Source organism: Prionailurus viverrinus, chromosome B1 (assembly GCF_022837055.1).
Source record: "Prionailurus viverrinus isolate Anna chromosome B1, UM_Priviv_1.0, whole genome shotgun sequence".
In the NCBI taxonomy this organism is placed as follows: Eukaryota; Metazoa; Chordata; class Mammalia; order Carnivora; family Felidae; genus Prionailurus; species Prionailurus viverrinus.
Window position 1 is genome coordinate 144,998,700 of NC_062564.1, and position 72,089 is coordinate 145,070,788.

The following is a 72,089-nucleotide window of genomic DNA, read 5'->3' on the forward strand; positions in this document are numbered from 1 at the left end:
GACTTGAACTCATGACCCAAGATCAAGAGTCACATTCTCTTCTGATTGAGCCAGCCAGGCTCCCCTCCATCATACTTGATTTTTTAACTCCTTTGTTTATTCTCCTTGCACTACCAGTTCTCTGAGAGTTAGCTTGTATGCCACCTATTTTCTTAATTTTTGCCCCTGGGATGCAAAATCCTATAAAAGAGTCAGTTTCACTGTAAACTGGGTCAACTGGGCACATTTTAGTATTTCGTATTCTAGTCATATCAAAATGACTTTTTTGTAACTACCTACTTCAAGGTATTTCTGCTCTCAGATCCTTGAGCCTCTCAATCATTATCTTTTTCAGCAAAAATGTTCTTTTACTAAGAAGATCTAGGCCAGCTAATGTATCTGTCCTACACTTTTCTCAGTTTTTTCTTTTTTCTCTAAGTCTCTTCAAAGTTAAGACCTTTTCATACTTTATTACCTTCTCTTCACACCTGTTCTTGGCTTTTCATTATTCCTTTTCTTGCCTCTTTAAAGCTTCTCTCCATTCTTTTTCCCTACAGACATTTCCTAATAAAAAAGAAAAATAAGCAATAACCCAACCCTGCTTGTACATAATGCTACCTGCAGATGGCTTTATCCAAAATGTAGAGTTGTTGAATACTGTATGTGTCCTTCACAGTTAGCTTTCAAACTCAGTTCTTTTTGAAACTGTTTTCTCAAGCATTGTCTATTCACCAAATCTAGTATTTTTAGTCTTTTATCCTTTTGGTCCCCTTGGGGATATAAATGTGTTTTTTTTAAGCTTCAGGACCTCTTGCCTAAAGGGGCCTTTATATATTTATGTTGTTGAATATATTTGTAAAGTTGGAAAAGTAAAATATTTTTGTATTCTGGTTCTCAAGCTTCAGTCCCAACAAACTTCGATTTGCCACTTTATGCAAGGGGGTCTGCCCTTTATATAACAGAAGTTCGTGAGATTCTGTTATAGCCTATAGAGGTAACAAAATTGGTACATGACTCCCCCCCCACTTGGTCACAACCAAGGATAGAGCTAATTGCTACATTAGGACATCTTGGATTGACCTAAGAATTGTATTCTTTCCATACCCAGGTCCTAGGTCTGCTCCTCATTATTACAGGTTCAAGTAGATTTTAAGCAGCTTGCCCAAGGTGATCAAGCACTGGCAGATTAATTCATGCTACCCAAACTCACAAAAGATGATTCATAAATCAGAATATTTATTTCTTAGTATACAAGAAGGGATTCATACCTCAATATTGACTATGGGTATAAATACCTGCTATTCCAGGACACTCTCTTCACTGGATCAAGGTGTTCTAGAGAACAAAGACGATTATAAAATGTTTAGTTCTGATGATTTAACATGAAAGTAACTGTGTGCTTAAGGCCTCTTCACTGCAGGGGTATGGCCTAAACCCCAGATTACTTGAAGATGAGGAATGCCCTGTTTCTTATGTGACTTAAGCCTGTGGGTAATTCTGACTTACCAATTTTGCCTGGTCATGGATCTAGCCTCAAGGCACGGCCTGTGCCTGAAACATCTCACCCCCAACTGCCCTCTATTTGGCTGCCACACGCCAGTATTGTACATCTCTTCTAGTTCCCCGACCGCCCGAGCCGTTTTCCTCTTCTTTCATTCATGTCCCTTCTCCCTTTTCCATTATCTCCAAAGTATATCCCCTCACTTTCAGTGCCCAGGGTGTCCTTCCCAAGGGCCCTCCTAACGTCAGTTGTGCTGTCACCTTGCCTCACCTACTAATCATCACCTCCTAGGCTGTCACCCTCACCCCCTACCTGGCCCACCCTGGTCCCACTGCCCCGACCGGAAAGGAAGCATCGAACCGTGGTCAGGCCTGAACCTTCCCCGGTGAGGGCGCCAGGGGCCCGGGGCCCGCTCACCGCCCCAGCGGCGAAGCTGTGCCTGTCTCCGCCTTCCGTTTTCTACAAAACCACCACCCATTCTATCCCTCTCTATTTGAGAATTGAAGCATGTGCGGATGCTGGCGTCTGCGCTTAAGTGAACTGAACCTGGGCCGAGCCCCAGGTGAAGGGACGAGTGGTGGGCGCTAAGCCAATCGTAGCTCATGACGACAGGGCCCAGCCAATCAGAACACGGGAGGCTTGGCGCACTCCGGGCGGGGCCGAGAGGGGGAGAGCCCGCCCCCTTGCAGCTCTGTGGCCAACGCCTTTGCCCAGGGCTTGCTGGAGCCACGCAGGTTCACAGACTCCAGGGACTGGGCACCTTCCGAGCTGGCAGACGGTGCATCCAGCTAATTTCTTACAAGTCTGGCCTTAACAGGCGTATTGGTGCCTGACGTGGACGCATTCCGACCTGGGCCGTATCTCTTTCTGGAGGTTGAGCCTATGGTTGGGGCAGAGTGAGGTCGTTGCCTTGACGACGACAGCATGCGGCCCGTGGTCCTCCTGAGTGTGAGCCTGCGGCAGGCTGAGGCCAATCTGCCTCCCTGCCTGATTCACCTAGGACCCGTGACTGTGTCCACAGAAGAAATCATAACAGCTCCGGACTTGCTGGTTTGCTAGTCAGCATCTTTCAGACCTGCGAGCGAGATGCATTTCACCTCAAATTTGTTTCCAGGTTGAAAACCTTTGGGTCTTTCCATGCGAAAGGATTTTAAAGAAACAGTAAGTATAGTACTTTTAAAAGCTTCTATTATCACATTCTTTGATGTGATAGATTTCAATCTGGTTGTCTTTAACAAAATAATTCGCACTATTTTATTATCTAAATTGTTGAGATTCAAACCATACGCTTACATGGCACTTATCCAGAAATACCGCATTGCCAATTGGCCAGGCATCCTTTTAGTTTGTATCACCCTTACACACAGGCGTAGAAGGCATGAAAAGCTATAGTTTATGAGTAACTGTTTCAGGAAACAGGCTTTTTAAGCTGTGATACTTTTAAGGTATTTGGAGGCAGTGCTGCTTGAAAAGCAGGTGTGTTCAATGTGCTGTGACTAAATGTGTGGTTGGTTTCCAGAATAAACTTGGAGTAGTCAACTCGCTTAATGTTAGCTTATGATATGCTTCAGGAGATCTCAGACATGCCTAAGGTAATTTTAATTTTGTTCACTTTGCATTTTCAAATATTGAGGGCACCGATTGCAAAATGTTTAAAAAGATCCAGGTTATAGAGTCCAGCTATTTTTGTCCTTGGCTTGATAAACCTAAAGTCTAGTCCTTAATAAAGCATGCTGTCTTAATGGAAGGAAAAAAAATTCAGGCAAGGAGAGAGAGAATTACATTGACAATTTTTTTTCCAAACACACGTTTTATTTAAAAATATATTCAAAATAGTTAATAGATGTTAAATGGAAGTTAATATGTGAAATATGTGAAAAGTTAGCATTGGGGACACTGCTCTCTAAACAGGTTATAGAATCTACTATCAAAGCTAGTAGTAAAATAGTGAAATAATTGGAGTTGGTGTTGACTGGAATTTATTTTCATCTTTTTCCCCAGCAGATCAATCTTCTGGTTTTCCATGAAAACCTTTTTATATCTATATCTATAGATATATCTATATCTATTTATATCTACGCTTTTTATATCTATCTATCTATCTATCTATCTATCTATTTATCTATCTATAATAACCCTAAATTATTAAGGTAAACTGCTGAAAATATATACACTGGATTATCACAGTTTGCTAGAACAAAGAGGGTGTTTCTTTTGTTTTTTGTTATCAGTGTACTAATAGGGAAGCAAATAAAACATCACAATTCACACTCTGGGTAAATTAGTTTTAGATGGCCATGAGGACACAATTAATGAAATAAGTGAGAGGGTTTTTTTTCTTTCCACATTTTATAAATGAGTATTTTTGTATTATTAAGTTAAAAAAATTCAGTTATGAATCGTCACTTGAATATATAGTTACTGAAAGATTATTTTTTCTTCTAAAACTTTTAGAACCGTATTGGGATTAAGAACAATACTTTTTTATTCTTTGCTTCTGGAATTTAATTTCAAAATCAGATTTAAAAAATAAATTTAACTTTATATTTGTTTTCTTAGCTTGTATATTTCATGGCAATCAAACCTTGTAAATTAAAATCTGAGTTTGAACTGAAAAGTTTTTTTCTATACCAAAATATGTAGTGGAATAATTGCTGATCCTTCATCAATCATTAATAGGATTGCTATTAACCAGAAAATGTCATATAATGAGATGTAAAAGAATTCTAAACATAAAATTCAAATGATCATACTTATAGTGAGTAATCATTAAAAGTATTTTTGAGATATTGTATGTGTTACTACCAAAGTTTAATTTTTTTTTTTTTAATTTTTTTTTTCAGCGTTTATTTATTTTTGGGACAGAGAGAGACAGAGCATGAATGGGGGAGGGGCAGAGAGAGAGGGAGACACAGAATCGGAAACAGGCTCCAGGCTCTGAGCCATCAGCCCAGAGCCCGACGCGGGGCTCGAACTCATGGACCGCGAGATCGTGACCTGGCTGAAGTCGGACGCTTAACCGACTGCGCCACCCAGGCGCCCCCAAAGTTTAATTTTTAAACAATCTGCTTATGTACTGTGATGCCATTGTTGTTATTTTGTAAGTTCAATATGGGAATTTAATTACTACGGTAAGAAAAGTTAAAAAAAAAAAAAGTTTATCAAAGTTCCTTAGTGTTAATTTGGTAAGTGGTCATTTTGTGAATAAATATTTTTCCCAATTGAGTAGAAAATACATAAAGATTTTCAACTTCACTTTTTTAAGCCTAATGTAAAAAAAAAAATAAATTTGATCTTCACTACAAGCAAACTCATTGCAGTGCCTGGCTTGTTCAGTTGGTAGGTCATGTGACTCTTGATCTCAGAGTTGTGAGTTCAAACCCCACATTGGGCATGGAGATTACATAGTAAATAAAATCTTAAAAAAAAAACAAAACCAAACTCACTTGTACTTTTTCACCTCTGAGTGAAAAGGAATTGTGTTTCTAAAGTAAGCTATAATTGTTTTGAATGATGGTTCAAGTATTGCTTTATCTGAATTAAAAATATATTGAATTTCATTAACATGGCATCTAATAATTTAAATTTAATGGCTTCAATTCCATTTGCTTTGTCTATTATGAAATGTATGTTAATATTCTGAAAACAGCTTAGATGTGGAAACAGTAAGAAATTGTGAGACAGCACAGGACAGCCATTGACACAGTGACTCTTCTAATATGGAAAACAAGTGGGGAAGAATTAATTTCCTGGGAAGGTGGAAGAAATTAATATACTCAACATTATTAACTCCATGTTTTGGTTTCCATAGCAGGAAGAATTCCTATTGGTTTTTAATTAATAATGGAAAAATATGAGAATCTAGGATTGGTTGGAGAAGGGAGCTACGGAATGGTGATGAAGTGTCGGAATAAAGATACTGGAAGAATTGTGGCCATAAAGAAGTTCTTAGAAAGCGATGATGACAAAATGGTTAAAAAAATTGCTATGCGAGAAATCAAGTTACTTAAGGTGAGTAAATATCTGTATTGAGTTAAAAAAAAAGTTGTCTCTTGATCAAGGTTATATTTTTACAAAAAAATTAGTTTTTATATTCATTTCCATACTAAACTTTAAGATATAAGTTTCTTCTTTTTTGGCAATAAACAAATGAAATTGTTATTTATGCATATTCATTTATCCCATGAATATAAATATGGTTTTTAAAGTATTTGCTGCTTCTTTCTGTATCTATCTATCTATCTATCTATCTGTCTATCTATCATCTGTGTTTGGGGTCCTAAGACCACTCCAGGTTCCATGATTCAACTGGAGGACTCAGAGCACTAAGTAGATAGCAGCTGATGGCTATCTCATGGCTCTGATTTATTACAGTGAAAAGATATAAAGGAAAATCAGCAAAGGAAAAGACACATGCACATGAATTCCAGAGGAAACTTGTCACAGGTTTCCAAAAATCCTCTTTCAGTGGAGTCACACAGGATGTACTTACTTTTTCCAAAAATGAGCTTTGACAACACATGTAAAATACCATCTACCAAGAAGATTCAGTAGACTCTGTGTCCAGGGTTTTTACTGGGGGATGTTTATATAGGCACCCTCTGCCTGGCTCATATTAATATCAATGGCTGACAAGAGCTGTCCCAGGTGGAGGGAACAGAAACAGCAAAGGTGATGGGACATGTCCTAGGAGGTACAACAGTTTGGTCGATACTATAACATGAAGTTCAAGGCCAGGTAAGACATCTCAGAAGGGAGGGGATGGGGGTAAATGGCATTAAAAATTTTTTTTCTCCAGGTTTTCCCACTATACATAAATCCTAGAAAAAATAATTTGTGCAAACACTTTCATCACACACACAGAGAGAGAGAGAGACAGTGTGAGTGGGGGGAGGGGCAGAGAGAGAGGGAGACACAGAACCTGTAGCAGGCTCCAGGCTCTGAGCTGTCAGCACAGAGACTGACGGTGGGTCTCGAACTCAGAAGCCATGAGATCATGACCTGAGCCGAAGTTGAATGCTTAACCAACTGGGCCACCCAGGCATCTCATCTTAATTCTTGTTTAGATGCGTATTTTGTAAACATCATATGGTCACATTTTGCTTTTTATCCTGCTTGACAACCCTACCTTTTAATTGGAATATTTAGTCTATTTACATGTAATGTAATTTCTGATATATTTCAGTATAAATTTACCATCTTATATGTGCCATTTGTCTTATTGGTTTTACATTTCTTTTCATTTTCTTTCTTTAGATTAATTACATTCATCATTTCTTTATTTCCCTGTAATAGTTTTGAAAATTTTATCTTGTTTCTCACTTTTTAGTGGTTATCTTAGATATTTGTTGAAGTCTAACATTATCTAATACTTGTATTCTTCTTCCAGGTAATACAGATCCTTACAATACTTATCTCTGGTTATTCCCTTCCATCTTGCATGCTAATATTGTCATATATTAACTCTCACATATTTTTAAACATCACAAGACATAATTATTGTTTAGTGTTCATTTAGGTTTATGTTTACCTATAACTTTCTTTGTTCTTCCTTTTCTTCTGTATCCCTGGCCATTTATCTGGGATCTCTTCTCTTCTTGTAGTGTATTATTTAGGATTTCCTTTTGTGAGGATCTACTGTGGACAAAACATTTCAATTTTAGTTTGCATGCCAGCGTCTTTTTTGCTGTCATCCCTGAAAGATATTTTTGCTGTGTATGGAATTTTAGGTTGGCAAGTGTTTTCTTTCAATAAAATGAAGATAACACTGTTTTGTCCTCTGGCTTCTATTATGGCTCCTGAGAAGTCAGCTGTCAGTCCAACTGCTGCCCAACTGCTGCTCTTTTATAAGGTTTTTTGTTTTGTTTTGTTTTTAGATTTTATTTTTAAGTAATCCCTATACTCAACATGGGGTTTGAATTCACAACCCTAAGATCAAGAGTCACACACTCCTCCAAGTGAGCCAGCCAGGTGCCCCTATAAGTTTGGTTTTTTATGTCTAGATCTTTTTCCTTTCAGCCTTTTATAACATAAAGTGGACATAAAATATAGAAAAGTGTATATCTCATAGGAATCATCTCTATTTTTTTTAAATTGAACAACTCCATATTACCACCATGTAAATAAAGAAAGAGAACATTAAAATCACTCCATAAGCCCCCCTATGTCTTCTCCCAACACTACTGCCTTCTTGCTCTATCCAGATCACAAGTATCCTGATTTCAATTAGCATAAGTTAGTTTTGTTTTCTGGCTACTTAAAAATTTTCCTTTGATCTTGTTTTTCTGAAATTTCACCATATTGTATGTAGTTTGGGTATCTTTTTTCTTTCTTTCTTTTTTTTTTTAGTTTGGATATCTTTTAATTTATTTTGCTTCATTGGGGATTGGAGTCTTTATGAATCTATGATATGATTTCTTTCATTAATTCCAGAAAATCCTCACTTATTATTCCAACTCATTCCCTTTATCCTCTGTTTTTGGGACTTCAGTTAACATAAATCTTCTCACTGAATTATCTGTTGTTTTTTTTTTCTTCATCTGTCTTTCTATGCACTGTTCTGTATAGATCGTTCTGGTTCATCATTTGATTCACTAATTTTCTCCTCAGTATGATTAATCTCCATCACTGAGCCATTTATTTGGGATATTATATTTTAAGTGACTTTTTATTTTGAAATTTAGCCAATATGTAGATATACACAAAAATATAATTATAGCTCAATGAATTGTTAGGAAGCAAACATTCAGAACCACCACCAGGTCAAGAAATAAAACACTGCCAACAACTCTTTTCTATTACTATCCTGGTCACTAGCCCCTCCCTCTCCTTTAAGGTAAACACTATCCTGATGTGCATGTTCATCACTGCCATGATTTTTTCCCCCACATTTACCAAATATGCATTCCTAACCACTATAGTTTAATGTTAATTATTATTCTCTTAAAAAGCTCTCTTTTCACTCTTTTTTAAAAAAAATTTTTTTTTCAACGTTTATTTATTTTTGGGACAGAGAGAGACAGAGCATGAACGGGGCAGGGGCAGAGAGAGAGGGAGACACAGAATCGGAAACAGGCTCCAGGCTCTGAGCCATCAGCCCAGAGCCTGACGCGGGGCTCGAACTCCCGGACCGGGAGATCATGACCTGGCTGAAGTCAGACGCTTAACCGACTGCGCCACCCAGGCGCCCCTCTTTTCACTCTTTTAATGTTATTTTTACTCAATAGTAGTTGTTAATTTCAATGTAGTCAAATTTTTAATATTTTCCTTTATGGGTTTAATATTTTCCTTATGGTTCCTTTAATATTTTCCTTTCCTTTATCTGCTTAAGAAGTCTTTTACTACTTAGAGATTAGGGTAGCCTTCTATACTATCATCAAGAAACTTAATAGCTTTGGTTTTCATATTTATATTTCAGTACACTTAGAATTGATCTTAACTATGGTGTATGGCACAGTCAAGTCTTATTTTGCCTTATGGATGTCCAGTTATCCCAGAAACATTTACTGAAAATATCAACTTTTCTCCACTCTCTGAATTCCTCATTAACTGTATGTCCTTATATGTAGGAATGGCTTTTCTACTCTTTATTCTGTTCCATTGGTCTATATGTCTAAGTTTGTGCCAGTATCTCATAGTCATATTCACTGTAGTGAATCACTAGAGATATACGTGATATTCCTGATATGTGTTTTTAATTTTCCCTATATTTAAATCCCTCCCCAAATTGTTCAGTCAGTATTTATTAGGATATACCTAATATTTACCCTTCCCATTACTCATCAACCATTCTTACATTTCTGAGCTCCTATCTAGGGTCATTTTCCTTGTATTTAAAACATTCTTTAATGGGAAGCCTGGTTGACTCAGTTGGTTAAGTGTCCGACTTCGGCTTAGGTCATGATTTCGTGGCTCATGGGGCTGAGTCCTGTGTGGGACTCTGTGATGATGGCTCACAGCCTGGAGGCTGCTTTGGATTCTGTGCCTCCCTTTCTCTTTGCCCCTCCCCCGCTCACACGCACATGCTCTCTCTCAATAATAAACATTAAAAGAGTTTTAAAAAACTACATTATTTTCTTTAAAGCTGATCCACTGGTAAGAAACAGTGACCATTTTTGTTCATCTGAAAAAAAAAAGTCTTTATGTTACTTTTTGTTGAAAAGATTATTTCCACAGGATATATAGAGTTCTAAGTTGGCAGTTCATCATATTCAGTGTGTTCAAGATACCATTCCAATGTTTCTCTGGTTCTCACTGCTTTTGAATCATCGGATGTTTCTTAGTATGTCCTTTTTTCTTTTGGATGCATTAAGGTTTTCTCTTTGACTTTGATTTTCAGCAATTTTACAATAATATGTCTTGATGTGGGTTTCTTTTTATTTATTTGTTTTGACTTTATACCTCTTGCATCTGTAAAATAATGTCATTTGTCACTTTTAGAAAATTCTGAGCTATTATTGCTTCATGTATTGCTACTATCTTATTCTCTCTCTTCTCCATTTAAGAATTCAGTTTATATATTAGGCCTCCCCCATGTCTCATACTCTTTCTGTGTTTTTCATCCTTTCATTTTTCCCTACTTCATTCTAGATATTTTCTTCTGATCTATCCTCCAATTCAGTAATTCAGTTTCAACTATTTTCAATCTACTTTTATACTTAAGCATTGATTTTTTAAAAAATCTTGGGGCGCCTGGGTGGCGCAGTCGGTTAAGCGTCCGACTTCAGCCAGGTCACGATCTCGCAGGTCTGTGAGTTCGAGCCCTGCGTCAGGCTCTGGGCTGATGGCTCAGAGCCTGGAGCCTGTTTCCGATTCTGTGTCTCCCTCTCTCTCTGCCCCTTGCCCGTTCATGCTCTGTCTCTCTCTGTCCCAAAAATAAATAAACGTTGAAAAAAAAAAATCTTTATCTGTTTATTTTGAGAGTGGGGAGGGGCAGAGAGAAAGAATCGCAAGCAGGCTTCCTGATGTCAGTGCAGAGCCCTATGTGGGGCTCCATCTCATGACCACAGGATCATGACCTCAGCTGAAATCAAGAGTTGGGTGCTCAACCAACTCAGACACTCCTGACTTCTTAATTAGAGATATATTTTTCAATTAGAATATTTCTATTGGATTTTTAAAATAGTTTCCAATTTGCTGCCCAGATTCTTTATTGTGCTTTCATGACTGTTTAAATTACAGTCTTCTGAAATCTGTATCTAATACCTATTATCTGGATTTCCCATATGTTTATTTCTATTGATTGCTTTTTTTTTCTCTTGATCTTTTTATTTTTGATATGCCTCTATTAATTTTTAAAAATTGTATACATAGTTTGAGTCTCTGGATGATATTATCTTTTCCCTGAGAGGAGTTACACTTGCTTCTGTGAGGCTCTTGAGGGCACTCTTGAGGGTACTCCAGGAAACCTAACATTCTGCCATCATCTCAATCCAATCCGAGAAAGTTACATAATTTGAATTTGAGTTGTAGTTCCTGAGAGACCTGCTTTATTATTCACCCTTATCATAGTTTGTGGACTTTTTGGGCCAACCCAAAGTGAGAGGATTTCATCAGGGCCATCCCCCTTCTTTCCATCTTGCTGGCCCCTGGACACCAATCACTATTACCTTAGATCACAAGACTGTCAAAAGTGCCACTCAGACTCTTAATTTTCTCTCTGAAATGATATGTTTCCAGGGTCTAAAACAAAACAAACAAACAAAAAACAACTCTAATTGCTTGACTCACTTCCCTGGGTCTCTGTCTTCAAGATACTAGTTTAGATATTCTTTATTATCTCATCTCTCTTGTCCCTTAAAATAGTGGTTTTATATATTTTTTTCAGCTTTTCTACTTGTTCTAAATTACCTAGTCTACTGTTATTGCAAACAGAAATTACTATATTTTTCTGTTCTAAAATTTGTATTTGGTTCTAAATCTGCTATGTCACTTTTTATGATTTCAGTTTTGTTGTTGTTGTTTTTTAAGTAAGCTCTACACTCAACTCGGAGATCAAACATGCTTTGCCCACTGAGCCAGCCAGGTGTCCTGGTTTGTTTGTTTGTTTGTTTGTTTGTTTTTAAGCTTTGCTTTTTTGTTTTAATTTTAACTAATTAATTAATTAACTTACTTACTTAAACTCTACCCTCAGTGTGGTGCTCTAACTCATGACCCAGAGATCAAGAGCCACATATTCTACCAACTAAGCCAGCCAGGCACCCCAAGTTTCCTCAATTTTTTGAGGTTGACCTTTTTCTTTTTTTTAATTTCCTTTTTTCATGTTTATTTATTTTTGAGAGAGAGAGAGAGAGAGAGAGAGAGAGAGAGAGAGAGAAAACGAGCATGGGAAGGCAGAAAGAGAGCGCGCGCGCGAGAGAGACAGAATCGAAAGTAGGCTCCAGGCTCCAAGCGGTCAGCACAGAGCCTGATGCGGGTCTCAAACCCATGAACCGTGAGATCATGACCTAAGCTGAAGTCAGACTCATGAGCCAAAGTCTGGCACTTAACCGACTGAGCCACCCAGGCGCCCTGACTTTTTTTTTTTCTTTTAAAGCATAGTAGCCTGTATCTGATAATTCCAATATCTGAACTTACTCTGCTTCTGCTTTGGTCTTCTTTATGTTCTGATAGTTTTTACTTGTGCTATCATATTTCTTTGTATGCCTGGTTGTCTTTGATTTTTTTTGCTGGACATTACATTTTAAACATTTTTTTTTTGGAATAATTTGAGGCTAAAGTGAAGACATTTTCTCCCTGGGAAGATTTTAATTTTCTTCTTCCATATCCACGGACACTGGGCCGGTAATCAATTTACCGCCTTTCAGTTTCAAGTCAGTCCTTTTGGCCCCACCTCATGGAAGTAGAGCTGGAATCTATAAACATTTCTCTTTCACCAGCTAGTTTGATATTAAGCTTTGACAATAGAGGGCATGGAAGGACACCATAGTCCTTAAGAAGAGGCTTCCCTTCCTGGTTCTGGCCTGCTTTTTGGGGGGGGGGCACTGGGATGAGATCACTCTATGGGAGGTTTTGAGGCTCACATCAGTATCTTTCACGACCAATTTTGCCTGCCTGCAATTTCTGGCAAGTTTCTCTATCACCTGGCTGGCTGCCCACCCTCCCATCACCTCTGGCTTGTGTCCTGTAGCAATTTTTTTCACCACTGGCAGTCTGTGGCAGTCATGCTCTCTCTAATGAAGTCTGAATCTCAGCCTTGGTTGTGGCTGGAGGCTCTTCTAATGTATTGGTTACTTTCTATGCACTTTCCCTCAGCCCTGAAAGTAGTAGCTAGTCTGTATTTGCTATTTTGAAATATACCTTAGAGTCTTTTTATCCCTGTTAATAATTAACTACCTTTACTAGTTAGTAGTTACTTACATTAAAATTTTCCCTGGTCTGGTATACACACACTGCCAGCTCAGGACCACCTTAATAAGTTCAAGGTTTTTGCTTTTATAGTGTCTTACTTTCTTGTGTTTTTCGTTACCTTTTTGTACTGGATATTGTTTCTGGATATTTCTTTTTGGAAATAATTTGAGGCTAAGATAAAATTATCTTCCTCCAGAGAGGATATTCATTTACTTCTGCCAGGTGCATGGGAATGCTCCCAGTCCAATACATTAATCTAAATTCAAGGTTTGGGGTTTCTTAAACTGTTATAGATGATGTGAAGTCTAGTGGGGACTGGTTCATTTCTGTCCATTTTTACTGGGGCAGTGTAGTTCTTAGGGTGTCCGCTTAAACCGGGCCTCAGAGACCCCACCTCTGAAATGCATTTGGACTTTGACTTTTCCTTCCTTTTCAGTCCCCAAAAGGCCACAAATATCCAAGCTCAGGTCTACCTCTGTTACTTGATGGCAAAACCAGCTTTGATTTGAGTACTGACATTAACTCTGAGTTCTCCTGTTCTTGATTTTGGCCCAGTAATTCCTCACTATCTTCTTGGGTCTTTTATATGTTTAAGATTTAAAAATATTTTGTCCAACTTTTTAGGAATTCTCAATAGGAGAGTTGTTCTGAATTACCTAGTCTGCCCCTATCAAATGGGGTAGTCATCAGCTTTTATTTATTTATTTATTTATTTATTTATTTATTTATTTATTTATTTATTTTTTCAACGTTTATTTATTTTTGGGACAGAGAGAGACAGAGCATGAACGGGGGAGGGGCAGAGAGAGAGGGAGACACAGAATCGGAAACAGGCTCCAGGCTCCAAGCCATCAGCCCAGAGCCCGACGCGGGGCTCGAACCCACGGACCGCGAGATCGTGACCTGGCTGAAGTCGGATGCTTAACTGACTGCGCCACCCAGGCGCCCCGTCATCAGCTTTTAAAAATAAAAGCACAGGGGCACTTGGGTGGTTGTCAGTTAAGCGTCCGACTTCAGCTCAGGACATGATCTCATGGTTCATGAGTTCGAGCCCCACATCAGGCTCTGTGCTGACAGCTCAGAGCCTGGAGCCTGCTTTGGATTCTGTGTCTCCCTCTCTGTCTGCCTCTCCCCCACTCATTTCCCCACTCATGCTCTGTTTCTCTCTCTCTCTAAAAAATAAATAAACCTTAAAAAAAAATAAAGGATTCTTTCTTCCTCTCCCTCTGCCCCTCCCCTGCTAATGTGCTCTCTTTCTCTCTCTCTAAAAAAAAAAAAAAAAAAAAAAAAAAAGCAAAGAGAAAGAATAAAAGAGAAAGAGAAAGGTGGAACTGATAATCTATGTTTTTATTTTAGATGTGTGTTGTTTAATCTCCACATATTTTGGGATTTTCCAGTTATCTTTTTTTTTTTTTTTATTAATTTATAGTTTAATTCCACTGTGGTACAAGAGTAGACATTGTGTGATATCTATTATTTTAAATTTGTTAGGGTATGTTTTGTGGCCTACAGTACCGTCTGTCATGGTGAATGTTCCATATGAACTTGAGAAAAATGTGAATTCTGTTGTTGGATAGTCTGTAGATATCAGTTATATCTGTTGATTGATGGTATTGTTGAGTTCAACTGTGTGTGTGTCCTTACTGATTTTCTGCCTGCTGGATCTATCTGTTTCTGAGTGGAATGGTTGACATTTCCAATTATGATAGTGGATTTGTTTATTTCTCCCTGAAGTTCTATCAATTTTTACCTCCTATAGTTTGAAGCTCTGTTGTTAGGCACATACACGTTAAGAACTGTTATGTTTCCTTGGGGGATTGACCCCCTTTTCAGTATATAATGCCCTCCTTTATCCTTGATAATTTTTCTTTATAGTTTGGTCTATCTGAAATTAATAATAGGTACTCATGCTTCCATTTGATCAGTGTGGTATATTTTTCCATCTATTTACTTTTATTTTTTAATTCTAAAAAAAGATTAAAAAATTTTTTTTTATTAATGTTTTTTATTTATGAGACAGAGAGAGACAGAGCATGAACAGGGGAGGGGCAGAGAGAGAGGGAGACACAGAATCCGAAGCAGTCTCCAGGCTCTGAGCCATCAGCCCAGAGCCCGATGCGGGGCTCGAACTCACGGACCGTGAGATTGTGACCTGAGCCGAAGTCGGACGCTTAACTGACTGAGCCACCCAGGCGCCCCTAAAAAAAAGATTTTTAAAAGTAATCTCTACACCCAGCGTGGGGCTCAAATTCACAACCCTGAGATCAAGTGTCACACCCTCTACTGACTGAGCCAGCCAGGTGGCCCTCCATCCATTTACTTTTAATTAATATGTGTTTTTATACTTAATGTGCATTTCTTGTAGATAACGTATAGTAAGGTTGCATGTTTTGAACCATTCTATCTCCATTTTTTAGTTGATACATTTGGATCATTGACTTTAGAAGTGAGAATAGAGCTGAGTTAATATCTACCATATTTGTTACTGTTTTCAACTTGTTTCCCTTGTTCTTTGTTTCTATTTTTGTCTTCCACTTTTATTCTGCCTTTTGTGGGTGTAATTGAGCATTTAATATGATTCCATTTTTCTCTCCTTTCTTAACCTGTCAGCTATACTTCTTTTTATTTTAAGTTTGTTTATTGATTTTGAGAGAGAGAGAGAGAGAGAGAGAGAGAGAGAGAGAACACACATGAGCAGGAGAGGGGGAGAGAGAGAGAGAGAGAGAGAGAGAGAGAGAGAGAGAGAGAGAATCCCAAGCAGGCTCCATGCTGTCAGTGCAGAGCCTGATGTGGTGCTCAATCTCACAAACTGAGATCATGACCTGAGCTGAAATCAAGAGTCTGAGGCTTAACCAACTGAGCCCCCAGGCGCCCCAGTTATATTTCTTTTTATTTTTTTTTTTTTTTAGTGATTAGCCTACAATTTGCAACATACATTTACAAATAATCCAAATCCACTTTCAGAAAACACTCTATCACTTCACAGGTGTATAAGTACCTTATAATAATAAAGTAATCCTAATTCCTTTCTCCTGTCCTTGTATTATTGCTCCCATTCATCTCACTTACAAATAAGCATACATAAGCATATATATATATAAAAGATATTCATAAGTCTATATAATCAAATACATTTTTGCATTATTATTTTGAACAAACTGTTTTCTGTTAGATCAATTAAGAATAAGAGAAATAAAGTTTTTATTTTACCTTCACTTACTCTTTCTTTGGTGCTCTTCTTTTCTTTATGTAGATCAGAGTTTCTGGCCTATATTATTTTCCTTTTCTCTAAAGAATTTATTTTAGGGGCACATGGGTGGCTCAGTCACTTAAGTGTCAGACTTTGGCTCAGGTCATGATCTCATGGTTTGTGAGTTCAAAACCTGTGTCGGACTCTGTGCTGACAGCTCAGAACCTGGAGCCTGCTTTGGATTCTGTGTTTCTCTCTCTTTCTCTGCCCCTCTCCTGCTCGTGCTCTGTCTCTCTCTCTCAAAAATAAACATTAAAAAATGTTAAAAAATATTTCTTTTAACATTTATTGCAATGCAAGTCCACTGCCAACACACTTCCCCAATTTCTGTTTGTTTGAGAAACTGTTTTTCCTTTACTTTTGAAGGATTATTTTGCAGGATACAGAAATCTAGATTGGCGTTTTTTTCTCTTGAGATTAAATATTTCACTCCATTCTTCTTGCTTACATGTTTTTTTTTTTTTAATGTTTATTTTTGAGAGAGCATGCATGAATGGGGGAGGGGCAGAGTGGGATGGGGGACAAAGGTTTTGAAGCAGGATCTGTGCTGCCAGCAGAGAGCTTGATGTGAGGCTTGAACTCATGAACCGTGAGATCATGACCTGAGCTGAAGTCAGACACTTAACTGACTGAGCCACCCAGGAGCCCGCTTGCATGGTTTCTGAGGAGAAGTTGGATGCAGTTCTTATTTTGTTTCTGTATAAGATGTTTTTGTCCTCTGACTTCTTTCAGGATTTTTTCCTTCATCTTTGATTTTTCTATGTTTTGAAAATGATAGACCTATGGGTAGGTTTTTTGTTTGTTTGTTTGTCTTTTTCCCATGGCATTTATCCTGCTTGGTGTTCTCTGAGCTTCCTGAATCTGTGATTTAGTATCTGACATTAATTTTGAGGACATTGTCAATCATAATTGTTTCAAGTACTTCTTTTGTTTCTTTTTTTCTTCTCCTCATATTCCCATTACATCTATGTTATACCTTTTATAGTTGTCCTGTAGTCTTTGGATATTCTTTTTTTTTTTTTTTTTTGTCTCTGTTCTCTTCTTTTTGGTTTTTGACCATTCTGTTGACATATCTTCTAGCTCAGAGATTCTTTCCTCAGCTGTGTCTAGTCTACCAATAAACCCACCAAAGACATTCTTCATTTTGTTACTTTTTTTTATCTGCAGCATTTCTTTTAGGTTCTTTCTTGGGATTTTCATCTCTCTGCTTCCATGGCCCATCTGTTACTGCATGCTGTCTACTTTACCTTTAGCATATTAGTCATAGTTGCTTCAAATTCTTGCATCCCTGCCATGTGTGGTTTCAATGCTTGTTCTGTCTCTTCACATTGTTTTTTTGCCTTTTTGTATGTCTTGTACTATTTTCTTGATAGCTAGAAATGATATACTGGGTAAAAGGAACTGTTGTAAATAGGTTTTAGGAATGTGGAGGTGAGGGGGGAAGGGAAGAGTTTTGTAGTCCTGTAAAAGGACCTACAGGTCTCAGTCTTTTAATGTTCTTATACTTCTGGATGGTGAACTTAGCAAGTGTTTCTCGGTTTTTTCTCCCTTCCTTAGGTGGGACAGGATAGCTAGAGTAGTGTGAAGTTGAGTATTCCGTTCCTCAGTCCATTTAGGCTCTGAAAATACCACAGCTGCTTAGACTCTGCTTAACCAGTTTTTGCTGAGGGAAGGCCTTGTTTTTTTAATTTTTAAAAAATGTTTGTTCATTTGTTTGTTTGTTTATTTATTTATTTAGAGAAAGACAGAGAACTGGGTAGGGGCAGAGAGAGAGAATCCCAAGCAGTCTCTGCACTGTCAGTGCAGAGCCTGACAAGGGGCTTAAACTCATGAACCATGAGACCATGACCTGAGCCAAAACCAAGAGTCAGATACTTAACCAACTGAGCTACCCAGGCACCCCCAGGGCAGGCTTTGTTAAGAAGCACAGCGCTCTGGGGCACCTGGGTGTCTCAGTTGGTTAAGTGTCTGACTTTGGCTCAGGTCATGATCTTGGGATTCGTGAATTCCAGTCTTGCGTTGGGCTCTGTGCTGACAGCTCAGAACCTGGAGCCTGCTTCAGATTCTGTGTCTCCCTCTCTCTCTCTCTCTCTGCCCCTCCCCCACTTGCATTCTCTCTCTCTCTCTCTCTCTCTCTCTCTCTCTCAAAAATAAATAAACATTAAAAAAATTTTTTAAAAAGAAGAACAGAGCTCTGGCATATTTCAGAATGGTTCCTTTCTCCTCTGCCTGTGGAAGGAGAAGGAGACTTTTCTCCAAAATTTACTCTGGGTATCTGGCTGAGCTCTTGGAGATAAATCTTACAATATGGTGGGGGCCCCTCTGTGACTGGGTTCCTCTGGGGTTTTTAACTTTCAGATTTGTCCATAGTGAGCCTCCAGTAATTTGCCAATTACAGTTCAGGTTTTCTGCCTTGGCACTGGTTTCTGCAAAGATTTCCACCTGTAAATCTGCTCCAGTAAAAGGACTCCATATATTTTCCTGCCTATCTCTCCAATCTTGGGGGCAGTGGCTTGCCTATATCCTCTCTTCTGTTATGGATCTAACAAGAGTGGTTGATTTTTGTGTATTCTGCTTTTTAAAAAATGTTTATTTATTTTGGAGAGAGACAGCAGGGGTGGGAGTGGGGTGCAGAGAGAGAGGGAGACAAAGAATCCCAAGCAGGCTCCAAGATCTAAGCTGCCAGCACAGAGCCCAACTTGCGGCTCGGACCCACGAACTGTGAGATGATGACCTGAGCTGAAGCCAGATGCTTTACTGACTGAACCACCCAGGTGCCCATAGTGTATTCTGCTTTTTACTTGTTAGGATGAAGTAGAAACTTCCAAGCTCTTTACACACAGAATCAGAAACCAGAAGTCTCCATACCTTTTTAGATTTAATTTTACCAGAAGTCTGTGTGTGTGAGTATGTGTGTGTGTATGTGTGTGTGTGGGTGTGGGTGTGTGTGTGTGTGTGTGTGTGTGTGTGTTTGTGTATGCTTATAATAAAAACCTTTTGCTTGTTAAAGGGCAAACAAGGAGCACTTAGACTGAGGTGGCTGGAATGCCTTGGCCACCCACTAGAGCAAACTGAACGAAACCTAAGCCAGAGTCAATTTCTGTAAATGCCTGAAAGTTAAGATACTGTAACTTAAAAACAACCACTCACAAACAGCAAAGTAGGCTTTCCTAAATAAAGCAACCACTTACAAGATAACCAACCAAATAATTTCCTCACTCTGCTTCTGCATCTGCTCTATACAAGCCTTTCCCTTAGCTTCTGCTGTGAGAATGCTCCTAACCTCTTTCAGTTTGATGATGCCCTGTGCAAATTGATGTTTGCTCAAAAATTCTTACATAAATTTTAATGTGCTTCAGTTTATCTTTTAACACACTGATGCATATTTTATTTTAACACATGAATATGCTATAAAAATTTTTTTTTATGTTTACCATTTGAGAGAGAGAGAGAGAGAGAGAGAGAGAGAGAGAGAGAGCACAAGCAAGGGAGGGGCAGAGAGAGGGAGACACAGAATCAGAAGCAGGTTCCAGGCTCTTGAGCTGCCAGCACAGAGCCTGCTGTGGGGCTCGAACTCACAGACCACGAGATTGTGATCTGAAGTCGGCTGCTTAACGGACTGAGCCACCCAGGTGCCCCGAATATATTGTAAAATTTGAATGATTTTCCCTGCCACCTTTGTATGCCGGCGATTCAGTTGTAAACAACTATATCCACCAGAAGCACTTTTTTTTTTTTTTTTAATTTTTTTTTTTTCAACGTTTATTTATTTTTGGGACAGAGAGAGACAGAGCATGAACAGGGGAGGGGCAGAGAGAGAGGGAGACACAGAATCGGAAACAGGCTTCAGGCTCTGAGCCATCAGCCCAGAGCCCGACGCGGGGCTCGAACTCAGGGACCGCGAGATCGTGACCTGGCTGAAGTCGGACGCTTAACCGACTGCGCCACCCAGGCGCCCCTCCACCAGAAGCACTTTATTCATATACAAGAATATGGATGTATATGGAGCAGTGTGTGTGCATGTCAAATGGCAGCATACTCTACTCACTGACCTGATCTTGCTTTTTTCACTTAATGTATCTTAGTGATTATTGCATATCGGTAGACATAAAACTGCCCTTAAAAAAAAAATTGCTGCAATTTATTTCCTTGTATGGATTTACCTTAATTCACTTAACCAGTGATATATTTGGAAAGTTCTTTGTGATTCGATATGGAATCTTTTATTTTAATAGGTGAGTTTAGCCCATTTATAGTTATGATGTAACAGGTAAGTGTGATCTTAGTTGTCATTTTTTTCCCCCTTAAGAGTCAGTATGGCTTAGTGGTTAAGAATAAGAAATCTAAATATTTTTCATTCAAATCAGCTACATGTCTGGGTGTGCTTACATAGCAGACATTCTGGACATGAAGGAGGAACTAAGCAAACATGAAATGTTGTCAGGAAAAGACAGGCCACAGTGACTGGGTTTTGTAGGTACTTATGCTTCCTTTTGAATCCTGTGTCTAGCAGTTATTGCTGTGTGACCTTGGACGAGTTACTTAACTTCTGTGTGCTTTAGTTTCCTTGTCTGTAAATCAGACTAATAATAATGGTACCTGTTTCATAGGGTTTTTGTGCTTAGAATAGTGTTTTGAACATAGTAAACAGTATGTATTAGTTATTATTATTTGTAATATCATGCTGTTTTAGTACACCTTTAAAAATATTTTTCTATATAATTTCTAAATTATTTTTAAAATATTGAATGTGTTTCCTTTGATAATTTGGAAAGGTTTTATTTTTTACTATTTGTTACCTTTATAACTATAGCATTATATAATATACTTAATCCTTTGTAAAGTAATTATTATATTTCTATTTCCTTTTCTCTCCCACTCTCTCATCTGATTTTCTAAGTTTATTTATTTTGAGAAAGAGAGAGAGCGAGCAAGTTGGGGAGGGGCATGGAGAGAGCAAGAGAGAGGAGAGAGAGAGAGAGAGAGAGAGAGAGAGAGAGAATCCCAAGCAGGTTCTACACTTCAGCTCAGAGCCCAACACAGGGCTTGAACCTATGACCCTTGAGATCGTGACCTGAGCTGAAATCAAGAGTCAGACAAGTAACCAACTGAGCCACCCAGGCGCCCCAACTCATCTGATTTTCAAAGACATCTTATTTATCTTATTGTTTACCATTAAACCTGTAAATATAATTAGGCCTTGTAATTTAAAGTTTCATGTTAAAAATATAATTTTGACCCATCGACAAGGAAATCAACATATGTACACTCTTGTTTGCATCTTTTCTTCTTTCTTCTAAATTTGTTAGAAATATTGTTTGTGCCTTGTTAAATTTTAAATATTCACCTTCTGTTTTGTGATTGTGATGTGCACATTTTTATTAAGACTTAGTCCCACACTAATGAATTCACCATTCTCAATATTTTTCACTGTTGTCTTTTACTTAAACGACAGTTTTGTTGGATGTAAAGTTCCTGGATCACTCTTTCCTTGAGGGTTTTTAGGGCTATATTCTAGTGGTTTCTTTCCCTTTAATGGTGGCAACATTTTCTGGTGAATGTTTATCTGTTTCCTTCTTTCTTCCTCTTTTCTTAGAGCATCTTTGAATAGATCCTGGATTGGTTTCTTTTTTATTGTTTCTTATCTTGTAACAAAGTGAGCCCTTCCTGGACTAGCTATCTGTAGAAGGTTCATTTAGGGGAAAGGCTATGCTCTTGTTTCAGGCTAGCAGGAATTTACCATGATTCACAATGATGTTCCTTACAATGCAAGCCTGATCTGTGGGATTGACTTCTGTTATCCTTGGCATTTGCTCATTTGTTCATAATGAGTTGTTTTGCCTTCCATTTGGCCTCACCAAGAGATTGCTTCCAGCGAATGAGTTTCTGTGTAATTATTCAGGCCTCCCTTCCCTGGTATTTCTCGGTGCCATTCAGTTCTAGGGTTGCTTTCACAGACAGCCTATGAATCTTGTTCCTATTATAGCAAAGAAGGAGTTTTTTGTTTTTGTTTTTTCCTTTTTCAGGGTATGTCACCAATTTTGGGTTACTTGGCTCTACCAGCTTTTTAGCCACAGGTGATCTCTTGGTATCTTCCTAAACTTCTGTTTCACCTTGACTAGATTTGGCAGTCCCACCTCATTCGTAGTGGGTAGGGGTCTAGATCCTGCTTAGTTCCATCAAAGGTGGAGCTACATTTCTTTCTCATTGGCTTTATTGTATTATCTGAGAGGAGAATGGGGCAGTATGGTCTTTTGACTATAATTTAAAAACCAGAACATACTTTTAACAATTTATACTGTTTATGAATTTTATTTGTTTTTCTTATCCCAAGACTTTAGATTGTGACTAATTGCTACATAATTTGATCTTGGAAAAATGATTTTTCATTTTTTGTTTTTTTTTTACAACAGCAACTGAGGCATGAAAATCTGGTCAATCTGTTGGAAGTGTGTAAGAAAAAAAAACGATGGTACCTAGTCTTTGAATTTGTTGACCATACAATTCTTGATGACTTGGAGCTCTTTCCAAATGGTCTAGACTACCAACTGGTTCAGAAGTATTTATTTCAGATTATTAATGGAATTGGATTTTGTCACAGTCACAATGTAAGTATTTAGGTTAAATAATGATTTTGCCAATGATTAACTCACCAGATACCATCACTTAATTAATGAGACACTTGCCTAACCTAAAGTTTGGGCCAGTAAAGTAATTGAAATAAACTGTGTTACTTTGATACTGCTAATTTTCATGATTCATAATAACATGTATTCTTTCTTCCAACATTTTATTATGAAAATTTTAGGCTATACCGAAAAGTTGAAAGAGTGTACACGAATACCCATATAACCACCATGTGGACTCTATACTTGTTAACATTTTGCTGTATTTGCTTTATGACATATTTATTCATCTAGTCATCCATTTATCTACCCATTACTCTGTCTTATTTATTTATGCATTTGAAAGTAAGTTACAGACATCAGTACATTTCAACTTTAAATACTTCAGCTATGCATATTAAACTAGAGTTTAAAATTTGTTTGCTGTGATTTTTTGCTTTTTTGTTTTTTTAAGGTAGCATTTGCTGAGTGAAATGCACAAATTTTAAGTTCACATTCTCTCGCCTAGTTGTGATGTATGAAAATCCCTGCTCTTACCCTATTGTCTATCACAATCATTTTATATCCTTTGAATATCATATAAAAGCACCTTTAGGTGAAATGACATTTATAAAATGAATAACTCAGCACGTTGATTCTACCAGTTTTACAAAATATTTTTAAATGACATTTTTTTGGTATGATTATACAAGTAACAAATGCTAATAGAGTGGGGCTGGCCCTGTGACCTCACCGTTGATGTCTAGGATGGAACAGAAGTTGGTAGCCTTGCAAAATGCTCAGCAATGGCAGATCGATGCTGGTCTGGAAGAGCTTAAAATAAATATATTTTTTAAAATTTCAAAATGAAGCTTACTTGTATTAGAGAAGAAGCCTGATGATTTGTTTTGCCTAGCTGTAGAGTTTTTAGTATTTCTCCCACTGTCCTGTTTTCTCCTTCCATAGTCTCTCCTTTAGAAATCTTAACAACTGACCTTATTTTACTCTTTTTACATTTCTGATTGCCTGATGAATGCCTCCACTTGGGTGCTCAACAATCCACTTAAAAGCCCACATGGCTAAAACTAAACTACTTACTATTCCATCAGAACAAACTTTTTCTAGACGTTTCTTTTTTTGATGGAACCACCATGATTTTAGATTCCCAGGTTTAAGTAAAATATCTGAGCTTACTTCCTAAGTTCTGTTCATTCTTGACTGAAGATATTTCTAACTTGTACCTCTTTCCATTCTATTCCTCTGAATACCAGCCTTGTTTGGGCCCTTATCCTCTCGTAGTTGTCCCAATGCTCTTCTCCTGGCCTTTAGTCCTTCTTCTGATTTAGTTTGTTTATGGGCCAACATCTATAAATACCATATTGGTTATGTCACTTCTGTGGATTCCCATGGCCTTGACACCAACTCAGACTTCCCAGGCTGGAGGTTGAGGCAGCCTTCCACCCTAGTACATAACCTCTACTCTAGGAAAAACACTTCCCCAGAGTTTCCTGATCTATTTTTGTCTTTGCTTTTTTGCTCTTCTTGTTACCTTCACTTGGATTGTCCTTCCATTTCTACATTTATCGAGGTCACACATAGTATTAGAGACCTGTCTTTCATAAAATTTTTCCGTGACCAGTCTAGTCTTCAATGATAGTCTTACTTTCTTAGTCTTGAGAGTAGTCATTAACAGAACAATTGATTTGGTATTTAGTAATATATATTTCATCCAATATCTTTGATTAAGTGAAATTTCAAGCATAAATGTTCTTTCTTTCTCAGCTAGGTCCCAGTTTCTTTAAAGCCAGGAACAATTTTATATGCTTTTATCTGTATTTGTTATAGGGACAAAAATAGTACCCTGCACATGTCAGGTGCTCAAAAAATAATATACTTAACTTGATGTGCCAATATATGTCATACTTCGCTTTTTGTCTTAGATCATACACAGAGATATAAAGCCAGAGAATATATTAGTCTCCCAATCTGGCGTTGTCAAGTTATGTGATTTTGGATTTGCGCGGACATTGGCAGCCCCTGGGGAAGTTTATACTGATTATGTGGCCACCCGATGGTATAGAGCTCCAGAACTATTGGTCGGCGATGTCAAGTATGGCAAGTAAGACATCAGCAAAGGGGGTGGAGGGCAGAGAGGGCATATTTAACACATTTTTCTTGATAAAATGGAATATGTTTCTAATATAATGAAAGATCACTCTAACACTGAAAGGTAAGTTTTACATTTAAGGGAACTTTATTTATTTAAAAAATTAAATCCAAGTTGGTTAACATACAGTGTAATAATGATTTCAGGCATAGAATTTAGTGATTCATCACTCCCATGTAACATCCAGTGCTCATGCCAACAAGTGCCCTCCTTAATGCCCATCACCCATTTACCCAATCCCCTACCCAGCACCCCTCAGTTTGTTCTCTGTGTTTAAGAGTCTCTTACAGTTTGCCTCCCTCTGTTTTTATGTTATTTTTCCTTCCCTTCCTCTATGTTCATCTGTTGTGTTTCTTAAATTTACATTTAGGGAACTTTATGACTTGTTCTTTTTGGTGCTTCCCCTTTAAATGTTTTGTGTGTGTGTGTGTGTGTGTGTGTGTGTGTGTGTGTGTGTGTGCGCGCGCGCGCACTTGTGTGCTTGAAATAAATTGGGGTGAGCATACTTATTTTAAAGGTAGAGAAATCAAGATGAGCAAGTGGGTTTTTTGGTGTGTGTGGTCTGTTCTCTACAGTGGGTTGGAAATAGATGTATTTATTACTTGTAAAGAAAGACAACATTGATTGGGTAAGTCTGACACTTGGAATGAGGCAAGGTGGAGTTGACAAGGATGAGGGGAGAAACATAATTGAGTGGAACGTTTTTAAAATATAAATTATCTGCATAAATGAGTTCTTCAAAGAAGAAGGGATGGTAACTCACTGCTTTTGGTAGAAATCTTTCTCAAATGTTTTCTAGGGGTGCCTGGGTGGCTCCGTCAGTTAGGCCTCCCCACTGTATTTCAGCTCAGGTCATGATTTCACAGCTCATCAGATCCAGCCCTGTGTCCAGCTCCATAGTGAGAGTGTGGAGCCTGCTTGGGATTCTCTCTCTCTCTCTCTCTCTCTCTCTCTGCCCATTCCTCTCTCCCACTCACATGTTCATGCACACACACTCTCTCTCTCTCAAAATAAATAAATAAATATTAAAAAATGTTTTCTACACTTTCTGTGTTTTCAGTGCACACATCATTTAATATTTTCTTGATTACTCTGAGTTCTCATTTTGTTATACTGTAACCTTTCTATAATTTTATTTTTATTTTATTAGAAAAAATTTTTTAATGTTTATTTTTTGAGAGACAGAGCACGAGCAGGGGAGGGACAAGAGGGGATTTCAAAGCAGCTTTCAGGCTCTGAGCTGTCAGCCCAGAGCCCAAAGTGGGGCTCGAACTCATGAACTGTGAGATCATGACCTGAGCCAAATTGGATGCTTAATCAACTTAGCCACCCAGGTACCCCTTTATACCATTTTATAATTCAGCTATGACCTTAAACAATTTCAAGGTAGTTGTCCCTATGTGAATGATACCAGCATATTCTGCTTTAAGTTCTTGGGTCTGATTTTTAAGATAATGTTTCTATTTTTCCCGTTAGCTCCCAGTTCCCCTTGTTGTTACTGTATGTGTCCCAAACAACCTTCTCCTGTGCTGTTTTCAGTGTATGGTGGGATAGCTTGATCAACCTGGTTATAATAATGTATAAACAAAGAATGAATAGGCTTTGAATGAAAGCCCAAAAAACTTATTTCCAGAATAAAGTACATATTATAACGGTTTTGAGAAGCCTTTTCCTTCTTGTCACGTGATTGAAGTTTCTGGAAATCTGACTTAGGTAAAATTGGGAATTAGTACTTGAAGTTTATAGGGAAATGTATTTTTATGAGTAATTTAACGCTTGCTACTAATATTCTCAATACCAAGAATACCAAATAGTAATATGCAGAACAGATTCAGTCACATAAGCATAGTAGGATGCCAGATTTTATACCACATTGCTTTTATTTCAGGGCTGTTGATGTATGGGCCATTGGCTGTCTGGTAACTGAAATGCTCATGGGAGAACCCCTTTTTCCTGGAGATTCTGATATTGATCAGCTATATCATATTATGACGTGTTTAGGTAAGATTATACATCTGCATTTTAAATTTTAGAGGTTTTTCTCTTATGTTTTTGTTTGTATTGATTTTACTACTTGTTAGTATATTAAAGATGGTATGTGTTTTAAGTGGAGGTAGGGAGCCAATAGGAAAATCTCATCTATTTATATTAATTCATTCTCAGTCTGGCTTTGGTTTGTCTGGCAAATGGTCTTATTCATGCTCTCATCCACCCTCCTGCCCCACTCCCCACAAAGAAAAGAGCAAAGGCTATACATTTTCTCTGCACTTATGCATTCAATAAATCACATGTAGAGGATGCAAATGGTTTTTTCTGGGGGATGGGGTTAGCAAGTGTTTGGTGGAATCCGACTGTTACCCTTATCCTCATCTTCAAATTGAGAGACTGAGACTTCTTAGGTAGTTTAATCTTGTTGCAGATATGACTTTTGTTGTTAGTGTTTTGGACAGAATTTTAAAGCTAGATTATCAAAGTCTTACATTTGTTGAAATACGAACTTCATATTGGGAGATGGATCTTGGAAAATGGAAATAATGGGAAAATACTTGGGGGGGTGGCATGTAACTGTTAGATTTTAAGTTTCCAGGGTAGAAATTCAATAAACAATACAGTAGTTTCTTACAGCAGAATTTTCATATGTATTTTATACTAGATTAGGTACTAAAGTTGAATAAAAAGATAAAACTGCTCAAATCAGACTTTAAACACAGGTATAAAATCAGTAGATTTTTAAATTTTTGAAAAAAATTTTAATTTTTTAAAATTTAAATTTTAATAATTAAAACAATTTATTTTCATTTTCAAACTAAATTCTTTTTTTTTTTTAATTTTTTTTTAACGTTTATTTATTTTGGAGAAAGAGAGAGACAGAGCATGAACGGGGGAGGGTCAGAGAGAGGGGGAGACACAGAATCCGAAACAGGCTCCAGGCTCTGAGCTGTCAGCACAGAGCCCGATGCGGGGCTCGAACTCACAGACTGCGAGATCATGACCTGAGCCGAAGTCGGACGCTTAACCGACTGAGCCACCCAGGCGCCCCCAAACTAAATTCTTAAAGGGTGGAACTTATTTATTTAGATTCTGATCATATGACTAGTAATATTTTCATTGTTTTGGTCAGCACTTTATGCTTTGTTGTTAGAAATGAAGTGTTGGTACTTATATCTAAAAAATTAGAAAATGTTCTTTACCTATCCTTTTCCTATGCACCCTCATGACTTCAGTTCTATATATAGTGGCTTGTGAATTTTCTAAATGAGTAGGTTGAGATAAGAATGTTAATTTTCTTGAGTTGACTTACATCAAAACCACTATTGAAGACTGCCAGCTACCATCACCATAAGAACACTGTTTTTGGGTGATTTTGCATGCTGAGACAGCCCTAACTCCAAGTCCATAAGCTGTGTTCTACTCTTTTGTCCATGCCACATCACCTGTCTCTTTGCCATTTCTATCATGAGGTATAATGACAGATGTGTGCTGTTCTCACTTCCAGGTAATCTAATTCCAAGACATCAGGAGCTGTTTTATAAAAATCCTGTGTTTGCTGGAGTAAGGTTGCCTGAAATCAAGGAAACGGAACCTCTTGAAAGACGCTATCCCAAGCTCTCTGAAGTTGTGATAGATTTAGCAAAGGTAATCATATGTTTTACTTTCTTACAGTGAATTTATATTATGGAGACATGGTTTTCTCTTTTTCTTGTCTAGTTGATCTTTTAGGTCAACGATTTCCTCTCTTGATTTTATTTTGTTATTATTTTTAAAATTTTTTTAACGTTTTATTTATTTTTGAGACAGAGCATGAACAGGGGAGGGTCAGAGAGAGGGAGACACAGAATCTGAAACAGGCTCCAGCCTCTGAGCAGTCAGCACAGAGCCTGACACGGGGCTCGAACTCACAGACCGTGAGATCATGACCTGAGCCGAAGTCGGACGCTTAACCGACCAAGCCACCCAGGCGCCCCTGTTATTATTTTTTTAGGTAAACTCTACCCCCAACGTGGGCCTCAAAACTCGGGACCCTGAAATCAAGAGTCACATCCTCTACTGACTGAGCCAGGCAGGCCTCTCTCCCTGCCCCCACCCTTTCTTTGCCAGTAAGCTCTATGCCTAACATGGGGCTCAAACTCACAACCTCCAGATCAAGAGTCGCATGCTCCACAGAATGAGCCAGCCAGGTGCCCCTATATTGCTTTTAGTTTGTTTTTTTTTTTTTAGTTAATTTATTCTCAAGTTAGTTAACATGCAGTGTAGTCTTGCCTTCAGAAGTAGAATCCAGTGATTCATCACTTACGTATAACACCCAGTGCTCATCCCAACAAGTGCCCTCCTTAATGTCTATCACCCATTTTCCCCACCCCATCAACCCTCAGTTTCTCTGTATTTAAGCATTTCTTATGGTTTGCCTCCCTCTCTGTTTTTATCTTATTTTTACTACCCTTCCCCTATGATCATCTATTAAATTTCTCAAATTACACATGTGATTGAAATCATGTCATGTGATATCTCTCTTTCTCTGACCGACTTATTTCGTTTAGCATAATACTCTTCAGTTCCATCTGTGTGGAACTGTGTGTGTATATTATATATGTATGTATACATGTATATATACATATATGTGTATATGTGTATATACATATATGTGCATTTAATATATATTATATACACATACTGTATACGTATGTATGTGTATATGTATATATGTATGTATATACCACATCTTCTTTTTTAAAAAAAATTTTTTTCAACGTTTATTTATTTTTGGGACAGAGAGAGACAGAGCATGAACGGGGGAGGGGCAGAGAGAGAGGGAGACACAGAATTGGAAACAGGCTCCAGGCTCCGAGCCATCAGCCCAGAGCCCGACGCGGGGCTCGAACTCACGGACCGCGAGATGGTGACCTGGCTGAAGTCGGACGCCCAACCGACTGCGCCACCCAGGCGCCCCATCACATCTTCTTAATTCATGCATCAGTTGATGGACATTTGGACTCTTTCCATAATTGGACTATTGTTTATAGTGCTGCTATAAATGTTGTGGTACATGTGCTCCTTTGAATCAGCACTTCTGTATCCTTTGCCTAAATTCCTAGTAGTGCTGTTCCTGGGTCATAGGGTAATTCCATTTTTAATTATTTGAGGAACCTCCATACTGTTTCCCCAGAATGGCTGCACTAGTTTTCATTCCCACCAAAAGTGCAAGAGGATTCCCCTTTCTCCACATCTTCACCAACATCTGTTGTTTCCTGAGTTGTTAATTTTAACAAATCTGACTTGTGTGAGGTGGTGTCTCATTGTGGTTTTGATTTGTAGTCCCCCGATGAGGAGTGATGTTGAGGATCTTTCATGTGTCTGTTTGCCATCTGGATGTCTTCTTTGGAAAAGTGTCTATTCATATCTCCTGCCCAGTTCTTCACTGGATTATTTGTTTTTTTGGGTGTTGAGTTTGATAAATTCTTTATAGATTTTGATGGTTTCCTGTCTCACATTTAGGTCTTTCATCCATCTTGAATTTATTTTTGTGTATGCTGTAAGAAAGTGGTCCAGTTTCATTCTTCTGCATGTTGCTGTGCAGTTCTCCCAGCACCATTTGCTAAAGAGACTGTCTTTTTTCCATTGGATATTCTTTCCTGCTTTGTCAAAGATTAGTTGACCATATATTTGTGGGTCCATTTCTGAGTTCTCTATTCTATTCCATTGGTCTATGTGCTACTGTCTTGATGATTATAGCTTTGTAGTAGAGGCTAAAGTCTAGGATTATGATGCCACCTGCTTTGGTTTTCTTTTTCACCATTACTTTGGCTATTCAGGATGTTTTGTGGTTCCATACAAATTTTAGGTTTGTTTGTTTTAGCTCTGTGAAGAATGCTGGTGCAATTTTGATTGGGATTGCATTGAATGTGTACATTGCTTTGGGTAGTATTGACATTTTAACAGTATTTGTTCTTCCTACGTGAGCATGGAATGTTTTTCCATTTCTTTGGGTCTTCTTCAATTTCTTTCATAAGCTTTCTATAGTTTTCAGCATACAGATCTCTTACCTCTTTGGTTAGGTGTATTCCTAGGTATTTTATGGTGTTTGATGCAATTGTAAATGGGATTGATACCCTGACACCTCCTTCTCTTGCTTCATTATTGGTGTATAGAAACATGACTGATTTCTGTACATTGATTTTATATCCTGCGACTTTGCTGAACTCCTGTATCAGCTCTGGCAGTTTTTTGATGGAGTCTTTAGGGTTTTCCATGTAGAGTATCATGTCATCTGTGAAGAGGGAAAGTTTGACTACTTCTTTGCCAGTTTTGATGCCTTTTATTTCATTTTGTTGTCGATTGCTGAAGTTAGGACTTCCAACACTAGTTAACCAACAGTAATGAGAGTGGACATCCCTGTTGTGTTCCTGATCTCAGGAGGAAAACTCTCAAGTTTTTCCCCATTGAGGGTGATCTTAGCTGTGGGCCTTTCACATATGGCTTTTATCATATTAAGGTATGTTCCTTCTATCCTGACTTTCTTGAGAGTTTTTATTAAGAAAGGATGCTGTATTTTGTCAAATGCTTTTTCTATTGACAGGATCATATGGTTCTTATCCTTTTTTCTATTAATGTGATGTATCATGCTGATTGATTTGTGAATATTGAATCAACCCTGTAGCCCAGGAATGAATCCCATTTGATCATGATGAATAATTCTTTCAACATACTGTTGAATTCAATTTGCCAGTATCTTGTTGAGAATTTTTGCATCCATGTTCATCAGGGATATTGACCTGATTTCTCCTTTTTAGTAGGGTCTTTGTCTGGTTTTGGAATCAAGGTAATGCTGGATTCATAGAATGAGTCTGGAAGTTTTTCTTCCATTTCTATATTTAGAATAGTTTGAGAAAAATAGGTATTAACTCTGCTTTAAATTTCTGTAGATTCCCCTGGGAAGCCACCTGGCCGAGGACTGTTATTTGTTGGGAGATTTTTGATAACTGATTCAATTTCTTCACTGGTTATGGGTCTGTTCAAATTTTCTATTTCTTCTCGCTTGAGTTTTGGTAGTGTGTGAGTGTCTAGAAATTTGTCCATTTCTTCCAGATTGTCTAGTTTGTTAGCATATAATTTTTCATAGTATTCTCTAATAATTGTATTTTTGTGGTGTTGGTTGTGATCTCTCCTCTTTCATTCGTGATTTTATCTATTTGGGTCCTCTCTCTTTTCTTTTTGAGAAGTCCGGCGAGAGGTTTATTAATTTTGTTTATTCTTTCAAAAACTTGGCTCTTAGATTCATTGATCTGTTCTGCTGTTCTTTAGGATTCTATATTGTTTATTTCTGCCCTAACATTTATTATTTCTCTTCTTCTGTTGGCTTTGGGCTTTCTTTGCTGCTGCCTTTCTAGCTCCTTTAGGTGTAAGGTTAGGTTGTGTATTTGGGACCTTTCTTGCTTCTTGAGATAGGCCTAAACTGCAATGAATTTTCCCCTTAAGACTACCTTTGCTGCATCCCAAAGGATTTGGACTGTCATGTTTTCATTTTCATTTGCTTCCATATATTTTTAGATTTCTTCTTTAATTTGACTCATTCATTCTTTAGTAGGATGTTCTTTAGCCTCCATGTAATTGGGGGCTTCCCAGATTTTTTCTTGTGGTTGGTTTCAAGTTTCATAGCATTGTGATCTGAAAATATGCATGGTATGACCTCAATCTTTTTATACTTGTTGAGGGATGTTTTGTGACCCAGTATGTGATATATTTTGGACAATTTTCCATGTGTGCTTGAGAAGAATGTGTATTCTACTGCTTTAGGATGAAAAGTTCTGAATATATCTGTTAAGTCCATCTGGTCCAATATGTCATTCAGAGCCATTGTTTCTTTATTGATTTTCTGCCTAGATGATCTGTCCATTGTTGTAAGCGGAGTATTAAAGTCCCCTACAATTGCAGTATTATTATCCATACATTTGTTTAGGTTTGTGATTAATTGGTTTATATATTTGGGTGCTCTCTTCCACATTTGGGGCATAAACATTTACAATTGTTATCTCTTCTTTTTTTTTCTTTTCAAAGTTTATTTATTTGTTTTGAGAGAGAGAGAGAGAGAGAGGATGAGAGAGAGAATCCCAAGCAGGCTCTGCACTGTCAGCACAGAGCCCAGTGTGGAGCTCGATCCCATGACCCTGGAATCATGACCTTAGCCAAAATCAAGAGTAGGATGCGTAACTGACTGAGCCACCCAAGTGCCTCCACAATTGTTAGCTCTTCCTGATGGATAGATCCCTTAATTTATACAATGCCCTTCTTCAATTCTTGTTACGATCTTTGTTTTAAAATCTAGTTTGTTTGATATAAGTATGGCTACTCTGGCTTTCTTTTGATGTCCAGTAGCGTGACAGATGGTTCTTCATCCTCTCACTTTCAATCTGCTGGTGTCCTTAGGTCTAAGATGAGTCTCTTGTAGGCAGCATATAGATAGATCTTATTTTTATTATTCATTATGATACCCTGTGTCTTTTCATTGAGGCATTTAGTCCATTTACATTCAGAGTGATTATTGAAAGATATGGATTTAGTGCCATTGTGTTATCTGTAGGTTTCATGTTTGTGGTGATGTCTCTGGTCCTTTGTAGTCTTTGCTGTTTTCCACTCACAGAGTCCCCCTTAGGATCTCCTGCAGGGCTGGTTTAGTGGTCATGAACTCCTTTAGTTTTTGTCTGGGAAAACCTTTCTCTCTACTATTCTTTTTTTTTAATTTAATTTTTAATTTTTTAAAATTTACATCCAAATTAGTTAGCATATAGTGAAACAATGATTTCAGGAGTAGATTCCTTAATGCCCCTTACCCATTTAGCTCATCCCCCCTGCTGCAATCCCTCCTGTAACCCTCAGTTTGTTCTCCATATTTAAGAGTCTCTTCTGTTTTGTCCTCCTCCCTCTTTTTATATTATGTTTGTTTCCCTTCCCTTATGTTCATCTGTTTTGTCTCTTAAAGTCCTCATATGAGTGAAGACATATGATTTTTGTCTTTCTCTGACTAATTTCACTTAGCATAATACCCTCCAGTTCCATCCACGCAGTTGTAAATGGCAAGATTTCATTCTTTTTGATTGCCGAGTAATACTCCATTGTATATATATACCACATCTTTATCCATTCATCCATCGATGGACATTTGGGTTCTTTTCATACTTTGACTATTGTTGATAGTGCTGCTGTAAACATGGGGGTGCATGTGTCCCTTCAAAACAGCACACCTGTATCCCGTGGATAAATGTCTAGTAGTGCAATTGCTAGGTCATAGGGTGGTTCTATTTTTAGTTTTTTGAGGAGCCTCCATACTGTTTTCCAGAGTGGCTGCACCAGTTTGCATTCCCACCAACAGTGCAAAAGAGATCCTCATCCTCTTTCTCCGCATCCTCGCCAACATCTGTTATTGCCTGAGTTGTTAATGTTAGCCATTCTGACAGGTGTAAGGTGATATCTCATTGTGGTTTTGATTTGTATTTCCCTGATGATGAGTGATGTTGAGCATTTTTTCATGTGTCTGTTGGCCATCTGGATGTCCTCCTTGGAGAAGTGTGTATTCATGTCTTTTGCCCATTTCTTCACTGGATGATTTGTTTTTTGGGTGTTGAGTTTGATAAGTTCTTTATAGATTTTGGATACTAACCCTTTATCTGTTATGTCATTTGCAAATATCTTCTCCCATTCTGTCAGTTGCTCTCTCTACTATTCTTAATGACAGCCTTGCTGGATAAAGGATTCTTGGCTGCGTATTTTTCCTATTCAGCACATTGAATATTTCCTGCCCCTCCCTTCTGGCCTGCTAAGTTTCAATGGACAGGTCTGCTACTGCCCTTATGTATCTACCCTTGTAGGTTAAGGCTCCTTTGTCCCTAGCTGCTTTCAGAATTCTCTCTTTATCTTTGTATTTTGTCAGTTTCACTGTGATATGTCATGAAGTTGACCTGTTTTTGTTGATTTTGAAGGGAATTCTCTGTGCCTTTTGGACTTGGGTGCCTGTTTTCTTCCCCAGATTAGGGAAGTTCTCAGCTATAATTTGTTCAAATAAACCTTCTGCCCCTTTCTCTTGCTCTTCCTCTCCTGGAACTCCTATGATACAGTTATTATTTTATTTAATGGAATCATTTACTTCTCTAATTCTACCCTCGTGATCTAGTAATTTCCTTTCCCTCTTTTTTCCAGCTTCATCATTTTCCATAATTTTATCTTCTATTTCATCTATTCTGTCTTCTGCTTCTTCCATCCTTGTTGTCACTGTATCTAGTTTATTTTGCATCTCATTTATAGCATTTCTTAATTCATTGTGACTATTTCTTAGGTCTTTGATCTCTGCAGCAGTAGATTCTCTGCTGTCTTCTATGTGTTTTACAAGCTCAGCTATGAGTTTTATGACTGTCATTCTAAATTCTTGTTCAGATATATTATTTATATCTGTTTTGAACAATTCTCTATCTGTCATTTCTTCCTGGATTTTCTCTTGAGGAGAATTCTTCCATTTCATCATTTTGGCTAGGTTTCTGTCTTTTATGTGTTTAATAGCTTGTGATGCGTCCTGCATCTGTGAGTACTACTATATTAAAAAGGGTCATATGCTGTCCAGGGCCTGACACTTCAGGAAGTGTTTTTGGAGTGTGTTACATGCACTCTGTTGTTGCGTTTTGACTGCTCTATCCTACTGATCAGTCCTCTGCAAAGCTCCTCCTTGCTTGTAGTGGTGGAGTGTTTGAACCTTCCACCAGGTTTGCTTTGATTTGTTCATTGGAGTAACCCTGATTTGCCCTTGGGTGAAAGTTTTTTCTCCTAGATTGCAGAGTAGAGAGGAAACTGGCTATGACTTTATAGTTCACCTCTATTTCTTCTCATAAGACATTTTGGCATGGGATGTCATGCCAATTACAGCCACATTTAAAGCTGATATTCCACACCACAATGCCAATGTCCTGTGTTTGGGCCCTGGTGGTTGTAATTTTTGTACATTAAGAAAGAGTTTAAAAAATTAAGTAATTTGGCAGGGAGATCTTTGGAAAGAAAGGCCTGAAAAAAATTTTTTAAAGGAATTTTTTAAAGCTTATTTATCTTGAGAGAGAGAGAGAGAGAGAGAGAGAGCGCACAAGTCGTGAGGAACAGAGAGAGAGGGAGAGAGAGAGAATCCCAAGCAGGATCTGTACTGTCAGCACAGAGCCGGATGTGGGGCCCAAACCCACAAACTACAAGATCATGACCTGAGCTGAAACCAAGAGTTGGACGCCTGACCTACTCAGCCACCCAGGTGCCCCAAGGCCTGAAAATTTTATTTGTTTTAAGAAACTGTTTAGTGTTATCTAGCATGTTTTAAGTATAAAAATATCCTCATAACAGTATCTTTTTAATGTTTAACGTTTGAAATGCAAGCCTATATAAGTGGAAAAGAGAAGAAAAATGGATAAGGAAATTAGAAAGGTAAAGAACTAGCAAATCATTTTTTTAAATATTTTTTATTTTTGAGAGAGAGAGAGACAGAGAGGCAGAGAGAGAGAAGGAGGAACAGAGAGAGAGGGAGACACAGAATCTAAAGCAGGCTCCAGTCTCTGAGCTATCGGCACAGAGCCCAATGCGGGGCTTGAACTCAAGGACTGTGAGATCATGACTTGAGCTGAAGTTGGAAGCTTCACCAACTGAGCCACTCAGGTGCCCCAAGAACTAGCAAATTATTAAAGCACGGGGCATAGGATCATGACATGTGCTGTAGTGTTAAGGAGGCTTTTGCTTAACCACTAGATTTGCTGAAGCTAATTTACAAATGATCATCACCTTTGCCTTGTAGTTGAGGAAGATCTTAGGGCAATTCTCACTAGACCTTTTGGAGTTGTTAGATCAAAAAATTCTTATTAGGACTTTCCTGAAGTATTGATAAAATAAGTGCCGTATATCTAAAACACCAAGATCATATCACATTTACTCAAGATATTTTTTGCTTTTTAAATTTTTAAAATAACTCATTAATAAAAGTTTATTAAGCTTATAAACAATTGTAACAAGTTCTTAGATGAATACATTTCTACTTTTCTATGTAATCCTCTAACAGATTTAAATATTTTTCATGGAGGCCAGCTTTATGATCTGTCTATAGAGATTTAAAGGGAATTAAGGTAAAACTATTATCCAGTTTATGTCCCTTATAATAGAATTCCCATAACGTTTAAACATTTTATTCTGGAAAACTCCAAACAGAGAAGTAGAAAGAATAGTAGTACAATGAACCCTTGTGTATTTATCATCTAGATGCAACAATTAACAGCATCTTGACAGTCTTCTTTTTACCTATCTTCATCCTCCTCAGCTTTGTTTTTTGTAGCATTTTGAAGCAAATCCCGGATATTCTATTACTTCACTTATAAATACCTTAATCATTTGTAGAATTTTTCTTGTTCATTTAAAGCTATTTATTGAGCTTTTTCTCTTTTTCCTGGCATTAAGTGGTTCTCATAAATCAGAACAAGACCTGCATTAAAATCAAATAATCTATGTGAAGTATCCAGCACAGTGATATACACAGAATAGGCCCTTTCCCTTCTATTGTGCAAGGCTTTAAATTTTAAAAATTAGGGAAAAAATATTTCCCTAATATTATGAAACATCTAACTAATGCTCAAAGTGTCACTGATTTTCTCATAATTTCTTTTTATAGTTCGAACTAGGATCTACATGAAGTCTATAGATCACAATTGGTGGATATATCTTAATTTACAAGCTCATCTTTATCTCTTTTCTTTTTTGTTTAAACCTTGCCATTTATTTGTTAAAGAAAGTAGGTTGTTTGACCCTTAGAATTATCCACATAGTATAGTTTAATATGCTCCTCTGTCTTGTATTTCTTATAAACTAGAGCTAGAGCTCATCAGAATCAGGTTGGTTTTTGGCAAGACCATGTTGTAAGAGGTTTGTATGTTTCCATCTAGAGACACCACATGTCTGATGGTCTTTCTTTTTGTGATATTAGCAACCACTAGTGGTCATTGTCTAGATTTGTATTTTTTTCTTTATCATTTATTATGTTTTTAAAGTTCATTGACTATAAACAGCAATTTTCTATTTTTCTACATTCAGAAATTTAAATGTAGGCAGTTTTTGTTTGATATGAGCTGTATGTATTCCTTGGTTTTCCAGAAATGCTTACATATTGACCCAGACAAAAGGCCCTTCTGTGCTGAGCTCCTGCACCATGATTTCTTTCATATGGATGGATTTGCTGAGAGGTATAGTACTGGCTCATGTTTTCCGGGGTGTCTCAACCTAGAGTTAAAGTAAATGTATTTCTCTTATTTCTATACACACCCGCTTGTATACAGTCTCAAATATTGACCACCCTACCTCTATTCAGCCTTAGCAATAATGCAGTTCCTAGGAGTGGTCCCCTGCGTTCACTGAATTAGTGGTCTAGGTTGACATGAAGCAGTTACATCCTGCTTTTCTTTCTGTCTCCCTGTGGTGACATCTACCACTCAGGTCACTGATTTGTGTGTTGGTACGAGTTCGTGTTGCCATCGTTTTGGGTACTGATGCATTTCCAAAGGTACCATCTCCTGTTGCCACTGTACCCACATCACACCCGGTCATGTGACACTGTTGCCAGTGCTGTGCTGGGACCTGGATGTGCCAAACTTGTGAGTGCCAGAGCTGCCAGTGCGGTCTCTTGTGCTGTCTCAGCTGCTGGCATCAGTGCAGCTAACAAAACCAAGAACAGTGAGATGAGTGGCAATGACAATGCTTGACATTTCTACCAATCCATTTAGTGTTTAGCTTAATGAAAGATACCTCAGTTCTCATATTGCGTCTGCGTTGAATTAGTTGTGTTAGGTTGTTTTGATTGAGATCTACAAATAAACCTTGGCCTCACATATATATGCAGTTGGAAAACGGAAGAGTATTTTAATAGCCCTTTTAGATAATTGTGGGTATTCTTTATTGAGTCCATAACCTAAATTTTGATACTATGCCAAAACTTGGCAGTAGTAGTTCTTAAGGGTTGGTTGCATTGCGGAGTCTGAAACATATCAGTGAGCTTTCCGTACCCTGTTACATTAAAATCCATTTATCTATCTTCTTGCACTTTGAATAGAGCTTTTAGCCATGTGTGTTTTTGTGGTATCATTATTAGTCATTTGGAAAATACTGTTTTGCTATATAATGCAGATCTTTAAAATGGTGACACATTTCATTATATAGTATCAAAAAGTCACATTCTCTCTCATCAGAAAAGTCTTTTTAAGTATTGGGAATCGGCTACAGTCACACTAGTGCACACAAGTTTAACAGAATTGTAATTTTGCATAAAAATGTGAATTTTAGAGGCGCCTGGGTGGCTCAGTCGGTTAAGCATCTCACTTCGGCTCAGGTCATGATCTTGCGGTCCGTGAGTTCAAGCCCTGCCTCAGGCTCTGTGCTGACAGCTCAGAGCCAGGAGCCTGTTTCGGATTCTGTGTCTCCCTCTCTCTGACCCTCCCCCATTCATGCTCTGTCTCTCTCTGTCTCAAAAATAAATAAACGTTAAAAAAAATTTAAAAAAATGTGAATTTATCGTCAACACAAATGCTGTCAGTTGTTTTCCTTTTCTCATTTTTTAAAAGTAAATGTTTGCAGAATACTCCAAGTCTGAATAACTAGTTTTCTGTCATCCTTTCTTTCAAGTAAAAAATGTTGCATGAAAGAAGTGGCTAGTTTAGTTTGTATCTCAAACAATAATACAGTTCCTTTCCCTAAGACAGCCACTGCACTTCGGTTCGTAGCAGGGTGCTTCATGCACATTCCCTTCTTTCACACAGAATATGAAAAAAGACTGGTGTTCAAAGGTTTTGATTTAATAAAATTAATACTTCTTTATTATTTCATAAGGGACGTTCTTAAGCAAAACTGCCTTTGTTTTTTTAAACTGAGAATGTGTGTATGAATATGAAGAATGCCATAACTGTCAGTACAGTTTGGTGCCATTGCTTTAATTCTTGGTAAGGTGCCAGCGGTCTCACCTACCATTGCTTTTTACACCATCAGTGCCAGTGTCAATGTAGAGGAAAAGCAGTCATCTTCCTATTAAGGTAAAGAATAGCTTTGACCTTGTGAACCTCCTGAAAAGTTCTCAGGGATTCCCAGGGTTCTACAGACTACCTTTTGAGAACTGCTAATCTAGGCCATACTTTTTCTCATGAAAAGAAAATGTTTTTTAATGTTTGTTTATTTTTGAGAGAGAGAGCCACAGAGTGCGAGTGGGGGAGGGGCAGAGAGAAACACAGAATCCCAAGCAGGCTCCAGCACAGAGCCTTACCCGGGGCTCGAACTCACGAACCGGGAGATCATGACCTGAGCCAAAGTCAGACACTTAACTGACTGAGCCACGCAAGTGCCCCAATAATTTTTCTCATTTTATTTTATTTTATTTATTTTCAATATATGACATTTATTGTCAAATTGGTTTCCATACAACACCCAGTGCTCATCCCAAAAGGTGCCCTCCTCAATACCCATCACCCACCCTCCCAATTTTTCTCATTTTAAATAACACAGTCTAGTTTAATACTCAATACAAAAAAAAAATCTTGAAAATGAATTTTTTCTAGGTTTATCTGTCTTATACAATTTTATTGTGTTTAAAAATTTTTTTTTAAATGTTTATTTATTTTTGAGAGAGAGAGTAAGAGAGAGAGAGAGAGAGTGAGTGCAAACAGGGGAGGGACTCAAACTCATGAACCATGAGATCATGACCTGCGCCAAAGTTGGAGGCTTAACCCACTGCAGGTGCCCCTACAATTTTCTTGTATTGACAAATGTATTTTTACGTAGGTTTTCTCAGGAACTACAGTTAAAAGTACAGAAAGATGCCAGAAATATTTCTTTATCTAAAAAATCTCAAAGCAGAAAGAAGGAAAAGGAAAAAGGTGATTCCTTAGGCGAAGATAGAAAAATGCTTGTGGTACAGGTAAATGTCCATGTTTTCATGTGTATTAAATTTTAAATGTAATATATCCTTTTATTTTTGGAGGAAAATAAATGAATATAAAAAAAGAGGTTTTCTGAGCAGTGAGCAAGTTGTTAACTTTTAGCTTAGTTGTAAAAATGTACCTTCTCTATAGACGTTACTTTTTGAAAAACTGCCTTAACATATTGTGTTTTGAATGCCTACTGTGTACCAGAGTGTGTATCAGACTGTGCAGTAGGTCTTGTCAGGAAATCATACTTATCTAAGAACATTTAGACCCATGTACTCACATATAAACACATGGACACAAACACATGCATGTATCATTTTTTCCCTTAAATGATATGAGAGAAAAATATCATTTAATTTTTTTTTGTATAAAGTAGAGCACTTTAAAATTGAGATTTGGGTATTTAATTTATTTGAAGTTTACATTTGCATGTTGGTTACCTAGAATCTGTTCTTGGTAAGGTAATTCCAATCCATCAACAATCCACTCACATTTTTTCAAATGAACCAAAAGAAGAAGGCAGTTCTCAGTTTTGTATTTCCTGACTTTAGATATATAAGAACAAAAGTAGTGATACTTAATTTCTCTTTCACATTTTTCTACTGAAATATATATAAATTTGATATATGTATGTATCATATTCACCTGATATATAGCAGAGCTATTGCATTTCTATTCAAAATAAATGTCTGACCAAGAATCCTGGGTGTAATTTTAATTCCATAGATAGAATAAAGAAAACAGGGGCATGAGAAGGTGATATTTATGGAATTCTGCAGTAGTTGACGAGTTCTTTACAGGAAGAGGTAATTTTTCATTCTCCTCAGATCATTAATGTTGTTAACATTTTTTATTAATGGTCAGGATACCAATGCTGATCCCAAAGTTAAAGATTCTAAAGTATTTAAAATAAAAGGGCCAAAACCGGACGGAGAAAAAGTCGAAAAAGTCAGTCGAGCTTCAAATGCGAGCTGTCTCCCTGACAGTGGGATGAGCCGCATCACAACCGTGCCTTCTACAAGCCTCAGAGATTGCAGCAACGGAAGCGTGGATCACACCAGAAATCTAGGCGTGGCAATTCCTCCACTTGCGCACAATCTTTCCACGGTGGCTCCCGGTGTTAATTCTGGAATGGTGAATATCCCAGGAGTTCAGAGTCACAGGTATGAATGAGGAAAATAAGAACAAAATGTTGTTTCAGGGTATGTCTGCAAATTGCGAGTGTTAATCGATTCAGCCACATTCTACTTTCGGGCTTCTGGGTGCTCTTCATTCTTGTAAGCGTTCTGTTTCAAAATGCTTTTGGCCTATGTAATGAAAGTTATTAGCATTTGATAAAAAAAAAATTCACCTGAGTCTTAAGAAAGTGGATTGTATTCTGTAAGGGGAAGAGGGTCTATAACTATTTATTCTAAAAATGTGAAAGGAGGTTGTCATAATAAAAGAAATAATTGATTTTGGGCGTCTGCTGCTACATGGTATGGCTGTGGGTATTTGGTGATACAAAGAAGCTCATTTGGGAAATTTTGCTGAAAGAAAAGTAATTTATTTGTTTGGACTTGGGAGCGAGGTGGGAGGCATGAGGGTAATGGTAAAGGACAGAACGTTTCACCAGAATTATGTACATTGTATGATTATGAATAGGCATTAAATGCTGATTAAACTGCATGTCACTTAGTTTTGTGTCATTTGGTTTTGGTTTTGTGGTTGGAAAAAATAGTTACTGCTGGTTCTAACTTAAATTTGTTGTTGTTGTTGTTGTTGCAGAGTGGATGAGAAAACCAAGAAGTATTGCATTCCATTTGTTAAACCACATAAACATTCTCCATCAGGCATTTATAATATTAATGTGACCACATCAGTAAGTGAACTATTACTCCCATGATAGAAGAGCAAGCATTAGTCATTTCTAGACTTCTATTAATGTTAAATATAATAGTGAAGAACTGGGAATCTTATTTGGAGACATATCATACAGTGGAACCTTAATTATACGTGTACGTATACGTGGGATACCTTAATTATACGTATACGTACGTATACGTGGGATGCCAACCTGTCACAATCATAAATGTGAAAGTCTTAAAGTTTAAGTAAGTTTTGTAAGTCTAGATGTTTAAATATATTATTTAAATGACATGTTTTAATTTTTTTAGTAACAGTAAATTTTCTTAACTTAATACTTGGTGATCAGTTCTTCTTTAGAGTAGGTGACAAGGTAAATTGTTGTATCTCACCTAAGATTTTTGGTGAAAGTATTCTAGGGGTGCCTGGGTGGCTCAGTCAGTTAAGTGTCTGACTCTTGATTTCGGCTCATGTTATGGTCTCATGGTTTGTGGGTTCAATCCCTGCACTGGGCACTGACAGTCAGAGCCTGCTTGGGATTCTCTCTCTCCCTCCCTTTCTCTCTGCCCCTCCCTTGCTCATGCTCTATCTCTTTCTCAAAATATATAAATACACATTTTTTAAAAAAAGAAAGTATTCTATTTATTCATTTAATAAATATTTATTGATAACTTATTATGAGACACTGGAGATGAATCAGTCTATCTCTCTCTTCAAGGAGCTCATGGTCTAGTAGAAGATCAACAAATTAAAACAGTGTCAGATTATAAGAATGGCAGCATGTACAAGGCTCAGAGGTTTTCTAAAGGTTCAGAGGAGTGTTACTTCGCTTAACGTAACTGCCAGGATGCTTCATTTTAAAGTTAACTTAAATCATCATCACTTTTCCATTGACTGGTCATCTTTGAGTCAAGACCAAAATCCTAACAGGGCTTGTAAGTCCCTGATTGACCCAGGTCCCCATCCCTCTTATTCCACCCCTGGCTACTCTCTCTCTCTCTCTTTTTTTTTTTTTTTGAAATTTTACTTGTTTTTAATGTTTATTTATTTATTTTGAGAGAGAGAGAGTAAGAGCGTGAGCAGGGGAGGGGCAGAGAGAGAGAGGCGGGGAGAGACATAATCCCAAGCAGTCTCTCGTGCAGAGCCCAATGTGGGACTCCATATCACATTGGGATCATGTGAGATCATGACCCACGCGGAAATCAAGAGTCAGATGCTTAACTGCCTAAGCCACCCAGGTGCCCCTGGCCTCTCTTACTCTTGGTCAATCTATTGCAATCCACTGATTTCCTTGTATTCCTTGAACCTGGCCAGACATGCGCCTATATTTGGGCTTTTGCACTTACTTCCTGTGCTTTAGAACGTTCCTTCCCCCAGATAATCTAAAGAATTTGCTTCTTCTCCTCCTTGGCTTACATGAAGCCTTATTGTGAGGTCTTCCCTAGTATTAGAACTCATTTTGTCTCGCATTACTCTCTTTTCTCTCTCCTGGCTTAATTTTTTTCCATTACATACACCTACCAGCCTCTATATTTGCTTATTTATATATTGTCTGCCTCCCGAACTAGAATGTACATTTCCAAGGTAGGAATATGTGCTCTGTTTTCCTTACAGCTCTACCCCACACCTAGAACATGTCTAGCACCATAGAAAATGCTTACAGAATGTGGTGAATGAACTCTTGTGCCAGGGAATGGAGGTGTGGATGTATTCCCAAAGAGTATTTTTCTCTCAAATTTCCCTTGTCTACCTTTCTCGTTATCCTCAGAGCTGAACAAGAGTAGCCTTCTTTTCATATCTCTCATGATTTGGGCATTACATTTGCTTTTCTTTTAATTATTCTTGGCCCACGATTTCTGTATCCACAGTACTTTCCTTTTTTTAATACCCTACTGATTTCTTTGTAGATATTTTTGTGTTTTACATTCTTGATCTGCTTTGGAGGATTACTTTGATCAGCAAGGCTTTCAGAGTAGCTGGCTCAAAAGCACTTTGCTGGAATTGATATCAGCCTTCTTTCAGGCATTGCATAATCAACACTGGCTGTCAGTTTTAGATCTTATTTCTGTTTATCCTTATTTTTAAGAGGCCGTCAAGAAAAGAGGTAGAGATTAATGGGAAGAAGACACACTTGAGTCTTAATGAAAATTATTGGAGGCAGAACTTTGCCTAAACTTTTTACAACACCTAGGTTGAAGACCAACCTGAGGTCTGAACTTACTATTTTTTGGACATGCAGATAGTTTTTTTTGAACTAATTATTTTATAACTAATTTGAACCAAGAGTCTTAGCACTTACTCTATTAAAAGAACAAGCAGAAAATTCCAAATAAAGAAACTCAAAAGCTCATTACAGGACTTCTGAAGTTTTGTGTTATTCTTGAATTCCTAAATTTTAGGATATCAATATAGTAGTTACAAAAGGGGCAAGCCAAGCTTACCTGAAGGCTAATTCACTTGTGTTAATCATTCTGATCTTAGGTCCCAAGTGAAAAGAGCCTACTTCAGGCAAATAAGAAAAGAAGGGAATACTCAAAGACAGATGTCCGTTTGCCTGAACTGAACTATAATCATCTCCCTGAACTAAGAGCCTTGGAAGGCATAGGTATGTATAATGCTTTTACTTTTCAGCCTTTTTGTTTATATTATTTAAAATTTATGTTACATTGGAATACCTGCTGGCTCAGTCAGTGGAGCATGTGATTCTTGATCTCAGGGTTGTAAGTTTGAGTCCTATGTTAAGTGTAGAGATTACTTAAAAATAAACTCTTAAAAAATAAATAAAATGTATGTTAAGTAAACTAACAAAATATTAAAAGTAAAAAATTGTAGTAACTTTATGTGTTTCCATATGTAAATATTTACAGACTTATGTATGTAAATATGTACACTAAGTATATACTGAGGGACAGCTATAGAATGTGGAAAACTAATACAAATGTCTAATTTTTAAATGTGTTTGTGGTTATTTTTATCTAGCTCGAAATTCCAGGTTAATAAGGAAAGAGAACAAAAATCTCTCAGAATCTCGAATTCCTTCTCTGGCCACTATTGACTTGCACGCCCCCAGTATTGGATTACATCAGGTACAGAAATACTTTATATTTCTGGGGAAATATATATATTTATATTTCTAGGGAAATATTATATATTCCTCTTAAGGATTAGGCAAGTTTATTGGTGGGATCCATACAATTTTGTTTGTCAAAGTTTTTCTTACTGTTCATTGCACTTAGTACCTTTATTACATGTATACTTATATAGACATTTTCCAGCTTACCGTCATCAGTTTTTTATAGATTAAAATTATGTGTGTGTGTGTGTGTGTGTGTATGTGTGTAGCCTAGCTATGGCTTTTACATAACTTTTGTGGTAACTCATAGTATTTCACTGAGTTAACCCCAAAGCTATAACCTATCTTTCACTCTTTGAACTGCCTGTATCCTTTTAAAATGTATCCTCTATTTGACACGTTTCCCCAAGACTATCTACTTTGTGCATGTTAAAGACTTGCTATTCTATATATAATTATTTTTCTATAATTTCTCTTAATTCTACAGAATATTTATATTTCCGCTGCTTTAATAACAGTCCTATCACTCATTTTTACATTAAGAAAACTCGCAAACTTTTAAATTCCCTGAGCCAACCATAACTGGGTATAAACTTTGGATATGCATCATTGTACTTACAGATTTCTCACCTCTCCTTGATGCTAGGCAACTTTTGTTTTGGAATTTAAGTCTCCATCCTCATTTAAGTATTGCCTCCATATCTATGTGGATGTTTTTTTTCTACTACGCCTTAAATAGTTTGGTAGAGCTCAATCAACAAGGGAAATTATGTTGTTGAGGGCAACAAATTACAGAGGCAGTTACACAGTGACCCTGAGAAAAAGGTTTTTTGACTGCTATTACTTTGCCTTATCTCTTGTTAACAATTTCTGCAGCAATATAATCAAAACTAAATAAATTCCTGTTGCATGAAGATTAATTACCATCACAAATTTTACTTTTAGGAACTATAGTATCTCAATAAATTCCTTGCATATGCCTAAAATTTAATGTGGATTTTAAAGGTGCAGGATTTCTCACTTGCTGTCTGTGAGGGTACTATTGTTCAAAACCACTTTTCAGGGTTCACATAACCAAATCTTGTCTCATGAAATAGAAGAAAGGCTTTGGCAGCCTTCATACGTCAGTATTTTTATTTGGTTGATTTGAACTATTCCTTTGATATTTATAAACTTGTTCTGCATTTTTACTCTTAGTTTATTTGTTCATTTCCCAGTTGTATTTAAAATACAATAAAGGAGAAAGTAGGTGTAGTGAAAAACACAAATCAACACCAAAATAACATGAGTTTGTATGTGGAAGATGTCAGTGGGAAGAGAAACAGCGAGAGACTGAAAGCAAAAGGCTTTCTGGCAGAAGCTGTGACTTGCCTTGCACTCTTACGTTATGGTATGGATCAATACGTTGAACTTCATTTTTGTTTCTGTGCATAACACAAACATTTTCACATTTATAAAAGTCTATTATGTACCTTCTGGAACACCCGTAAGATAGGTTTTTGTAAGTAAAGTATTGCATAGCCCGTGGACTCTGTCTCCACTTGTCCACCTCCTGCACACTTACATACATTATATACTTCTATGTGTATGTATCTACATATTTTTTCTCTAAGTGGTGTTTAAGCATCATCTCACAAATTTTGAGGTGTTGTGTTTTTCATTATTGCTCAGTCCAAACATTTTCTTAGTTCCCTTGTAATTTCTTCTTTAACCCAGGAATTATTTAGAAACATGTTGTTTAGTAGTTATTTAGCATTTCCTTAGATATTTTATTATTATTGATTTGTAATTTAATTCCATATGGTCAGAGAATATACTGTGTATGATTTTGATTATTTTAGATTCATTGAGATACGTTTTATGGCTCAGCAGATGGTCTGTCATGGCGAATGAACCTTGTTTCCTTGAAAATAATGTATATTCTTCAGTCGTTAGACATAGCCTACTACAAATGTGAAATTAGATTAAGGTGCTTGGTAGTATTCTTCAGATCTTCTATATCCTTAATGATTTTTTTTGTTTGGTTCTATCAGTTCTTGAAAGAGTGCTGTCAAAATCTTTCACTGACTGTGGAATTATTTATTTTTCTCTTATATCTGTTTATTTTTGTTTCCTGTATTTTAAATCTCTATTATTAGGTACATACACACTTATAATAGTTTTTGTCTTCCTGATATATTATTACTTTTATCATTAGAAAATGCCTCTGTTTATCACTTGTGGTGTTCTGTGCCATGAAACCAATTTTATCTGAGATTAAAATAGCCACTCGAGCCTACTTATTTGTCTCCATGGTTTATCTTTTTACTTTTATATTATCTGTTTCTTGTTGTTGTTGTTGTTTTAATGTGCAACATTTCATAGAAGTAGGGTCTTTCTTTTGTATCCATTCTGTCAATGCCAATTCTGTTCATTGGAATGTGTTTCCTATTATAGCTAGTAAACTTCTACCAACTTAAAATATTTACTGTCTCACAGTTTCCATGGGTCAGAAGCCTAGGAATAGCTTCTTCTCCCCTTGAGTCTCACAGACCCCAAATCAAGATGTCAGCGGGACTGCATTTCTTTCTGGAGACTCTAGGGGAGAATCTATTTCCAGGCCCGCTCAGATTGTCGGCAGAATTGAGTTTCATGAGGTTGTGGGACTGAGGTCCCTGTTTCTTTTCTGGCTGACACCTGGGGGATGCTGTCACTTTCTAGAAGCTGACCACATTCCTTGGCTCATGGTCTAGTTCTGCCATCTACAAAGCTAGTAATAGTGATCAAATCCTTCTTACTCTTTGATCCTCCCTTACCTCCCCTTCTGCCTCATCTCTGACTTCCTCTTCTGCTTTTAAGAGGCATGTGATTGGCCTTGCAGGCCTACATTGCGCCTGCCAGGATAATCTTTCTATCTTAGAGTCACCTGATTAATAACATTAATTCCATGTGCAAAGTTGCTTCACAGCAGTAGCTACAATAGTTTGATTGACTAACCGGGTGATATCTTTAGAATTCTGCCTGCTAGTAAATACTTAGGCCATCAACATTGAATGTGATTATTGATATATCTGGATCTAGCTCTATGTTTATATATATGTATGTGTGTGTATATATATATATTATATATATATATATATTTTATATATATATATATTTTATATATATATATATTTTATATATATATATTGTTGTTGTTGTTTGTTTGTTTATTTCTTTGTTTTCCCTTTTTAGTCTTCTTTTGTATTTGAATATTTTTAGGATTGGCTTTTGGGTATATTTCTTGGTATTATTTTTTTTAGTGATTACTCTAGGGATTGCAATATATATTAACTAACCTTCCACAGTCTACTTAGAGTAAATATTGTATCACTTGTAAAATGTAGTGGTAAGCATATGTCCTTTTACTTCAACCTGGACTTTTTGTTAGAATTCTTTGTCTTATTTACATACACCGAAAACCCCACTGCATTGTCATATATTTTGCTCTAAATAGTCATAGATATTTTAAGCAATTTATGGAAATAAGTAGTCTTCTATATTTACCTAACTACCTGCTGTTTCTGTTGTTCTTCCTTCTTTCTTAAAAATTATACTTTTATTCTCTGGTATCATTTTTCTTCAGCTTGAGAAACTTCCTTTAGCATTTCTTCCAGAGCAAGTCTGATGGGTGACAAACTCTTAGTGTTCCTTCATTTGAGAATGACTTTATTTTGCCTTCATCCCTTAAATATATTTTCAATGGATATAGAATATGAGTTGGTAGGTTTTTAAAAACTTTTTTCTCCCAGGACTATAAGGACATCATTCCTCTGTCTTCTGATCTCTCTGATTTCTGTCAGAATGTGGGACATTCTTAGGCATTTGAATTGTTCATCTGTATGTAATGTTTCATTTTTCTCCAGCTGTTTTCAAGATTTTATCCTCATCGTTTTGTGTTCATTAGTTTTAATAAGATGTGTCTAAGCATAGTTTTCTTTGTATCCTGTTTGGCATTTGCTGAACTTCTTGATTTGTAAACCTACCTCTTTTGCCAAATTTGGAAGTTTTTGGTCATTATTTCTTCAAAAATTTTTTTCTGCCATAATCTCTCTCTCTTTTTTTTCTGAGAGTCCGGTGACATAGATGTTAGACTTTTTGGTATTTTCTACAAGTTCCTGAGACTCTGCTTTCTTTAATCTTTTTTTTTTTTCTTTTTTTTATCTTGGCTCTTCACATTGGGTAATTCCTATTGATTTATCTTTAAGTTCTTTGATTCTTTATCTTGTTGTTTCCCTTCTGCTATTAAGCCCATCCAGGGAGATATTTAAATTTCAGATGCTGTTTTATGTATGTATGTATGTATTTAGAAAGTATATGAGCGGGGAGGGGGAGAGAGAGAATCCCAAGCAGGCTCTGCCCTGACAGCACAGAGCCCAAAGCAGGGCTAGATCCCACAAACCGTGAGATCATGACCTGAGCTGAAACCAGGAGTTGGATGTTTAACTGACTGAGCCACCTAGGCGCCCCCAGATACTGTATTTTTAAGTCCTAAAATGTCCACTTGGTTCTTTTTTAGGGCTTATATTTCTCTGCTAAGAATTCCTGTTTCTTCATTCATATCGATCCCGAGGTGACCCAAATATTGGGACTTTATAAACTTAATTAAGTTATATATACCTGTATAGCATATATATTTCTGCATCTGTTGATTGCCGTTTCCATTGAGAATTGATGACACATTCCTGAATCTTTTTATGGCCAATAACTTTGATTGTATCTTGGAAACTGTTAATATTACGTTGTGTAGCCTCCAGGTCCTGTTATAACCCTCTGGAGAATGTGGACGTTTTATTTTAGCAGGCAGTCATTGAAGTTTTGTTCTCACTGCAAATTCTGCCTTATCTCTTGTGAGAAATGTTTTAAATCTCAGTTCTCTAAGTCTTTGACATCGTAGTTTGCATCTGTCCTGTGCTTGTGTGGCTCAGGGGTTAGCTGGAGACTTGTGCAGGTAGTTCAAATCTCAGCTCAGTTTGCCAAGCTGTTGCTGCTCTGGGTTTGGAGCTGCTGCATGCATGCATGCGTCAGGAGCTGGGCTCAGACTCCCGTCAGTCTATACACAGAATTAGGGAGTCCCTTGCTCTAGTTCTGTTCGCTCCAGGACCAACCCATCCCCATACTTTGTGGCTTGCAGGGTTTCTCTGGGATAACAAGGGAGTTTCTTTCAGACTTTTAGCTTTTTGTACTTCTTCACTACTCTGAGACTAGGGCCTGCCTTTTGGGCAAAGTCACAGGAGCAAAAAATAAACAAAATTGGAAACCTACCCCCCATGTGAAGGATCACATTTCCAACTTTTGACCCCTCTCCTTAATCTCCAGTTGTTTTTCATATTTTTCCTAAAGGGTTTTTTTGTTTGTTTGTTTGTTTGTTTGTAATAAGTAGGAGAGATGGGTTGTAGTGGGTTTACACTACCTTGGCACATCAGAAGCATCTTTTTAACACACGTATCACCAAAGAGGTCAAAGAATAACAGCCTCTTACTTCATCATCGTCTTCTGTGCAAGCAGCTTGCGCTATGAATGGTTAATTATAAACACCTGATACTTGAACAACAAGAATTGGGATTTTCAGGGGGGTGGAGTGAGACTTTTACAATTTTTGAGAATCTTTAATGCTTGATTATTAACTTACAGGTTTCAGGATCTCCCCTGTCAGATGATTCGGAGGCTGATTTGCCTCGAATGGAACACCAGCACTGAGAGTCATTTTGGTTCTGAACTGGGTATGTCTGGTTTCTCATACTTAATGCAAAGTAAACCTTCCATGGGAGATATTTTGTAGCTTGCTAAAGGCCAAATTCTGCCGTTAAGCATTCTCTAGTGATTGATTCTGTGAGAACACCTGGTAGAGAAAGAATTGTGCCACTTAAAAAAAAGAAGTAGTATTTGTCTTTGGGATGAAATCCCTTTTCATGGAGCTTACAGCTCTTGCCCTTAAACTAATCTCCTGTGTTTTATTGGATACAGTAAGGTGAATTCAGGGTGATGAGTGCAGTGGAAGGATATATACTTATCTCCCTTATCAGTCATTTGCCCTTTGGGCTCGTAAAGCAAGAAAGACGAAATGATTGCTTGGTAATCTTTTTCCCAATAAAGAGGGATCAGCACTATTCTAGATGATTGCCTTCCTTTTTATTTTTATATTGTATTTTTTTATATTTGTTTCTGATGGACTTCATTATTGTCCTGCCACTCCACCACGGTAAAAAGGGAGCTACAAGCTCCAGGCGTGCGCCATGTGTCTGCACAGCAAGAACAGGACCCACTGGCACACGGTCCCACCCCACCGGGGACCTACCCCCAGGAGAAATATGTTACAAATGTTTTTAAAAAGGAAAACAGAGTAAATTAAGAACTCACTTGATTAGGCACCAACAGTGATTTGAAAAATTAAGTGTCAATTTTACATGGTAACAGGATTGCCTTCCTTTTAAATATAACCGTTTAGTACTAAAAAAATGAAAACCAAAGATCAGACCTTTTGAGTGGCCATTTGGTATGTGACCTCAGACCAGTCACCTAATGTTTAATATCTTATTAACTCTGTAAAATATGATGGTAATAAAATCCCACACTCTCATAAATGTACTGTTGGAATTAATCTGTTAACCTCCACAAAGCATTTATTTAATTTAATTTTTTTTAATTTACATAAGTTAGTTAGCATATAGTGCCACAATGATTTCAGGAGTAGATTTCTTAATGCCCCTTACCCATTTAGCCCATCCCCGCTCCCATATCCCCTCCAGTAACCATCTGTTTGTTCTCCATATTTAAGAGTCTCTTCTGTTTTTATATTATTTTTTCTTCCCTTCTCTTATGTTCATCTGTTTTGTCTCTTAAAGTCCTCATATGGGTGAAGTCATATGATTTTTGTCTTTCTCTGACTAATTTCACTTAGCATAATACCCTCTAGTTCTATCCATGTAATTGCAAATGGCAATATTTTATTCTTTTTGACTGCCAAGTAATACTCTATCGTGTGTGTGTGTGTGTGTATACATATATATATATACACATATATACATATACATACATATATATATACATATATATACATACATATATATATACATATATATGTATATATATATATGTGTATATATATATATATCTCCTTTATCTACTCATCCATTGATGGACATTTGGGCTCTTTCCATACTTTGGCTACTGTTGATAGTGCTGCAATAAACATTGGGGTGCATGTGCTCCTTCAAAGCAGCATACCTGTATCCCTTGGATAAATACCTAGTAGTGCAATTGCGGGGTCGTAGGGCAGTTCTATTTTTAATTTTTTGAGGAACCTCCGTACTGTTTTCCAGAGCGGCTGCACCACTTTGCATTCCCACCAGCAGTGCAAAAGAGATCCTCTTTCTCCGCATCCTTGCCAACATCTGTTGTTGTCTGAGTTGTTAATGTTAGTCATTCTGACAGCTGTGAGGTGGTATCTCATTCTCCACAAAGCATTTTGAACGTCTGTGACATCAAATGTGAATTTACTATGAAGTGAACAAATCTTAAGTTTTAATTCCTCAATGGTACAGGGCCCTTTCCAGGCTCTGGGAGACGTCTTTGCAATGCACTCATTATACGTACTATATAAACTGTAGCCTCTATAAAACTTGGATCTATTTTGTCAAAACTAGTCATTATTTACATAAAAGGAGATGGTGTGCTACACAGGACAGTTTTGGTTGACAATTATCCTAAGGTTTTCTTTAAAATCTTGTTTTTGTTATATACGGTCTTAAGTTTTCTTAGACTGTGTAATACTTACAATATTATAAATATATTCAATGTGAGAAAGCAAGTAAGATATAAATCACTTTCTGGAAAGATTTTTATGTAAACTGTTTGGTTGCCTGTATCCCCCTGTGCTTTTAGATGCTACTCTAGCCCTTGAGATGACATCTTCTTGTGACCAAAGTGCTGATATCCTACAAAGAGAGATTTGTGGTTTTGGTCATTTGCTTTTGAACTGCCTGAATTTTCTGGGAAAGGCCTTGTGGAAGAAAAAAGAGAAAGACTTCCAAGTGTTTCGAAGGAAGATTGAACAAGTGCCCCTCCCCAACTGCTATCCCATCACCTTTCAAGTCCACTGTTGTTATTTCAAGATATAACCAATGGAAGAATAGTGATATGGTTCTTGTTCCACGAATGTGTATTTACTGTTAGTAGATTGTGATTTAAAATCACCCAAGATTAAAAATGAGTTTAAAAAGGGAGAGAGAAACATTATAATGGTTATGTTATTTATGCATTGAACTCTGTGTTATCTGTATAAATGTGTACATTTACTTAGGAATGGGTTTGGTGGTGGTAGGTGATAAAAACTAGGATCATTTGAAGAAATGAAAAAACTAGGATCAGTAAGAGAAAATGTTTCCTTTACCATAACTTACCTATTAATATACATTTAAAAAGCTTGCTTGTTTCTAGGCTTTAAGGAGATATGTAACTGCTCTCTATGGATAGATGTATATCTTTGGTTTCTGTGATTATCGTGATTGATGTTTGATCGTTGTACTATGGGAATCTGGCCTCTCTGCTGATCTTCTATGAACCACACTGATGCAAATTTCTCAAAGAAACCTTTTATTTCTCATGACTTAGTATGACTCTGACATCGGGTAGTCCTCTGTATTGTGAGATTCTGGAGCCAGTGTTCCTGAGTGAGGGAACATGATTATGGAATGAGAATGGTGAAGGAGAATTTTGTAGGTATACCTTGGAGTTGAGGACTATGCTTCTCCTTGAAAGGGGAAGTATATACATACAAAACCAGGAGATGGGAAGCAGTGTTACTGATTGACTAGGACTGGTTACTTTTCTCTAGGCCAGTTACTGTTGAACTCCCCAGCTGAAGAGGCTTTAGGGAGGAAGTGTCCACTGTTATGGACCTCACTCCTGTCCACTGATAGTTTGAAGGTGATATCAGACAGAACCAGAGATGCTCCTGTCTTCTCATTTCCTCAAACACATAGGCCTTCCCCAAAGCTCTTCACGAACATGCAAAAATATCTACCTACATACAGTCCACACACCGTTTCTCATGCCCCAGTCCATGACTTCCAGGTGGGAAGTTTAAGCCAATTTGGCTGTAGGTTTTTGGCTTCTAGGTTGCTGGTCACGCTCTGAATTTATTTTAGAGAATGGCTGTTAAGGGGACCAGAATTTGTGTGGTTTTTTTGCCTTAACCAGTTAACGATGTGTTGTTTTTTTCCAAAAGGCATTGACTAAAACTTAGCCCAAGAATTTAACTAATACTCTTTTCTATTACTCTGAGGAGCTTAATAGTAAAATTCTGACCTTAGATACTTTGTCCTCAAAAAAGCAGGACATTCAGGAGGAGGCAAAATGAGAGATTCCAATGTAGAAGTCTTTAGGTGGTTCAATTAAAATTTGGTCTTGATTTTGAAACTCTATTTTTAACCTCTGACCAGGTGTTTGACTACATTGGTATGGCTAATATGCTAAAGACAGTTAATGTATAGACATTAATAGGCTTCACATTAAGATATTGTTTTATTTTTACTTAAAAAATATTGCCAATAGACTATACAGTGTGGAAAGAAGACAATATTTCAAAGTCAAGTGGCTTTCCAGCTTATTTCGATGTTATTTTTATTTAAAGATCAGTGTAAACATATCACCTCAATGACTGAGGATCTAGGATCAATTACCTTTTTGTCTCTGTATTTGCTTCTGGTGTATTTTGCCTATTAACACATTTTGTGAACTTCAGAATTAAGGAACTAAAAATAATTTACTATAAGTGCAAGTTGAGATTCAAAGATCATATCTGGTTAGAACCTTGGCAGAACTACTTGAAAAAGAAGATTTTGCAAACTGGCCTATAGATACTGAACCAAAGTAATTCTTTCAGCTTAAGATTACTTTGCTCTCCTTAGAAGAATATGGTTAAGCCTAATAGGAAATATGTATACGTATTGGTGGGGAGAAATGGGCTTGCTGTGTGGATGTATGTTTTAAAATGAATAAATAGTATACCTTACTGAGCTCCATAGATGGCTTTATTTGCATTTATTTAATGAAGAGAATACAAATAATGTGTATAGCACTATATGGTACTTAGATAAATTTTAAATTATCTGTTAATTTTTTTTGGGGGGGGGGAAACTTTGATATAGAGGTGGCAAGTTAGTTATCTTTTTTAAATTATTTTAAATTTTAATTCCAGTATGGTTAACATATAGTGTTATATTAGTTTCAGGCATACAATATAGTGATTCAGCAATTCTATACATTACTCAGTGCTAATCTAGATAAGTGTACCCATCATCCCCTTCACCTATTTCACCCATTCCCCCACTGACCTCCCCTCTGGTAACCCTCTGTTTGTTCTCTAAGGGTCTGTTTTTTGGTTTGTCTCTCCCCCCCTCCTTTGTTTTGTTTCTTAAATTCCACGTATGAGTGCAATCATATGATATTTGTCTTCCTCAGCCTGACCTATTTTGCTTAACATTCTACTCTCTGGATCCATCCATGTTGTTGTGAATGACAAGATTTCATTCTTTTTTTTATGGCCGAATAATATTCCACATATATATATATATATATATATATATCCCATATTAAGATTCTTTATATATATAAAGAATATATATATTTTTTATCCATTCATCGATCGATGGACACTGGGCTGCTTCCATAATTTGGCTATCGCAAATAATGCTGCAATAAACATAGGGGTGCATATATCCTTTGGAATTAGTATTTTCATATTCTTGGGTAAATACCTAGTAGTGGACATTACTGAATCATATGGTAGCCCTAATTTTAATTTTGTGAGGAACCTCCATACTGTTTTCCACAGTGGCTGCACCAGTTTGCATTCCCACCAACAGTGTGTGAGGCTTCCTTTTCTTCCACATCCTTGCCAACACTTGCTGTTTCTTATGTTTTTGATTTTGGTAATTCTGACAGGTTTGAGGTGATATCTCATGGTAGTTTTGATTTGTATTTTCCTGATGGTGAGTGAGGTTGAGAATCTCTTCATGTTTCTGTTGGCCATGTGTATATCTTTTTTGGAGAGATGTCTGTTCATGTCTTCTGCCCATTTTTAATTGGACTTTTTATTTTTTGGGCGTTGGAAAGTTAGTTTTTTTATACAGCACATGATACAAGCTGCCTAGGCATAAAGTAACATGTCTTGTAAAGACTGCTTGGTCAAAGCTGTAACAGACCGAGGCTTAGAGTTTGGGTCTCCTGATTGAGAATCCTTTGCTCAGTTAGAATAGCTGACTTCCTATTGAAATGGGAACAAAGAAGTCATGTTTCCTTATGTGACTTTCTCATTATTTGTTCTTTTATCTGAGTTGTGCTACAATAGAACTTTCGATCTGCACTAAACTCTGAGTCAGACTAGACTGAAAAATGTGATTAACTTGTTTTCTAAGCCTTCCTGTATAAAACTGAACCACTGGCAGGGAATTAGAAACAGCAAGGGTCACTGCTCCTAAGGCTTTAAGGCTGGTTCTTGTGAATTGGACTAAATGAATTTTTCTTTATTGTTTTGTGATGTGTTCTTACATTGGTAATGGACTCTTAACATACCTCTATGTGAATGAAAAATTACGTTTTCCATTCACTGCTTTTATAAGGCCTTATTTTTTCTGTTTAACTTCAGACATGAGAAAATTTGAAACTGTAATTAACATACAGTGTATTTGTTTCTTAACATGGCCTTCTGAGAAGTACCTTACCACAAACCTTGACATCACTTCTCATCACTTGTAAGTAACTTGTGATTTAGAGCTTTGTGTTTATAGATGTTTGTGGATATCTGATGTTGGATGTACTATACACTGAGAAATTTTCTCTTAAAAAAATCCACCCACAAAATGTTATTTTCCTTTGTTTTCAGTGAAATTTTATTTCTCCCCATTGCATAGCCTTATTCAATCCTTTCTTGTTCTACTTTGGCATGCAGGATCATCTGTAGAAGTGAGAAAGATTCTAGCAAAATTTTAGAAAATGTATCATTGGTTAACATGAATTTAAAATAAGAAAGAATCAGGGAATTGAAACTAAAATATCTCCATTCAGTATATTTCTGTCTCTAGTCAATGGGAGTATCTCCTATCAGTCACGAGAATAGGGTTTTTTTGTCAGTTTATACCCATTCAGCTATCTCCTTGCTTCTAGATATGGAAAGTGATCTCTATTAACATAGCTGCTAGAATTTAAAACTATCCCTCCTCCCCATGACAACAGTGTTCCAACTGGCTACTTTCCTCCCCAACTTGTTTTTAGCCCCATCATTCCTTTTGCTTACATGTATACCTACTGTCTTTCCCCCCAACTATATGTATATGTATATGTATATGTATATGTATATGTATATATCTACATATCTATATCTACATATCTCTATATATCTATATTTACATATAGATATATAGATATTTATATCTGTATCTATATTTATATAGAGATATATATAGATATATAGATATAGATATGTAGATATATAGGTAGTAGATATATAGAAGATACTGTGTGTGTGTGTGTGTGTGTGTGTGTGTGTGTGTAGAAAAGTTGTTTATTAAGTTGTTCCTAGACTCTCCAGAAGAGTCAGGGCCTGATTCTGAGGTCCGTATGCAAGAACAATAATCCAGTGTCATCACCCCCACTAAATTTTCTGTGTCTCTAAAGATGGGAACTATTCTAAAGAATAGGAATAGGGAACATCCTATTTATCTATTTTTGTTCCACACCATCTCACACAGTGATTTCCATGTGACAATAGGAATAATCCTATGAAGGAAGGAATATAAGCCGTATTTTATAGGCAAGTTACTAGGCTTAAAAGGCTTAAGGAATTTACTCAGCCCTGCTCAGTCAATGGTAGAGCAGTGTGTGTTTGTTGAAATAAATATATGGGTATAGTTATTTAGAACTGGAATGAATGTAAACTTTTTTGTTTAGATAATATAAACTTTGGGAGATTAGACTCCTGGAGTCACATGCTTCGTCATTCACTTATGCAGGAGGAAGTGCGTTTCTCTAGCCACCAGACAAAACTTCACTCTAAGCCAAATTTGGATATTGCTCACTGTGAATAGAGCACTGTAGCCAGGGGAATGGCATGCACCTATTGGCTTGAGCCTCTGTTAAATTCCTTTATCTGAATTAATAATGACAGGAGCAAAAGGAAACAGGATTCTTCTGATTGGTTTAGGCCAATGTCAGTTTACCTGTGGAACCACCCAGCTTGGAGAATATACATAGAATGGATGCTGGAGAAACAGTCACAAAGCTCAGCAGAGATGGATATTTGGAGCTGCAAAAGGTAGGCTTCATTTTAGATTTTGACTGGTTCTTCCAAACTGTACTCTAAAAAATGCTGTACTGTTTCCCACCAACAGTGTATGAGAAAGTATTTCCTGACACCCAGACCATATTTGATATTACTAATAATTTCCATTTTGACCAGTCTGATGGGTGGAACTCATCTCTTTAGTTTATATTTTCTTGTTTACTACTGAGGTTACACATATTTTTATATAATTATTCTTTTCGTGTGTTTATCAGTCATTTGGTTTCCTCCTTCTGTGAATAAAAGATATTAAAGGTCTTATGGGGCACCTGGGTGGCTCAGTTGGTCAGGCGGCCGACTTCGGCTCAGGTCATGATCTCGCGGTCCGTGAGTTCGAGCCCCGCGTCAGGCTCTGTGCTGACAGCTCAGAGGCTGGAGCCTGTTTCAGATTCTGTGTCTCCCTCTCTCTGACCCTCCCCTGTTCATGCTCTGTCTCTCCCTGTCTCAAAAATAAATAAGATGTTAAAAAAAAATTAAAAAGATATTAAAAGTCTTAAAAAGGTAGATTGTAGCTTGAGTTTTGGAGATTTTCCTTTGTAAATGTTTTACCTACCTCCTGAAAACAAAGCCAAATTCCAGACTAAGATCATATAGTTTGGCTCAAGGTATATTTTAGATCAAAATTATTTTGTACTGGGGTGCCTGAGTGGCTCAGTTTGTTGAGGGTCTGACTTCTGTTTGGGTCATGATCTTGTGGTTCATGAGTTCGAGCCTCGCATCGGGCTTGCTGCTGTCAGTGTAGAGCCCGCTTTGGATCCTGTCCCCCTCTCTTTCTGCTCCTCCCCCACTGACACTCTCTCTCAAAAATAAACATTAAAAAATTAAAAAAAATATTTTGTACTGGGAAATGCAACCCAGCCAGTAGAATGTATTTATTTATTTTTAAATTTTTATTTTAATTCCAGTACAGTTAACATACAGTGTTACATTCATTTCAGGTGTAGAATATAGTGATTCATTAATTCCACGTATTACTCATTGCTCATTAAGATAAGTGTACTCTTTTAAAAAACATTTTTTTAAAACATTTTTTTCATTTTTGAGAGAGAGCATGAGCGGGGGAGGGGCAGAGAGAGAGGGAGACACAGAATCTGAAGGAGGCTTCAGGCTCTGAGCTGTCAGCACAGAGCCCAATGTGGAGCTCGAACTCACCAAAGGTGCCATCATGACCTGAGCTGAAGTTGGAAGCTTAACTGACTAAGCCACCCAGGCGCCCTGATAAGTGTACCCTTAACCCCCTGTATCTATCTATTTCACCCATTCGCCTACCCACCTCCCTTCTAGTAACCCTCTGTTGGTTGTCTATTTAAGGGTCTATTTTTTGGTTTGTCTTTCTCTTTTTCCCCCCTTTGTTTGTTTTGTTTTTAAAATTCCACATATGAGTGAAATCATATGGTATTTGTGTTTCTCTGACTGGCATATTTTGCTTAGCATTATACTCTCTAGATCCACCCATGTTGTTGCAAATGGCAAGATTTCATTTGGTTTTTTTGTGGCTGAGTAATATTCCATTGTATATATGTACACCATATCTTCTTTATTCATTCATTTTCCAACGGACACTTAGGTTGCTTCCATAATTTGGCTATTAGAATAACGCTGCAATACACATAGGGGTGCATGTATCCCTTCAAATGCAGGTTTTCGTTTTCTTTGGATAAATACCCAGTAGTGGAATTACTGGATCATATGGATCATATGGATTACTGGATCAATTTTTAATTTTTTGAGGAACCTCCATACTGTCTTCCGCAGTACCAGCCAGCAAAATGTGCCTTAAAATCACTTGGCTTTTTAAGTAAGGTTGTCAGGTTCCCATTCTTCTGTTGGGTCCTGAGAGAAGTAAGAGATAAGCACTCCTACCTTTCAGGGTAGAGGCTGAAGAAGTCTGTTCTGTTTGGGCAGACAGGAATTATTTCAGGGTAATAATGAAAGTTCTGAGCTCAGGGTTTGCTTGCAGTTGGCCTTAAATCCATTTTGCTAAGATGACACCCTCCCTACTCCTTTGGCTCTGCCCAGGATTGCCCAGTGCTGCCAAGCCATGTTCCAGGAGGTGGCAGTAAAGCCCCACTCACTGTACTCAAGGCTCACTGTAAGTCTTATCCTGTCCTTTACAAGGGCAAAAATGCTAAATCTGTGATGAACGTTACCTGAGGGGTATTTATCCATTCCTTTTGTCTATGCAAGAAAAGGTCTTCTTTTTCCATTTTTAAGGGCCCAATATTGACGAGTCCTTAATCTATTTGAACGGTAGGTGTGATCCATGGCCATCACGTGGTACCGCCAGTGTTGTGGCGCCCTCTGGTGGACGTTGACAGTTAAACACTCCAGTAGTCCAGTCCCAGGGGTTTATGAAGCACAATGGGAGAAGAGACCAATGCATATGCCTCGGTCTTTGGGACGGTGTCAGCGCTCCCCTGATGTCAGCAGGTGTCTGGTGACTCAGAGGTCAGAAGGCAGAAGCAGTGGCTGGAGGAGGGCTAGGCTGATGGGAGTATGGGGGTGGTAGGGCAGCGCTGTGGACTTTGCTGAAAATCCTGAGTAAAAGAAAAAGAAGTTGGAGAATTATGAAAGTAAATTTGCCTCACAGCGATGAAATGTGAGAAGGGCAAAGGCAGAGTGGCAAGGAGGGCCGACCAGGCCACTTCCAATAGTGCTAATCCAAAGAGGGCTCAGGACATTTTGTGATTCACTGGAAGCATGGTCTTCAAGTGTGGTTTCTGTACAAGCAGCAAAATGTAAGCCAATGCTCACAATGAATGGGATTTGGGGAGTCCACACTGGCTAGTTCTGTTGGCATGCCTCATGGGGAGTTTGCCTGGTACAGCCCCAGACACACGTCCAACCTTGATGTCAGCCAGCTGGTATGTGTAAGTCAGCCGTCAGTCCACAAGAACTCGGAATTTGAAATACTGTAGAACATCTTGTTTAGGGGAAATGAGCGACCTATTTTGTGTCTAAAACGTAAGTCCTTAATGTACTTCTCAACATGTTGATTTGAGAAAAGCACCACCAAGGAAAATTGAAAAGGGACTACAGAAAACGAGAAATGCTTTGCCAACATGGAGAACTTTAAAACAGATTTCAAACACAATTTTATGATCGTATAATGATCATAAATGATCACAATGATCGTATGAAATCTACCTCTGTTTTGAATAAGGGTGGGCATCTAATTCTCCATGGGAAGGAAATTTTGAAATGTATTTCTTTTTTTTAATCAAAAATTTTTTTTTATTTTTGAAAGATATTTCTAAAGAAAGTAAAGGGTTTACTATGTACTAAACATGTAACAACCCTTCTGTTTAGAACACGAACCAAAGTGTGTTATTAATTTTGTTGTCAGAAAATCAGTTTCTCCCGACTGGTGAACAGATATTTAAAGACTAACAGCTTGAGGAGGCATCTCAGATGATTAGCCTTCCTAGGAAACCTGTATGTCTTCCCTTGGCCTGGAAGAAAACTTGGTAGAGAGGACTGGACTCAGATTTTTTTTTTTTTAAGTGATAGATGTTGCTAATGAAAGCCTGACGAAATTACAAAATGAGTGAGTGATTATTATTGGCGGATTCTCTATCTCTGGTTGCTATTACGACCAGTTCTCTAACAAATTCCCAAAAGAGAGAGATTTATCTGCACTAAAACGGAGGGATATTCACGTTAAAATTCCTAAAAGAAGGTTGAAAGCATGCATAGGTGGCAGTAACTATTTTTTGAGAGGGATGTATGTATCTCCTCAATAAGTTATTTTTTTCTGGGGAAATTTAATTTAATTTGATTTAAGGTGTTATTTTTTATTTTATTTTATTTTTAAAAAATTTTTAGTGCATATTTATTTTTGAGAGAGAGAGAGACAGAGAGAGACAGAATGTAAGTGGGGGAGGGGCAGAGAGAGAAGGCGGCACAGAATCCAAAGCCGCCTCCAAGCTCTGAGCTGTCAGCACAGACCTTGGCACGGGCTCCAACTCGTAAACTGCGAGATTATGACCCTAGCTGAAGTCAGTTGCTCAATGGACTGAGCCACCCAGTGCCCCTATTTTATTTTTTAATGCTTATTTATTTCTGAGACAAAGAGAGAGAGAGGGAGTGTGCATGAATGAGCGGGAGAGGGCCGGAGAGAGAGGAAGAGAGAGAATCTCAAGCAGGCCCTGCCCTGTCAGGGCTTCAATTCACAAACCATGAGATCATGACCTGAGCTGAAATCAAGAGTGCTTAACCAACTGAGCCACTCAGGTGCCCCTTTTCTGGAGAAGATTTTAAAATCCTGAGGTTTCCCCTGATATGTGGAAGCTGATTTGGAATCATCTAAGGTTAAATATCAGGAAGTTTAAAAGTTCACTAACAGGGGCACCTGGGTGGCTGAGTCGGTTGAGCGTCTGACTTCGGCTCGGGTCATGATCTTATGGTTTGTGAGTTCAAGACCCATGTCGGGCTCTGGGCTGTCAGTTCAGAGCCTGGAGCCTGCTTCGGATTCTTTGTCTCCCTCTCTCTCTGCTCCTCCCCCACTCATGCTCTGTCTCTCAAAAAATGAATAAGTGTTACAAAAAAAATTTAAAAAATAAATAAATAAAAGGTTGAGCAAAACTTTAAAAAAAAAAAAAGTTCACTAACAGGTATATGCTTGGTTTACTTGAGGAACAGTGAGGCAGGTAGTGTGTCCCGAGTGGAGTGAAAAAGGAAGAGACAGGTAGGAGATAAGGTCAAAGAGGAAAAGGTTGGGGACCCAGAATGGGAGTCCAGGTCATGCAGGCCACCGTAAGGACTTGGACATCTGTGTCAGGAGGTTTCAGATGTCATACTTTGTCTTGGTCCCTTCTATACAAATCATTGAACCGCTACTGTCCAATTCAGGCTTATCATAAATTTCCCATGTTGAAATTGTAGGAGAGATTTTCTGTTTGGCATGCGTGTTAATCTCTTTCTGTGGTTCTTTGGCTAACCAACTGTATGAAGTATAGGGTTGTATTTAAAGCTGTTCAGACTACTCCGGTTGAAATTTGCCTTCGCTGGGAAAGACAAATGCCTATTGCCATATACTAAAAAATATGCAGTCTTCTGCTTACTGTCAGGAGGTGATGTTTCAGTGAAATATTTCTCCAGTGAAAGATGGCTCCCCTGCCATTTATTGAGAGATAATTGACATTGATCATTGTATAAGTTTAAGGTGTACAACATGGTGATTTGACACACATATTGCGGTATGATTACCACAGTAGTGTTAGCTAACATCTCCATCCTGTCACATGATTACGATCTCTGTTTTTGTGGTGAGAATATTTCAGGTCTACTCTCTTGGCAATTTTCAAGTCTATAATACAGTGTTATTAACTATAATCACCACACTGTATGTTAGATTCCCAGAACATGTTAATCTTATGACTGGAAGTTTATGCTCTTTGACCAATATTTCCCCATTTCCCCACCCCTCAGCCCCTGGTGACCACCACTCTGCTCTCCCTGTCTCGGTGATTGGCTTTTTTAGATTCCACATATAAGTGATATAATACAGTATTTGCCTTTCTTGGTCTGATTTATTATCAGTGAAGTATTACTTTATACAACCTTGGTACCTACCAGAAAATAGAATATTTGAAAGCTTGTTTGATAAACAAATCTATAATTATAATTAGCATATATTTACTGATTTCTTTTATACTACAGCATTAAACATATTAAAATATTTTTTTAATGTTTATTTGTTTTTGAGAGACAGAGAGAGACAGAGCATGGGTTGGGGAGGGGCGAGAGAGAGAGACACAGAATCTGAAGCAGGCTCCAGGCTCTGAGCTGTCAGCACAGAGCCAGATGTGGGGCTCAAACCCACGAACCGCAAGATCATGGTCTGAGCTGAAGCCGGATGCTTAGCTGACTGAGCCACCCAGTCGCCCCTACAGCATTAAAAATTTTTAACTGATAACTTACATATAGTAAGATACGTAAATCTTAAGTATACAGTTTGATGAATTTTTATAAGTGCACACACCTGTGTGACTACCATCCAGATCCAGTTATGGGATAATTCTTTCTTTTTGTTTTTTAAAAACGTTCATCTATTTTTGAGGGGGGCGCAGAGAGAGATGGGGAGAGAGGATCTGAAGCAGGCTCTGCGTTGACAGCAGACAACCCAATGCGGAGCTCACGAACTGTGAGATCATGACCTGAGCCGAAGTTGGATACTTAACCAACTGAGCCACCCAGGTGCCCCCAGTTATGGAATATTTCTAGCTCCTAGCAGTCTCCCTCTTGCCCTTACTCAGCCAACCACCTCTTAAATGTCATCACTATTCTGACCTCTGTCACCATGGATTAGTTTTGCCTGCCCCTGAATTTAATATACATGAAATCTTATTGTATGTATTCTTTTGTATTTGACATCTTTCACTCAACATGAAGTGAGGTTCATTTATGCTGTGATGTGAAGCCGTCATCCACGGTTTTGCCTTACTGTGTGGTATTCCACTGTATGACACAATAACAATTTAGTCATCCTTTCTACTGTTGACGGACTTTGTGTTTCCAGGTAAGAGCTATTTCATGATGACTCAGTGGTTCTACACGGTGCTGACCCTACGAGGTGCTGAGGTATATAGAACTGACCGCCCCAGTGCATGGTTTCAGCTGCGCCTACTCGTTTGCACCTCCCATCCTTGGTGCCTTTGTTTCTCTGCTGTTTAGAACAAGTCTGGAGGTTCCAGTAGGAACTTGAAAGTTACTTACATTTTATTATACAAATAAGTCAGATATGCTCTGTGCTTAAAAAAGGAAAATGCTGAACCTCTTCCTTCCTTCCTCCCTTCCTTCCTTCCTTCCTTCCTTCCTTCCTTCCTTCCTTCCTTCCTTCCTTCCTTCATGGAAGCACCTGAGCATTGTCCCACTGTGTTCTGTAGAATCAAAGCCAGCTTCCTCTAGATTATGCAGCTGTTCTAGGAGTTTGTAGTTCATTGCTTTCAAAATTGGATACCTTGTGTTATGGGCTGAATTTATCCTGACATTCGTATGTTGGAGTGTTAATCCCCAATACGTCAGAGGGTGACTATATTTGGAGATATCCAATCTGACAGATATCCTTATTAAGAAGAGAAAAATTGCACGCACAGGAAAGACACCGGCACACACGTGCACAGAAGAAAGACCCCGTGAAGAGGCAGCAAGAGGGCAGCCATCTGCAAGCCAAGGGGAGAGGCCTCAGAGGAAGCCCACCCTCTTGACACCTTGACTTTGCACTTCTAGCTTCCAGAACTGTGAGAAAGTGAATTTGCACTGTTTAAGCGTCCCAGGCTGTGGCATTTTCATTATAGCAGTCCCAGCAAACTAACATTTGATTGGTTTCAAATGATTTTCCAAATGCCATTCGGTAACATCTATAAAATAAGTCAGTTCTTTCTTAATTTTTCATGTCTAATCAGGGGCGTAGCAAACCCCAGGGTTTAAATGGGCCACAAACCAATCATTTAGTAGCCAACCCCATGCAGCCTGCATGTCCCTCCTCTCCTGGTTTGGCTGGTCCCTGAATGGTTTGAGATGAAATGGTTTTGAGAAGAAATCATACTCCTTTACCTTCAAATACTTCATCTTATTATGTAAGGATGTTCTCTTACATAATCATCAAATTCAAAAAAATTAACACTGACATAAGGCTATTATGTAACACATGGCCACATTAAAATTTTGCCAGTCATCCCAATACTATTCTTTCTGGTAATCTCTCCCTCTCCTTCCCACCTCCAGGACCACATGTTACATTTGATTATCATGTCTCTTTGATCTCCTTTAACCTTTGCCTACCACGACATCTACATTTTTGAAGATTACACAGCAGGTGTTTTGTAAATGTCCCTCAGTCTGGGTTTGTCTGATGATTAGATTCAGGTTATGCCTTTCTAGCATAATCGGAACTTTAGACATGCATAGGCTGTCATGTCACAAAGCACAAGAGTTATCACACCCACCCTTCCATTGCTTTAAAAGCAACAAAGCCCACTTACATGCTAAGAGGAACACATTTGATACATAAATTCACTTTGAGGTGTTAGTGATGAAAACGATCTCCCTGAGGCAATAAACCTGCTAGGCATCACTGTATTTTTAAAGAAAAATTTATTAGACAAAAGGATACAAATTTTTTTTATCATGATTTTTTAAAAATCATTTAAATCATACGTTTTAAATTACAGGTGTAGGCTACTTTTCATATGGGCAACTCTATGCATGTTCAAGGGGGAGGAATGTTGCAATTATACCCAGAGTTATTCTGGAAAAGGTCCCCACTATGAAACACTGCAGGAACAGCCTGCTTTCTATAACAGATGCAGTGACTGAGGCATTGAAGCGGTGATGCTTTAGTTTGTCTTAATTTTTCTGAGGTTTGTATGTCACCCAGCAGGGTCTCCATGGACTAGATTTCAGAGCAATTGAGTTTGGGATTCCTGTGAGCCATGGAAGACTCTGGAGTGGGAGTGGGGAGCAGGAAGAGTGCTGTAATAGAGGAGGGGGTCCAGAAAGGGAGGTGAGATTCAAACACAAACATTTACCTGTCTTCAGGTTTGCCCGACTTTGGCCCTTTTCTGATTATGCCCCACGAATCAAAAAGAAAGCAAACGAGACAGCCAGTTTATTACAAAATATAGAGTTCCTTAGGATTTCAAATACAGTTTTTATTTAAGCTCATAATTTTGAAGCAAATATCTGTTCTTGTAAGAAAATTTGCTAGGAAGTGAGTGAAGGAATTTTTTTTTCCTTTTTATCTTTTCACATAGCAAAGAACAGTATGATGACTTTCTCTGTCTCTTCCTTTCCCAGGCAACACTCCCAGCGACCTCATGTCTTTATGTTCTTTTTTTTTTTTCCTTTGTAAAGCAGTGGCAGCAGCAGCAGCAACTTTTGCACGCACTTCTTGGGAGGAACAGGTGTAAGCCCTTGACCACATTTGCAAAAGTCAAGTTCCTATGTTACAGGCAAGGTGAGTGGCACAGACAGGAGGCAGTATTTACAGAATGGCTGTAGTAATGCCCAATGAATGCAAGCGGTGGGATTTGTTAACTCCCGTTGCACGCTCAGCTTCCTATAGTTGACTCAACTTATGTCTTTGGAGCTCTAGAGTTACAAGAACATCCATGTAAACTTAAAAAAATTTTTTTTTAAATTTTATTTAAATCCAAGTTAACATATAGTGTAATAACGGTTTCAGGAGTAGAATTTAGTGATTCATTTCTTGGATGTAACACCCAGTGTTCATCCCAATAAGTGCCCTCCTTAATGTCCATCACTCATGTAGCCCATCCCCCCACCCAACGCCCCTCCAACAACCCTCAGTTTGTTCTCTGTATTTAGGAGTCTCTTATGGTTTGCCTCCCTCTCTGTTTTTATCATATTTTTCCTTCCCTTCCCCTATGTTCATCTGCTGTGTTTCTTAAATTCCACATATGAATGCAATAATCCATGTAAACTTTTAATCAGACTTTGAGTCTGGAACCTTACTGAAAGTTCTAGGGGAAATAAATAATAAGCAATCTAAGCTAGTATCCATATGATGATAAGGTGAGAAACAGTGAGATACTTATCAAACTAATTTGCACTGGTTGCTTAAAAAGTCAACATAAAAGTAACTTTAGATATTATAGTTAAAAAATAGTTTTTTAAGTTAGGTAATTTAGTTTATGATATCTTCAAGGTATTATCTTAGATGCCCCATAACTTTGTTTTGCTTTAATGAGTATAATTCTTTTGTTGTTGTTATTAGAAAACTGAGTGGATCCTGAAAGTTCTCATCATAAGAAAAAAAAAATCGTAACTTGTATGGTAATGGTTGTTAATTGGACTTATTGTGATTTTTTGCAATATATACAAATATGGAATCATTACATTGTACATCTGAAACTAATATAATGTCATGTCAATTACACCTTGGTAAAAGATAAATGAATAAGTAGCCACTATCTACACCATGGCCAAACAGAGAATAGAATAAGAATAACATTAAACTTTCAGTTTTCTATAATTTCCTTTACAGTTCACTTTGTAAATGCGCTTCGCTCTGTAAATTTTCCAGTGAGTAAAAAGGGTGTCATTAATGTCTTCATTTGGTTTATATCGATTTGTTTAAATGCTTTCACTTTAATTTAGAAGAGAGAGCTGATTCTCCTGGCATTGCAGTCTGTACAGGAATTCTTGGAACCACCCATTTTAGGATTTTATTTGCATGAATATCCTGAGATCTTAAAAAGTTGGGGATAAGGGTAATGTAGTTATCGCTCCTATCTGGCAAACATGAATATCCTGTAAGCCGATATCTTCCCTGCAGACATTAAGAACGATTTCTAGTCTGTGGTGTTTAAGATACTTCATGTTCAACTCCAATCACTTTAGTTGGGAAAAAGAAAGCAGGAATGTTTTTAATCTCTTTTCGGAGGTATTGGCCTCTTTTGCATCAGCATGTTTGGGGCTTCTCTTTTCTCTCTGCTTTCTTCAGAGGAGCTTCCTCTCCACAGTTTTCTTCTGGGGAAGTATCTGTAATGAGGAGTGAGGCGACTGTGTGGCCAAAAGAACGGACGAAACTGAAAACGACGATTGCACTTCCGAGGAAGGAAAGGTCTGTTTGGAAACCTAATGTGGACTCTAGGCCCTTGTGGAAAAAAATGAAAGGGACACTTGGGTGTCCTTGGGACGAGCTGAATCCTTGTCACCGGGTTCCTTATGGTGGGTGGAGGGGTGAGTGTAAAGATCTCGCAGTCTGTAGGGCCTCCATCATCTTGTGAGCCTCTAAGAGGGGTGGCTACTGCTTTTTGTCCTGCGGGGAGAAAGGTGCAAGTCAGCAAAAAGGCCTGATAACAGAAGCAGAAGGGAGATACTTTAGATGGCAGCAGGGCAGAAAGATTGGGAGAGAGAAATAGAGAAGTCTCAAAACAAGTTTGAAAAAACTGCCAAGGTCCAACAGAATGAAACATGAACACAACTCATGACCCAGCAGTCCTACTCTGAGGAATTTATCCAAGAGAAATGAATGCATATGTCTTCAAAAGACTACTTCACGAATGTTCATAGCAGCCTTGTTCATATTCATATTATTATTTTTTAAGTAGGCTCCATGCCCGACACGGGGCTTGAAGTCAGGACTTTGGGATCGAGAGTCAGATGCTCTTCCCATTGAGGCATTCGGCTGCCCACCCCCACCCTTCTTAAGCCTTATTCATAATAGCTCTTAAGCTTGGAAACAGTACAAGTGTCCATCAATAGGAGAAAGGTTAAACAAACTGTGTATATACAATGAAAAGGGGGCAACAAATATAGGAAGACTTACTAATATGACAACATAGAGGCATCCCACAGATATATTGAGCAAAAGGAGTTAGACACAAAAGAGTCCATACTGTAAGATTCCACTTATATAAAGTTCAAGAACAAGGAAAACCCATCTATGGTCACAAAAAATTCTTAAGTAATTAATTTAGGGTTAGGGTAGGTGTTATTTTGTGGAAAAAGAATTATTTTTCTTTATTTTTATTATTTTTTAAGGTAGGATTCTTTAGATCTTGTTTCAGGTGGTTGTTATGTGGTTATGGAGACACACACACACACACATTTATATTTACACATACATATACGTACACACATGTTTATATACATACAGACATACATATATGTGTATATGTAAAATGTGATTAGTCTGTACCTCTAAGATTTGTATATTTTATTGTTCATAAGTTATAACCAAATAATGAAAATTCAGGGGCGCCTGGGTGGCTCAGTTGGTTAAGCAGCCAACCTCGGCTCAGGTCATGATCTCACAGTCTGTGAGTTCAAGCCCCACATCAGGCTCTGTGCTGATGGCTCGGAGCCTGGAGCCTGTTTCGGATTCTGTGTCTCCCTCTCTCTGACCCTCCCCCATTCATGCTCTGTCTCTCTCTGTCTCAAAAATAAATAAACACTAAAAAAAATTAAAAAATAAAAGAGAATTCAGTGGAGGAAAAGAATTAATGTTAAGAAAATAAGAATAACTGCCCCTCCCTGTGAAGGCTATTCATCCAAGGGGTCTGCTTCACTTCCCCTAGCACTGAAATCATTCTCTAAAGGGGAAGTGGGGGGGTGGGGGTGGGCATCTACACACAGGAGGGGAGCAAGTACTAAAAACCAGGATGAAATTAGTTTCTGAAGAAATTTGGGTCAAGCTCAAGTATCAAGGTCTTCTCTATAGAGAACACTCTTCTCTGTATCATCCAATGGAATTGGCTATGAAAAAGTAAGCCCTTCAGAAAATGATTCTTTCACGTTCTTACAAACTTACCAACACAGGCCTGGAAGAGGATGCTATATGTAAATGATGGAAAAACAAATTCCCCACAGAAAGTTGAAAGTACTGAGGCACTTGAAAGAACTGCATTCCCCTCACCTTTAGAACAACTGAATTCAGATTTCTTGGTTGTGTAGGACATACCTATTTCCTGCTTGTGTTTATAGCCCCTTCTGGAGATTCTGCTTTACCCACAACCCCTGGAAAGGTCAGTCCTACTATCTTTGACTATGGCTGATTGGCCTGCTGATAGACACTCACCTCATTCATTGGTTGGTCAGTGACCAATCAGATTCTCATTTAAGGATTTCAACAAAGAGACACAGTGGAAGATGTTAGTGGAAGGTGTAGGGCAGGGACTGGAGTGTTAGGTTTTGTTTGGCCAGTTGAATGATGAGTAAGCAGAGAAGCCAGTCTTTCCATAGATGCCATAAAATGGTAAGGCCTTTCAGAGAAAGAGAGACAAGCGACCATGTGGTAACAGAGTGGTGGTAAGAGTAGCCTTGGTTCTTGACTCTTTAGGGCTGATCCCTCTGAAGCCTGGCTGTGCACAAGGGTCTTAGAAATATCCTTATAATAATCACTCCACCTACTCTTAAAAAAATTTTTTTTAATGTTTATTTTTGAGAGAGAGAGGCAAAGCATGAGCAGGGGAGGGGCAGAGGGAGAGGGAGACACAGAATGTGAAGCAGGCTCCAGGCTCTGAGCT

The 72,089-nt window shown here is 37.8% G+C and overlaps 2 protein-coding genes across 2 annotated transcripts in view; one reads left to right on the top strand and one right to left on the bottom strand.

Annotated features, from left to right (window-relative positions):
* Positions 1-2,181: 2,181 nt before the first annotated feature.
* On the top strand, positions 2,182-55,777 carry CDKL2 (cyclin dependent kinase like 2). The gene is made up of 14 exons (XM_047854789.1): positions 2,182-2,641; positions 5,292-5,491; positions 22,493-22,687; positions 24,625-24,803; positions 26,740-26,852; positions 28,348-28,487; positions 38,004-38,092; positions 40,671-40,806; positions 41,681-41,979; positions 42,584-42,677; positions 45,143-45,266; positions 45,641-45,747; positions 51,387-51,475; positions 53,637-55,777. The coding sequence occupies exons 2-13, from the start codon at positions 5,324-5,326 to the stop codon at positions 51,450-51,452; spliced, it is 1,710 nt and encodes a 569-aa protein (XP_047710745.1). The 5' UTR covers positions 2,182-2,641; positions 5,292-5,323; the 3' UTR covers positions 51,453-51,475; positions 53,637-55,777.
* A 13,708-nt stretch (positions 55,778-69,485) lies between these two features.
* ODAPH (odontogenesis associated phosphoprotein) overlaps positions 69,486-72,089 on the bottom strand; it is an 8,179-nt gene continuing 5,575 nt past the window's right edge. The window contains exon 2 of the mRNA XM_047854800.1: positions 69,486-69,880. Within this exon, the coding sequence (XP_047710756.1) occupies positions 69,486-69,880 (395 nt within the window). The remainder of the gene's footprint in view (positions 69,881-72,089) is intronic.

What these genes read in the sequence shown, in the direction of transcription:
- CDKL2 (XM_047854789.1), top strand. Translation starts at nt 5,324, where the DNA reads ATGGAAAAATATGAGAATCTAGGATTGGTTGGAGAAGGGAGCTACGGA. An exon ending in GAGAAATCAAGTTACTTAAG is followed by an intron (nt 5,492 to 22,492) that starts GTGAGTAAATAT and finishes TTTTTACAACAG; the next exon opens with CAACTGAGGCATGAAAATCT. An exon ending in ATGGATGGATTTGCTGAGAG is followed by an intron (nt 38,093 to 40,670) that starts GTATAGTACTGG and finishes ATTTTTACGTAG; the next exon opens with GTTTTCTCAGGAACTACAGT.